This window comes from Cryptomeria japonica, chromosome 8 (genome assembly GCF_030272615.1).
Source record: "Cryptomeria japonica chromosome 8, Sugi_1.0, whole genome shotgun sequence".
NCBI lineage: Eukaryota > Viridiplantae > Streptophyta > Pinopsida > Cupressales > Cupressaceae > Cryptomeria > Cryptomeria japonica.
In genome coordinates this window covers 517,762,605-517,834,693 of record NC_081412.1, presented here as the reverse complement: position 1 = coordinate 517,834,693, position 72,089 = coordinate 517,762,605, and the positions used below count along the sequence as shown (strand labels likewise).

Here is a 72,089-nt window from a genome sequence, read left to right as displayed (position 1 = left end):
AGGATTATCCTTTATGGTGAAATATTATTAGAATAAATGTATTGAGTCTTTAAGTACTAGAAAATAACATCAAATTTCACAAAAAATACTTTTAATCAACTTAAAGTAAAAGGATGAAGGGGCTAGGCAGCCAAATTTAAATTTTGAATATTAAATAAGAAAGGGACAAGTTTTTTACTCAGAGGTTTCCTTGTATCTATAGATCTATCTTTGTATGAAGTAATGGTTAGGTATAGGTTGTGTAGTCACATAAATCTGTCCACTTAATTAAATGAATACTTAGTATTTATTTAATTATTTAACCATCAATTAATGAATTAATTAAATTAATATTTAATTAATTCATCTTAACCCTCTTCTCCTATTAATTAAATAAATTATTCAATTTATTTGATTTAATTCACTTAACCAAATTCAGACCATTAATTAAATAAATAAATCATATTTATTTAATTAAATATTCTCTCACATTTAAATAAATTAATATTTATTTAAATCCCCCAAAATCCCACCTCTCACATTTAAATAAATTAACATTTATTTAAATCACCTTTATCCTCCACCCACTTGTATTTTCCTACAAATGCAAGTTGCACAATTATTTTAAATAAATAATTTATTTAAATCACCTTTATCCTCCACCCACTTGTATTTTCCTACAAAAGCAAGTTGCACAACTATTTTAAATAAATTATTTATTTAAAATCCTATTTATCCTCACCCACTTGAAACCTTTAATGGTTTCCCTTAAAGTATTCAAACTTGATGGCTTTAAAGTCTTCAAACTTGATGGCTTCCTTCTATAGTCTTCTTAAGACTTTAATGGTTTTCCTTAAAGTCTTCAAGCCTTTAATGGTTTCCCTCAAAGTCTTCAAGCATTTTAATGCTTTATCTTCATTTTTCTCATTTAAATAAATTAATATTTATTTGAATATTTATCCAAATGCAAATTACACCATTTAATTGAAATAAATGATTTTATTTTAATTGAAAATACCAAAATTTCTCCCACTTGCATTTTCCTACAAAATCCACTTGCATGCCTAAACCCCTTCTAGAATTTTCTAATCACTTCTAAATAACCTAACCCCTTCTCTAAACTTTGTCACATTCCTAAGCAAAAGGGAAGTCACTTCTCAAACCCTCAAAGTCTTTGATAACCATTAAAGGCTTTCAACCTTCAACCACTAAATGGCTCAAAGTCTTTGATAACCATTGAAGGCTTTCAACCTTCAACCACTTAATCCCCAAAGTCTCCAATAACCATTAATGGTTACCTCAAACCCTCCCACATGGTTAAAACATTTGTTTTGACTCAACCTCTACCCAACCCAAAGGTCTCATCAGGCCATTAATGCTTTGACCATGATTATCTCTTAAACATTTGCAAAAAGGTTTATCCTTGGATTAACTCTTAATCCAGTGGGTAATCTTAATTTGGACTTGACCCTTAGCCTCTAGATAACCATGAGGTCTTCTCAGGCCTTTAATGCCTCCAACCTCTCCTCTCAACCCAATCCTATGTTGACACTTGTCACCATTTTATTGGTGCCAATTGTGCACATGGATCCCCAACTTTCAAACTTGGCCCTTGATTAAACCATTCAATCTTAACCCTTCATTTCCCCATTTTTTCTATAAATAGAACCCTTCTCCTCAAGCAAAAGAGAGAAGCATTAGAGTATTGTTGTTATACTGGCATTAGCATAGAGCTTTCTCATAGCATCACTATCTACACTTGCATACCATTTGCTTATCATATTCAACTATCTTGAATCTCCATATGGCATCCATGGCTAGTGCTAAAAGCTGAGAGCTACACTCATTTGGGGACTTGGAGAGGAGAGGAACAAGGGAGGAGCAACTATGAGCATCTTGATTAGCTATTTTATTCTATGTTTATAAGCTTTCTATTTCATGCTTAATATCTCTCTTGATATGCCTGTTTAGGATAATCTTTTGTTGCTAACACTAATGTTTGTTTCTTGTGCTCTTGTGTGTGTTGCCATCAAACAGATTTTCTAATCCTTTTTGCAGAGCATCATTTGGTGTCCAGCCTCTCTTGCCAGTTCGAACACCACTATACCAAAGCAAGAAAAGCTTAAGATGAAAATAGCAGAGGAAGGTCCCAGGGAATACAACTTGAGTCAACTCTTTTGTGTGGGACAGATGCCCACTTCTCCTAGAACACATGGTAAACCACAGCAGTTACTCTAGCAACCACTAATCATGCCTGCATGTGCTTTGACGCCTTTCATCCTTGGAAAGAGTCAAGAAGAAGAAACCCAAGATGAGGACTTAGCGGACTGGATCTATAAAGATCCCATCACCACTAATATATCGCAAGTTAGACTTCTTACAGATCAGTATGGCAAAGGTCTCCTCATTATGCAAAGAATGGGATATGATGGTTAGAGTGCTTTAGGATATCGCAAACAAGGACGACATGAACCTCTGCTCCCGGAATTAAAGCCCAAAGGTAATACAGGCCTAGGCTTTGAAAAGGAGATCTTTCCTAAGCTCAAGTTCAAAGGAAAACCCAGCAAACCATTTTGTCCACCTACTGCAAAGCGGGCACCTTTCATAATCAAAGCACCCTCAAGCACCATCCCAACAGCCCCACTGAGGCTCAAAACCCCAACACAACTATCACCAATGCCACTTATCCCATCAAACGAACTCGTCATCTCATCAGTCGCACCATTAGCAGGAGTAACTGTATCAGCACCCGCAGCAGCATCTATAACACCAACAGTCCCAGCAGAAGCCACTGAGTCAACATTACCAATACTCCCCGTACCAGATCCTTTAATCCCCATCGACCTTCCTACAGCAACGATCATTACAAAGGTACATCAACCAATCACACCTGCAGTATTTAACTGAAAGGACATCCCAGTATGGTATAGTAATCGGATGCTAGAAAGTGATTCAGAGACCGACTCACATGAATGGGAATTTGATTCGGTACAGCTTAACACTTCAGATGAGGAAGACACATCACCACCTCCACCACGCAAAGACATCCCTGTTTACGGAGAAGCACAGATAAAGACCACTTGGGTTCCTGAACTGGAAACATCTTCCACAGACCCTACGTCTCATCCTACGCCTGATTCTGACAGGGAGAGTACCATTAACGACCTTGACCATAACGTCTTAACCCTCACTGATACATCTAACGCACTTAACCTAATCGATGAAGTAATGCCCATTATCCACCCTGAACTCATCGAATGGAACCAACCAAATCCCCCATGTCTTGACTTCTTCCAAAACGATGAGGCCATCATTGACTTTTTGGAATTAAGGGATAACCTACCAAGCGGGGATCACAAAGTTGGATTCGCCATTGAACTTAATAGCGCAGCATACTTCGGGGCGGATGCCAAACCTTTTAGTTGCAAAAATATAACAATAAAACATGGATCTTCTAGTGAAAACCACATTGTGGCACTATTTGATCCGACAAAAGTAAAAAGAAAGAGCGTATCCAATGGTGAAAACCTCTCTAAGGTGCCTGAGGATGAAGGGTTTGACATTCTCCCTAATAGTACACAACAGGAACGATCAACGATTCTCATCGAGGAAACCAAAGAATACAATGTGGGGACTCCTGAAAATCCTCATCTCATACATCTGGCATCTCTTCTCACTCCAGAGGAACAGCCTAAATTTATAGAGTTCTTCCAGAAGCGTTAGATCAACTTTGCATGGTCATATGCAGACATGCCTGGGCTTGATCCTGATTTAGTCATGCATCACCTCACCGTAGCAGAAGGAGCCAAACCTGTCAAGCAGAAGCTTCGTAAGATGCATCCCCAGATTGCAATGCTAGTCAAAACAGAACTCAAGAAACTCCTAGATGTTGGTTTCATTAGACCAATTGATTATGCAGAATGGATCTCCAATATTGTGCCAGTTGGCAAACCAAAAGGGGGCATCCGCATTTGTACTGACTTCAGAGATCTAAATAAGGCATGTCCTAAGGATGACTTCCCCCTACCAAATATCGACATCATAGTGGATCTAACAGCGGGACATGCCATGCTTTCACTCATGGATGGCTTTTCAGGATACAATCAAATAAAGATCGCACCAGAGGACCAACATAAGACAGCCTTTACATGGCCATGGGGCACATATTGCTGGAATGTAATGCCTTTCGGTCTAAAGAATGCAGGAGCGACCTATCAAAGAGCAATTACCACCATCTTCCATGACATGATGCATACTATGATGGAAGATTATGTGGATGACTTACTAGCAAAATCACTCACCAGAGAAGGGCATCTCCACATCTTAGATAAAATCTTTGATAGACTGGAACAATACCATGTTCGACTCAACCCAAAGAAATGTGTCTTTGGAGTGACCTCCGGGAAGCTTCCAGGATACATTGTCTCAAGCAAAGGTATTGAGGTCGACCCAGCAAAGGTAAAAGCAATCATGGACATGCCACCTCCAAAGAATATCAATCAGCTAAGGACATTACAAGGGTGACTTCAATCCATCCGAAGATTCATTGCACAATTGGCCGATAAGTGTCACCCATTTACACATCTGCTACACAAGAACATCCGCTTTCAGTGGGATGCCCGATGCCAGCAAGCATTTCAGACGCTTAAAAACTATCTCATGAATCCACCATTGTTGATGCCACCAGATCCAAGTAGACCATTGTTACTCTATATCTCGGCAACAAGTACAGCATTAGGTGTATTACTGGCACAACATAATGCAGAAGGAAAAGAGTGTGATGTTTACTACATCTCTCGCACACTAGTAGGCTATGAACTCAATTACACCCCTATTGAGCGAGCTTGCCTAGCAGTAATCTTAGCAGCCATTAAACTGAGGCACTATCTGTTAACACACAAAGTACAACTCATTGCAAAGATTGATCCACTCAAGTATTTACTCAGCAAAGAAGCATTGACAGGTCGCTTAGCCAAATGGGTGATGATTCTAAGTGAATTTGACATCGAGTATGTGGACCGTAAAGCTATCAAAGGGCAGGTCATTGCAGATCAGTTGGCCGATGCACCACTCATAGGCGATCATCCTCTCATTTCCAATTTTCCAGATGAAGAGATATTCATGATCACAACAACACAACCATGGAAACTATATTTTGATGGTTCATACACTAGGCACGGCTCGGGGGCAGGCATTATGTTTATCACACCTCAGGGTGATAGCATCCCGAAGTCTTACAGGCTCACATTTCCATGCACAAACAATATAGCCGAGTATGAGGCCTTGATCACAGGACTCAGGTTAGCCATCCAATGGAAATTACAAGAACTGCAAGTATATGGCGATTCCCAACTAGTCATTCGATAAGCAACTGATGAATATCAGACCAAAGATGATAAACTCATGCCATATAAGCAAATGGTAGACAGTCTAAAGACATCATTTACTACTATCACTTTTGAGCAGATACTAAGAGATCAGAATCGAGCTGTTGACGCTATGGCTACCATCGCATCTCTCCTAGATCTTCCACAGAATTCAACACGTTATGAGTTCTTGGTCGAACAGCTTTGGATCCCCGCTTATGATATCCCTGAATCCGAGATGATATGTCGCCTTGTCAGTCCTAAATCCCCATGGTACGGTGAGTTCTACACCTATCTTCGCGATCATACCCTTCCTCCCAACCAATCGAATAACCAACGAAAAACCTTCATTTGCCAAACTACTCGATATACCATTATTGTCGAAACCCTATACCGACTCGGTCTTGATGGTACTCTCCTTCGATGTCTGGAACAAGGTGAGATAACAAAGGCTTTGGAAGAGGTACATGAAGGAATTTGCGGGACTCATTCAAGTGGTCCATCACTCGCCAAGAAACTCCTACGCAATGGATACTATTGGCCATCTATGGAAAAGGATTCCTACTACTTTGTCAAAAAATGCAAGAAATGTCAAGTTCATGGTGACCTGATACATGCACCAGCCCAGGAACTGCAACCAATCACAACACCATGGCCTTTCTGTCAATGGGGCCTTGACCTTGTGGGTAAGATTCATCCATCTTCATCTAATGGCCATAAATTCATTATTACCGCCACCGAATATTTCACAAAGTGGATCGAAGCTGTTCCACTTACCCAAGTCACCGGCAAGCAGATCGCCTCATTCATCCTCAATTACATCATCTGCCGGTATGGTGTACCCATGTCCATCATCACAGATAACGGTCTTCCTTTCAAAAATTAGGATGTCCGCGAACTTTGTGAGAAATTTCATATCCAACACCGCTTTTCCACTCCCTATTACCCACAAGGCAATGGTCAGGCCGAAGCATCCAATAAAAACATATTGAGGATCCTAAAGAAGACAGTCAATGATGCCGGTCGTGACTGGCATGTTCAACTAAATCTGGCACTATGGGCATATCGAACTAGCATTCGAACCCCTACAGGTGCAACTCCTTATTCATTGGTCTATGGCGCGGAAGCTATCTTGCCTATTGAGGTCGAGATACCGTCACTACGGGTTTCCTTGCACAATCTCATTGATGATGAAGCTTACAGAGTCTCACGTCTTCAGGACTTAGAGTTACTTGATGAGAAGCGACAAGCTGCATACAACCATCTCAAAGCCTATCAGCAGCGCATGAGCAGAAGCTACAATCACCGAGTTAGACCTCGTACATTTGAGGTAGGTGATCTTGTTCTACGAGAGAATCCTCGCAACCAACCAAACCGAGAACATCAGGGCAAGTTTGAATCAAACTGGCTGGGCCCATATGTTGTCACTGTTGTGTTCGGGTCCGGGGCATATCAGTTGGCTACATCAGAAGGAGAACCGCTTGCAGATCCAATCAACAGCATGCACCTCAAACGGTTTTATACCTAAGCTGAACAAAGCATCAGGCTCCCCTGAATACCAGAAAATACCAAAAACATTCAGAAAAATGTCCTGAAGAAAATACAAAAACATTCAAAAAAGTAAAGAAAAATCATGCATCCAAATGGTGAACAACCACTCCGGTGGCACCTTGGGTAAGTACGATGGTGAAAACCTGGAAAACAGGTGCCACTCGTAAAGGCTATGGCTCCATTGTCTTTCAGACTTGTTGCGATCACATCTACTTCATACATACATCCATCCATCCATCAACCATGGCTTGTTATTCCTCTGCAATTATGATAGTACTCCATACATCTTGCATCCCGCTTTTTCATAGTCATGTCTAAAACTGGGGGCAATGCCTTTAACCTATTGATGGAAGTGGATTCTACATTGTCTTATGATTCATTAAGTTCTTCATTCAAACAATCATCAAAAATCCAAAAACATTCAAAAATATCTCGCAAAAATACCAAAAACATTCAAAACAATTCAAAATCCAAAAACATTGACAAAACCATTGAAAAATCACACAAAAACATGGCAACACCTTGTACATACTCATCCATGCAGATACCAAAACAAACATTGACAAAATACTCACACAATGACCACTTATCAATCAACCACACAATCCACATCAACAATCAAACTGTCTTCAACAAGGATGCATCCTTCCTTACCAAAAACAAAGACACAAATGACGTTTTCTTTGACAAGAAAATTATGTTAAGCTATCAAAAAATTGGTTGATTTGTGAGTACAATCATTTGTTTATCTGTATCGGGATCTTGCAGCATTGTTTTGTATCGTTTGCGCATTATTTCCGATGAAGTACTGGGGCATGTACTAATGGTGTCTATGTGGGAAGTTCACCAAGCTACGTGATCTTATGCAAAAATACAGTCATAGATCACTACGACTTACTGACTACAGCGTATACCTCGACCATATGGGCATGAACCATTACCAAGGATCCTTATTCTTTATTCTTTATGTATATACTGTTTGTTTGTAGGTACAATGCTTTTTCTTTGGTTCCTCCTACCTCATCCAAACTGGATAAAGGTTTTATCTCTTATTACGGTATGCACTTGTCTCAGGATATGATCAGCCTAAGATCAAGGAGGACGATCCAAGTCATGCATGAACAAAGATAATCCTTGTCTGTTCCGCAAGCAATACTCTGGTCAACTTGATCCATTATATCAAGTTGCTTGTATTAACTTGCTATATCAAAATCCTTGTAAGAAATACTCTGGTCATCTTGAATCTTTATGTCAAGTTGCTTGTATTTTCTTACAACATTTTAAAACTCAATGATGAAAAATAAAGCACCATGGATCATCATTCCATCTCATTTGTATATATTGCATTCCATCCATCCATACATTCATAAATAGCTGCATATCATTCATACATAGTAATGACAATGGACACTCTATTTTCCTCTTCTTCCATAGGAATGTAATAGGTCCTCCATTTCTTCTATCTAACATTGAACCCCTCCCCACCCTCCCCATCTCGATAATCACCATCACATACCCTACATCGTGTCCCAATCAACCTAATCAAGCCACGTTCATCACCATCCATCTCTAAATAGGAGGGATTGTGTTTCCTATCCTAAGTCATCCACTAAGTCAAGAAAGTTACTCTATCTGCACAGATACATCGACTCCCACACACCTAGACTATCAACAGATACTCTGATCAAGTATCTTCAGGTCTCAACAGGTAATCGATCATGGTAATCCTAGACTACATCAGGCATTTATCATAATGACCTAGTCTCAACGGGGCTGCCATGATTCCCCACAACCATCCATCACACGCACACACTATCAATTGATCAACCAATCAAACACAATCCAATGGACAATTACATCAATTGTCTACGTCTTAACGAGTGTTTTGCTTCATATACCTTGACTTCATCGGGCAATTACATCAATTGTCTAAGTCACATCAGGTCACTTTGATTCACTTACTCAGACTTTATCATGTCCAAACGACCAACTGACATCAACTGTCACGCTTTGACTTGACCGGGGCAATTAAACCGATTGCACCAGATTGTCTAACCAATTTTGATCAATTGTATAGCATCAATCTAAACCCCACACTACATCTGCTATGTATCTCTTGCATGACCTCAGGGTACCCACTGGCTTGTTGTTTCTTCATATTCACTCCATTTTCTCCCATTCTTTCATCATTAGTTCTAATTTCTTCTATTCTACCTCCCCTCCACTTTTCATTCTTTTTCGAGAGATCGCCCGATTTTTCAAAAAAAAATCGGCCCATCTCTCGAGGGGGCATACCACCCATTAAATTTACATTTTATGGGGCATTTCTTCACACCTATTTTTCTTTCTTTGAAACGACGCGATAAACCGCACCGTCTCAAAGAGGGGCAAATGTAGTCACATAAATCTATCCACTTAATTAAATGAATACTTAGTATTTATTTAATTATTTAACCATCAATTAATGAATTAATTAAATTAATATTTAATTAATTCATCTTAACCCTCTTCTCCTATTAATTAAATAAATTATTTGATTTATTTGATTTAATTCACTTAACCAAATTCAGACCATTAATTAAATAAATAAATCATATTTATTTAATTAAATATTCTCTCACATTTAAATAAATTAATATTTATTTAAATCCCCCAAAATCCCACCTCTCACATTTAAATAAATTAACATTTATTTAAATCACCTTTATCCTCCACCCACTTGTATTTTCCTACAAATGCAAGTTGCACAATTATTTTAAATAAATAATTTATTTAAATCACCTTTATCCTCCACCCACTTGTATTTTCCTACAAAAGCAAGTTGCACAACTATTTTAAATAAATTATTTATTTAAAATCCTATTTATCCTCACCCACTTGAAACCTTTAATGGTTTCCCTTAAAGTATTCAAACTTGATGGCTTTAAAGTCTTCAAACTTGATGGCTTCCTTCTATAGTCTTCTTAAGACTTTAATGGTTTTCCTTAAAGTCTTCAAGCCTTTAATGGTTTCCCTCAAAGTCTTCAAGCATTTTAATGCTTTATCTTCATTTTTCTCATTTAAATAAATTAATATTTATTTGAATATTTATCCAAATGCAAATTACACCATTTAATTGAAATAAATGATTTTATTTTAATTGAAAATACCAAAATTTCTCCCACTTGCATTTTCCTACAAAATCCACTTGCATGCCTAAACCCCTTCTAGAATTTTCTAATCACTTCTAAATAACCTAACCCCTTCTCTAAACTTTGTCACATTCCTAAGCAAAAGGGAAGTCACTTCTCAAACCCTCAAAGTCTTTGATAACCATTAAAGGCTTTCAACCTTCAACCACTAAATGGCTCAAAGTCTTTGATAACCATTGAAGGCTTTCAACCTTCAACCACTTAATCCCCAAAGTCTCCAATAACCATTAATGGTTACCTCAAACCCTCCCACATGGTTAAAACATTTGTTTTGACTCAACCTCTACCCAACCCAAAGGTCTCATCAGGCCATTAATGCTTTGACCATGATTATCTCTTAAACATTTGCAAAAAGGTTTATCCTTGGATTAACTCTTAATCCAGTGGGTAATCTTAATTTGGACTTGACCCTTAGCCTCTAGATAACCATGAGGTCTTCTCAGGCCTTTAATGCCTCCAACCTCTCCTCTCAACCCAATCCTATGTTGACACTTGTCACCATTTTATTGGTGCCAATTGTGCACATGGATCCCCAACTTTCAAACTTGGCCCTTGATTAAACCATTCAATCTTAACCCTTCATTTCCCCATTTTTTCTATAAATAGAACCCTTCTCCTCAAGCAAAAGAGAGAAGCATTAGAGTATTGTTGTTATACTGGCATTAGCATAGAGCTTTCTCATAGCATCACTATCTACACTTGCATACCATTTGCTTATCATATTCAACTATCTTGAATCTCCATATGGCATCCATGGCTAGTGCTAAAAGCTGAGAGCTACACTCATTTGGGGACTTGGAGAGGAGAGGAACAAGGGAGGAGCAACTATGAGCATCTTGATTAGCTATTTTATTCTATGTTTATAAGCTTTCTATTTCATGCTTAATATCTCTCTTGATATGCCTGTTTAGGATAATCTTTTGTTGCTAACACTAATGTTTGTTTCTTGTGCTCTTGTGTGTGTTGCCATCAAACAGATTTTCTAATCCTTTTTGCAGAGCATCATTTGGTGTCCAGCCTCTCTTGCCAGTTCGAACACCACTATACCAAAGCAAGAAAAGCTTAAGATGAAAATAGCAGAGGAAGGTCCCAGGGAATACAACTTGAGTCAACTCTTTTGTGTGGGACAGATGCCCACTTCTCCTAGAACACATGGTAAACCACAGCAGTTACTCTAGCAACCACTAATCATGCCTGCATGTGCTTTGACGCCTTTCATCCTTGGAAAGAGTCAAGAAGAAGAAACCCAAGATGAGGACTTAGCGGACTGGATCTATAAAGATCCCATCACCACTAATATATCGCAAGTTAGACTTCTTACAGATCAGTATGGCAAAGGTCTCCTCATTATGCAAAGAATGGGATATGATGGTTAGAGTGCTTTAGGATATCGCAAACAAGGACGACATGAACCTCTGCTCCCGGAATTAAAGCCCAAAGGTAATACAGGCCTAGGCTTTGAAAAGGAGATCTTTCCTAAGCTCAAGTTCAAAGGAAAACCCAGCAAACCATTTTGTCCACCTACTGCAAAGCGGGCACCTTTCATAATCAAAGCACCCTCAAGCACCATCCCAACAGCCCCACTGAGGCTCAAAACCCCAACACAACTATCACCAATGCCACTTATCCCATCAAACGAACTCGTCATCTCATCAGTCGCACCATTAGCAGGAGTAACTGTATCAGCACCCGCAGCAGCATCTATAACACCAACAGTCCCAGCAGAAGCCACTGAGTCAACATTACCAATACTCCCCGTACCAGATCCTTTAATCCCCATCGACCTTCCTACAGCAACGATCATTACAAAGGTACATCAACCAATCACACCTGCAGTATTTAACTGAAAGGACATCCCAGTATGGTATAGTAATCGGATGCTAGAAAGTGATTCAGAGACCGACTCACATGAATGGGAATTTGATTCGGTACAGCTTAACACTTCAGATGAGGAAGACACATCACCACCTCCACCACGCAAAGACATCCCTGTTTACGGAGAAGCACAGATAAAGACCACTTGGGTTCCTGAACTGGAAACATCTTCCACAGACCCTACGTCTCATCCTACGCCTGATTCTGACAGGGAGAGTACCATTAACGACCTTGACCATAACGTCTTAACCCTCACTGATACATCTAACGCACTTAACCTAATCGATGAAGTAATGCCCATTATCCACCCTGAACTCATCGAATGGAACCAACCAAATCCCCCATGTCTTGACTTCTTCCAAAACGATGAGGCCATCATTGACTTTTTGGAATTAAGGGATAACCTACCAAGCGGGGATCACAAAGTTGGATTCGCCATTGAACTTAATAGCGCAGCATACTTCGGGGCGGATGCCAAACCTTTTAGTTGCAAAAATATAACAATAAAACATGGATCTTCTAGTGAAAACCACATTGTGGCACTATTTGATCCGACAAAAGTAAAAAGAAAGAGCGTATCCAATGGTGAAAACCTCTCTAAGGTGCCTGAGGATGAAGGGTTTGACATTCTCCCTAATAGTACACAACAGGAACGATCAACGATTCTCATCGAGGAAACCAAAGAATACAATGTGGGGACTCCTGAAAATCCTCATCTCATACATCTGGCATCTCTTCTCACTCCAGAGGAACAGCCTAAATTTATAGAGTTCTTCCAGAAGCGTTAGATCAACTTTGCATGGTCATATGCAGACATGCCTGGGCTTGATCCTGATTTAGTCATGCATCACCTCACCGTAGCAGAAGGAGCCAAACCTGTCAAGCAGAAGCTTCGTAAGATGCATCCCCAGATTGCAATGCTAGTCAAAACAGAACTCAAGAAACTCCTAGATGTTGGTTTCATTAGACCAATTGATTATGCAGAATGGATCTCCAATATTGTGCCAGTTGGCAAACCAAAAGGGGGCATCCGCATTTGTACTGACTTCAGAGATCTAAATAAGGCATGTCCTAAGGATGACTTCCCCCTACCAAATATCGACATCATAGTGGATCTAACAGCGGGACATGCCATGCTTTCACTCATGGATGGCTTTTCAGGATACAATCAAATAAAGATCGCACCAGAGGACCAACATAAGACAGCCTTTACATGGCCATGGGGCACATATTGCTGGAATGTAATGCCTTTCGGTCTAAAGAATGCAGGAGCGACCTATCAAAGAGCAATTACCACCATCTTCCATGACATGATGCATACTATGATGGAAGATTATGTGGATGACTTACTAGCAAAATCACTCACCAGAGAAGGGCATCTCCACATCTTAGATAAAATCTTTGATAGACTGGAACAATACCATGTTCGACTCAACCCAAAGAAATGTGTCTTTGGAGTGACCTCCGGGAAGCTTCCAGGATACATTGTCTCAAGCAAAGGTATTGAGGTCGACCCAGCAAAGGTAAAAGCAATCATGGACATGCCACCTCCAAAGAATATCAATCAGCTAAGGACATTACAAGGGTGACTTCAATCCATCCGAAGATTCATTGCACAATTGGCCGATAAGTGTCACCCATTTACACATCTGCTACACAAGAACATCCGCTTTCAGTGGGATGCCCGATGCCAGCAAGCATTTCAGACGCTTAAAAACTATCTCATGAATCCACCATTGTTGATGCCACCAGATCCAAGTAGACCATTGTTACTCTATATCTCGGCAACAAGTACAGCATTAGGTGTATTACTGGCACAACATAATGCAGAAGGAAAAGAGTGTGATGTTTACTACATCTCTCGCACACTAGTAGGCTATGAACTCAATTACACCCCTATTGAGCGAGCTTGCCTAGCAGTAATCTTAGCAGCCATTAAACTGAGGCACTATCTGTTAACACACAAAGTACAACTCATTGCAAAGATTGATCCACTCAAGTATTTACTCAGCAAAGAAGCATTGACAGGTCGCTTAGCCAAATGGGTGATGATTCTAAGTGAATTTGACATCGAGTATGTGGACCGTAAAGCTATCAAAGGGCAGGTCATTGCAGATCAGTTGGCCGATGCACCACTCATAGGCGATCATCCTCTCATTTCCAATTTTCCAGATGAAGAGATATTCATGATCACAACAACACAACCATGGAAACTATATTTTGATGGTTCATACACTAGGCACGGCTCGGGGGCAGGCATTATGTTTATCACACCTCAGGGTGATAGCATCCCGAAGTCTTACAGGCTCACATTTCCATGCACAAACAATATAGCCGAGTATGAGGCCTTGATCACAGGACTCAGGTTAGCCATCCAATGGAAATTACAAGAACTGCAAGTATATGGCGATTCCCAACTAGTCATTCGATAAGCAACTGATGAATATCAGACCAAAGATGATAAACTCATGCCATATAAGCAAATGGTAGACAGTCTAAAGACATCATTTACTACTATCACTTTTGAGCAGATACTAAGAGATCAGAATCGAGCTGTTGACGCTATGGCTACCATCGCATCTCTCCTAGATCTTCCACAGAATTCAACACGTTATGAGTTCTTGGTCGAACAGCTTTGGATCCCCGCTTATGATATCCCTGAATCCGAGATGATATGTCGCCTTGTCAGTCCTAAATCCCCATGGTACGGTGAGTTCTACACCTATCTTCGCGATCATACCCTTCCTCCCAACCAATCGAATAACCAACGAAAAACCTTCATTCGCCAAACTACTCGATATACCATTATTGTCGAAACCCTATACCGACTCGGTCTTGATGGTACTCTCCTTCGATGTCTGGAACAAGGTGAGATAACAAAGGCTTTGGAAGAGGTACATGAAGGAATTTGCGGGACTCATTCAAGTGGTCCATCACTCGCCAAGAAACTCCTACGCAATGGATACTATTGGCCATCTATGGAAAAGGATTCCTACTACTTTGTCAAAAAATGCAAGAAATGTCAAGTTCATGGTGACCTGATACATGCACCAGCCCAGGAACTGCAACCAATCACAACACCATGGCCTTTCTGTCAATGGGGCCTTGACCTTGTGGGTAAGATTCATCCATCTTCATCCAATGGCCATAAATTCATTATTACCGCCACCGAATATTTCACAAAGTGGATCGAAGCTGTTCCACTTACCCAAGTCACCGGCAAGCAGATCGCCTCATTCATCCTCAATTACATCATCTGCCGGTATGGTGTACCCATGTCCATCATCACAGATAACGGTCTTCCTTTCAAAAATCAGGATGTCCGCGAACTTTGTGAGAAATTTCATATCCAACACCGCTTTTCCACTCCCTATTACCCACAAGGCAATGGTCAGGCCGAAGCATCCAATAAAAACATATTGAGGATCCTAAAGAAGACAGTCAATGATGCCGGTCGTGACTGGCATGTTCAACTAAATCTGGCACTATGGGCATATCGAACTAGCATTCGAACCCCTACAGGTGCAACTCCTTATTCATTGGTCTATGGCGCGGAAGCTATCTTGCCTATTGAGGTCGAGATACCGTCACTACGGGTTTCCTTGCACAATCTCATTGATGATGAAGCTTACAGAGTCTCACGTCTTCAGGACTTAGAGTTACTTGATGAGAAGCGACAAGCTGCATACAACCATCTCAAAGCCTATCAGCAGCGCATGAGCAGAAGCTACAATCACCGAGTTAGACCTCGTACATTTGAGGTAGGTGATCTTGTTCTACGAGAGAATCCTCGCAACCAACCAAACCGAGAACATCAGGGCAAGTTTGAATCAAACTGGCTGGGCCCATATGTTGTCACTGTTGTGTTCGGGTCCGGGGCATATCAGTTGGCTACATCAGAAGGAGAACCGCTTGCAGATCCAATCAACAGCATGCACCTCAAACGGTTTTATACCTAAGCTGAACAAAGCATCAGGCTCCCCTGAATACCAGAAAATACCAAAAACATTCAGAAAAATGTCCTGAAGAAAATACAAAAACATTCAAAAAAGTAAAGAAAAATCATGCATCCAAATGGTGAACAACCACTCCGGTGGCACCTTGGGTAAGTACGATGGTGAAAACCTGGAAAACAGGTGCCACTCGTAAAGGCTATGGCTCCATTGTCTTTCAGACTTGTTGCGATCACATCTACTTCATACATACATCCATCCATCCATCAACCATGGCTTGTTATTCCTCTGCAATTATGATAGTACTCCATACATCTTGCATCCCGCTTTTTCATAGTCATGTCTAAAACTGGGGGCAATGCCTTTAACCTATTGATGGAAGTGGATTCTACATTGTCTTATGATTCATTAAGTTCTTCATTCAAACAATCATCAAAAATCCAAAAACATTCAAAAATATCTCGCAAAAATACCAAAAACATTCAAAACAATTCAAAATCCAAAAACATTGACAAAACCATTGAAAAATCACACAAAAACATGGCAACACCTTGTACATACTCATCCATGCAGATACCAAAACAAACATTGACAAAATACTCACACAATGACCACTTATCAATCAACCACACAATCCACATCAACAATCAAACTGTCTTCAACAAGGATGCATCCTTCCTTACCAAAAACAAAGACACAAATGACGTTTTCTTTGACAAGAAAATTATGTTAAGCTATCAAAAAATTGGTTGATTTGTGAGTACAATCATTTGTTTATCTGTATCGGGATCTTGCAGCATTGTTTTGTATCGTTTGCGCATTATTTCCGATGAAGTACTGGGGCATGTACTAATGGTGTCTATGTGGGAAGTTCACCAAGCTACGTGATCTTATGCAAAAATACAGTCATAGATCACTACGACTTACTGACTACAGCGTATACCTCGACCATATGGGCATGAACCATTACCAAGGATCCTTATTCTTTATTCTTTATGTATATACTGTTTGTTTGTAGGTACAATGCTTTTTCTTTGGTTCCTCCTACCTCATCCAAACTGGATAAAGGTTTTATCTCTTATTACGGTATGCACTTGTCTCAGGATATGATCAGCCTAAGATCAAGGAGGACGATCCAAGTCATGCATGAACAAAGATAATCCTTGTCTGTTCCGCAAGCAATACTCTGGTCAACTTGATCCATTATATCAAGTTGCTTGTATTAACTTGCTATATCAAAATCCTTGTAAGAAATACTCTGGTCATCTTGAATCTTTATGTCAAGTTGCTTGTATTTTCTTACAACATTTTAAAACTCAATGATGAAAAATAAAGCACCATGGATCATCATTCCATCTCATTTGTATATATTGCATTCCATCCATCCATACATTCATAAATAGCTGCATATCATTCATACATAGTAATGACAATGGACACTCTATTTTCCTCTTCTTCCATAGGAATGTAATAGGTCCTCCATTTCTTCTATCTAACATTGAACCCCTCCCCACCCTCCCCATCTCGATAATCACCATCACATACCCTACATCGTGTCCCAATCAACCTAATCAAGCCACGTTCATCACCATCCATCTCTAAATAGGAGGGATTGTGTTTCCTATCCTAAGTCATCCACTAAGTCAAGAAAGTTACTCTATCTGCACAGATACATCGACTCCCACACACCTAGACTATCAACAGATACTCTGATCAAGTATCTTCAGGTCTCAACAGGTAATCGATCATGGTAATCCTAGACTACATCAGGCATTTATCATAATGACCTAGTCTCAACGGGGCTGCCATGATTCCCCACAACCATCCATCACACGCACACACTATCAATTGATCAACCAATCAAACACAATCCAATGGACAATTACATCAATTGTCTACGTCTTAACGAGTGTTTTGCTTCATATACCTTGACTTCATCGGGCAATTACATCAATTGTCTAAGTCACATCAGGTCACTTTGATTCACTTACTCAGACTTTATCATGTCCAAACGACCAACTGACATCAACTGTCACGCTTTGACTTGACCGGGGCAATTAAACCGATTGCACCAGATTGTCTAACCAATTTTGATCAATTGTATAGCATCAATCTAAACCCCACACTACATCTGCTATGTATCTCTTGCATGACCTCAGGGTACCCACTGGCTTGTTGTTTCTTCATATTCACTCCATTTTCTCCCATTCTTTCATCATTAGTTCTAATTTCTTCTATTCTACCTCCCCTCCACTTTTCATTCTTTTTCGAGAGATCGCCCGATTTTTCAAAAAAAAATCGGCCCATCTCTCGAGGGGGCATACCACCCATTAAATTTACATTTTATGGGGCATTTCTTCACACCTATTTTTCTTTCTTTGAAACGACGCGATAAACCGCACCGTCTCAAAGAGGGGCAAATGTAGTCACATAAATCTATCCACTTAATTAAATGAATACTTAGTATTTATTTAATTATTTAACCATCAATTAATGAATTAATTAAATTAATATTTAATTAATTCATCTTAACCCTCTTCTCCTATTAATTAAATAAATTATTTGATTTATTTGATTTAATTCACTTAACCAAATTCAGACCATTAATTAAATAAATAAATCATATTTATTTAATTAAATATTCTCTCACATTTAAATAAATTAATATTTATTTAAATCCCCCAAAATCCCACCTCTCACATTTAAATAAATTAACATTTATTTAAATCACCTTTATCCTCCACCCACTTGTATTTTCCTACAAATGCAAGTTGCACAATTATTTTAAATAAATAATTTATTTAAATCACCTTTATCCTCCACCCACTTGTATTTTCCTACAAAAGCAAGTTGCACAACTATTTTAAATAAATTATTTATTTAAAATCCTATTTATCCTCACCCACTTGAAACCTTTAATGGTTTCCCTTAAAGTCTTCAAACTTGATGGCTTTAAAGTCTTCAAACTTGATGGCTTCCTTCTATAGTCTTCTTAAGACTTTAATGGTTTTCCTTAAAGTCTTCAAGCCTTTAATGGTTTCCCTCAAAGTCTTCAAGCATTTTAATGCTTTATCTTCATTTTTTTCATTTAAATAAATTAATATTTATTTGAATATTTATCCAAATGCAAATTACACCATTTAATTGAAATAAATGATTTTATTTTAATTGAAAATACCAAAATTTCTCCCACTTGCATTTTCCTACAAAATCCACTTGCATGCCTAAACCCCTTCTAGAATTTTCTAATCACTTCTAAATAACCTAACCCCTTCTCTAAACTTTGTCACATTCCTAAGCAAAAGGGAAGTCACTTCTCAAACCCTCAAAGTCTTTGATAACCATTAAAGGCTTTCAACCTTCAACCACTAAATGGCTCAAAGTCTTTGATAACCATTGAAGGCTTTCAACCTTCAACCACTTAATCCCCAAAGTCTCCAATAACCATTAATGGTTACCTCAAACCCTCCCACATGGTTAAAACATTTGTTTTGACTCAACCTCTACCCAACCCAAAGGTCTCATCAGGCCATTAATGTTTTGACCATGATTATCTCTTAAACATTTGCACAAAGGTTTATCCTTAGATTAACTCTTAATCCAGTGGGTAATCTTAATTTGGACTTGACCCTTAGCCTCTAGATAACCATGAGGTCTTCTCAGGCCTTTAATGCCTCCAACCTCTCCTCTCAACCCAATCCTATGTTGACACTTGTCACCATTTTATTGGTGCCAATTGTGCACATGGATCCCCAACTTTCAAACTTGGCCCTTGATTAAACCATTCAATCTTAACCCTTCATTTCCCCATTTCTTCTATAAATAGAACCCTTCTCCTCAAGCAAAAGAGAGAACCATTAGAGTATTGTTGTTATACTAGCATTAGCATAGAGCTTTCTCATAGCATCACTATCTACACTTGCATACCATTTGCTTATCATATTCAACTATCTTGAATCTCCATATGGCATCCATGGCTAGTGCTAAAAGCTGAGAGCTACACTCATTTGGGACTTGGAGAGGAGAGGAACAAGGGAGGAGCAACTATGAGCATCTTGATTAGCTATTTTATTCTATGTTTATATGCTTTCTATTTCATGCTTAATATCTCTCTTGATATGCCTGTTTAAGATAATCTTTTGTTGCTAACACTAATGTTTGTTTCTTGTGCTCTTGTGTGTGTTGCCATCAAACAGATTTTCTAATCCTTTTTGCAGAGCATCAGGTTGCAAACAAATAAATAGATGTCAGTGCATAGATAAGTGTGACTAAAAGGTGGATAAGATGAATATATGAGAGAGAGAGAGTGTGTGTGGGTCTATAAATGGATATGGTAGAGTTAAATGTCTATGGATGTCTTACATGTAAATAGATAAAGAGGCTAGGGAAATAAGCCCACAGTATATAATATTGTGTTATTTATTGTTTTGTGGATGTAGTAAGACATTGTCTCAAAATAGGTACAAATTGAAATGGAAAATGACATTTGTATTCAAAATTTACCATTATCGAGATATACAAAAGACGACAATAATCCATAAACAATGGTTCTCTCATTAAATAATGGTGTTGTAATTACATAAGTATCCTTGGAGATTTACAATCATGTTGTAGGCTCTAAACAAACTCACATACACAAACTACAACTAATATAAACCCTATAGCTCTTTGTCAAGCAATAGCAAGGAGAAAATACCTACTAATCCCTTTAAATGAGGTTGATACATATATTTATTGGTTAAATGACATGGCTCATCACTTTTTTTTTGCATAATGGCAAGTCTCATATGCAATTAGTAGGTATCATCTCTTTTCATCAACCTAACTACTTTATTTGAGGAGGTGAGTCTAGATATAATAGAAGATCTATAGTAGAAAATTTGATATTGCAAAAGATTTAAAAATTTAATTGTGCTTTAGCAATAATCCCTATCTTATGATTGTTTTGGCTTGGCGTTCTTATACAAGACTCTTAGTTTCATAAACTACTTGGTCTTATGAATATTAGAGATATCTTTTATTTTATTTCATTTCTTTCAACACTATTCTTACTTCTATTCTCAATGTTACCCTTCTATACAAAAAGATTTAAGGAACAAATAACTATTTAGAGCAACACCTCAACTCCCTGATATCATATACAAGTTCATAGACTACAAGGGTAGTTAGTTGCAATCCACAATGAAATAATCTGAGTATATGGGGACAATAATTTTAGATGCTAGATAATGTTTTTCATGTGATTGCATATCAACCAAAATTATATTTATATTGCTTTATTCTATCAACCATTTTTTTTTGTCAATAATTTTATAACTCATATTAATATTTAAAGTAAAGAGCATACATAATTACCATGTCCAAAGTAAATAGGGATGAACCCCAAAGTCTAAAACAAAGAAATTTAACAAATTAAAACTAAACCAATAGGGATAGTACACAAATAGCCATTACCACATTAAGTATTTGATCCGGCCTAGAACTACCAAAAAAGAAGAAAAAACCAAAACAAACAGCCCTACTTGTTTTTCATTTTTTTACCAAGTTCATTCACCCATTGATCTTCATCTACAAAACTAGGTTTCTTGTCCTGGTCTTGTTTCATCTTCGCCTCACGAGCTCTACACCTTTCAACCTCTGAAGAGCTTATGAAAACCAACATGTCACCCCAAGCCTCTCGAGCCTCTTCGCTCCTTCACACTCTGTCAGCACCATCTCTCCAAAGTATAAACAACTGATACTTCACATTCACATGATCAGGTATTACACCTTCCCCAAAGGGACACCTAAAGCCTTACCCTGGAACGAATCTCCCCAACAAAGAGACCAAGCTGCACAAAGAGTGAGCAAGGACAGACACCTTGATCACCCATTCAACTTCCAATTTTGTTCCAAAGGAGAGACCCCAGTCCACCAGCATTTAAACAATGTCCATATTTGTTTTGCAATGGAACTTAGACACCAAGAATTCATGCCCCAACAATTGCCTGATAATATCCAGGAACTCGTCCTTGTTAAAGAGGAAGATTCCACCCAGATGCTTGTCAAAATTACATCCTAAAAAAGACAATTATTGTTTGGTGGAATGGAAAGTGAAATTGGCCTCCATCATAGACTTCAAACACCTGGAAACAAGTTCTTGCAAGCCCAAATTCAACACCACACCAGCACTCCAAAATGCCAAGTTTAGCTTCACTCATGAGGAAATAATACATATCAAAAAATCCAGAAATTTCAGTTTTGAAGTTCATGCCATCCCATCCGCACGACAAAAAGTGTGCCACCTCTCAACCATTCAATCAAAAATCACTTGCAATAATAATCCAGCAAGGTGGCGCCTCAAAATAAATGATGAGGAAATAAGCTTGGCTCGGAGAGGGAAAAAAGGGGGAATCGAATTTATTAAACTACGCTTTCCAAAGGACAAGGGACGTCATCTCCAAGTACTCGACTCAATTTGTCTAGGCCACATCGGTCCTTGAGCTATCCCACTAATGAACCTCCTGTCCAACTCACACTCCAAGTTGGATAGAGTGTCTGCTTGCCCATTGTCTTCCCTTCGAACGTGTTAAATTTTAAAATCTTCAAAGGAATTAAGTTTTGAACAAATAATATTAATAAATTTATTTATCCGCCAGCATTGAGAAGAGCCTCCAGAAATTGCATTTGTGACTAACTTGGAGTCCCCTTCTAAATGTAATTTTAGGATTTTGAGATTGCATGCCAGATCAATTGCCATCAATGCATCTCTCACTTCAACCTCATTATTCATTCCATTTGTTAACCTTTGAGCACCTTTTACAACTATCAATCTTACTTCATCCCAACCAATACATTCTGCTCCTAAAATACCAGGGTTACCACACGAAGCACCATCAATGTTGATCTTAATCCAACCTTGCTCCGGTTTTTCCCATACCGACACAAAATCCCCTGCAGAAGGATTAACCATAGGAAGCCCATTAATGGGCCTTCCGTCAACCATTTGTTAGTCCTATCAATAACGACCATTATCTATCCAGAAATTTAAAAAAATAGGGATTGAACTTAAATCCAATCTTAGTAGGAGAAAGAATTGTTTTGTACTACACAATTTGAGACACTCTAGGAAGCATAACAGAATCTTATCAAACGAAGGAAAGGAAGAGATGGTGAGTAGAATTTATGTTTTATGTATGTATATTCTTTGAAATATGATGTATTTTTACAATATATGATTTCTTCAAATTTCCTACCACTTACTGCAAAATATGCTTCCTATAATGATTTTTCTTCCTTTCTTGCCTTTGATTCAGCATTATTGTACTTTTAAAATGGTGTGAAATTCTAGAGGGTCTGGAATGCATGTGATAAACCCTAATTATTATGTATCATAAATTTGCACTTCTCTCATATAGAGACAAAAGTTAAAAGGGTCACATTAATATGCAAATCAGGGCACAAACCAGATGCATTAAGGGAGTCCTTTAGGCACCATACTTGATATTGATCTATAATTGTACTACTTTCTCTTTCGGACATGTTTCTCTTTATTATTTATTTGATGTATGTGAAGTTTGATCCTGGACTTGCATAATTACCATTCACTGAGAAGCCTACTTAATACACTGAGAAACTTATGTGCTCTTGTAAAACCCTAGATTCACTAGATTGTGGCCAGGTGGTGAAAGTATAAGGGTGGTCTTGCTTTCTTCCATGGCTGAGGGAATGTCTTACAAATTTATTTTTACTTTCATTCTGCAATTTTCATCAGCATGACATAATGGAAAACTCCTAAAGCTCTTATCACGTGTTTCTAATTTTGTATAGAGAAGCATGGTGCTTTTTTTAGCAAGCTTGTATGTTTCCACCTTTAGTCCAATAACCATTTATTTGTAGAGACAATTTAAAATGGTTTCTTGTATTAGGAAAGCATACATTTTTTGTAATACTCTATTTGAAAGGAGTGGTAAAATTCCCTGATTTTACAAATTAAGAAAGATGTTTTTTTTAAATTCAAATTATTTTCAATTTGTTGAGATTTTGAAGTTTTTTAAAAGTATTAACCAAATAAATACTTAATCAAATCATTTAGCTTTAAGAATTATGTTTCTTTCATAATTATTTAATAGAATAATAAGACTCTATCATAATATGTTACTCTTTTGTTCATATAAATGAATAATGGGGCTGATTATATTTTATACAAATTACACTTCAATCCTATTAATGGATGTGCAATAAAATATTTCCACAACACAAATTTGAATCCACAATTATATACAACCAATTACTCTAAAAAAAAAGCTCGCATTATTGTTTTATTAATTATCTATTCATTCAATATATCACATTTCTAGATCAATAAAAATATTATTTTAATTTCATAGTATCAGTATTTGTAAGTGTCAATTTTTAGATTGAAGTAGTTTTCACATTAATATTTATTTTGATAGTCGTTTTTGTAGTCAACAGATAATAAATAAGTTAAAATGTAATTAAGTTTTGTCTATGTTTGATGGTTATTTGACAGTGTAGAGATGTCTCTAGGATATTCAATCCATTGTCATCATGATGCGGGAGGTTCGGGATATGATGCAGTCAAGATTGGGGGGTCTTATCAAACTGCCCAATTTTGCAGCCTTAACATATTATCAAACCCATTATATGAGATTAAACTAAAACATATTTTGATTGAAACTTTCATTTGTACATTTATGCAACAAAATACCTCAAAAACAATTACATACATTGAAGATTTCAACAAGAAACTAAATTCATAAATTTTGCAATTTTTTTAGACACATCTTGTTTGCAAGTCTTCAAATCCTCATATATTCACACCTTTTTGGCTCCACTCATCTTTTAAATCTGAGTTTTCTCTTCATTATATAGCTCTCATGGATGCCTTCAACACCACAAACACACCTGCATATTCTTCTTTCTCTTCTTCTATCCTTCTCCTCTTGGCAAGCTAATTGTCGACACTCTTCCTTTTGCAATTATCTGGAGCAACCTACAAGTTCTTTCTCCAACCTAGTTGTTATTGATTGTTTCTTCTCAATACCATTAAAGGCTGCATTTTATAGAGGCTAAATACCTTTGTGAGGTACCAAAAAGAGGCACCCAAATTTGTTCTTTAATTTACCTCTATTTTCTTTTGAAATTCCTCTCTATATGCTTAAAATGCATCTTCAAATGCTTCCGAATAAGAGACTAAATCTTGTTGCACCATATCCAATGCCTTGCTATTGTATATGCCTTTGAAAAATAAATAAAACAAAGAACCAAGTCATTCTCTTTCGGGAAACTAAAGAGTCTTAATTATTTTCTTGAAAATGACTAGCTTTTCCTTCCATTTTAGGCACTTCATGTAATGCCCCGCCAGGAAACCCCGAAGGGATTAAGCCATAACACAAGAATAGAGTGCAATAATTTTTATTTTTTTTTAAAAGTTACACCACATTAAGATACAACAAGATATCAAAGATTCAGATTACATAGTGGAAGACATCAACTAACACCTAAAGAGTTTCCCAACGAGATTACTTAAATTTCACAATTCACTTAACTCACACAATTAATCCAATATCTTAATAACGAGATAATTCTTACACGAGGATAATCTCTTTCAAAAGATGGAAATATAAATCACAAGACAAGTTCATCCATTAAGATCTATTCATAATCTACATTCACGCTTTTCATTAAAATATAAGCCATGCATCTACTATTCTAACACACTAGAATTTTATCATAAACATATGAGATCTTTCCATGCATATTTAATTTCCTTAACAACAACTGAATAGATTCCATTACTCTAAGCTACATTCATTCATGATCCAATTTACTGCATTCAAGAAAGGACTGCATATAAGCATTTAAAGTTAATTCCATCTTATCCACTTATACATTCTAACATAAGCTATTCATACATGATAAAGTTGAATAAGGGAAACATAAGAGAATAACATCACATAACACCATAATGATCTCGGAGTTCACCCCTAAAGGGCTACATCTTCGGGTCTGCTCAACTGCAAGACCCCTTTGATAATTAATAAAGTTAAGAATACAAGAGGTTACACCATTTACAAACCGGCCATCAAGGCGAAACATAATCAATATACAAACGACCACATCGGTCAATTAATACATAAACGATCCTTGAAAAGGAAAGGATCCAGCTGAACAAAATCAAAGCTAATAAAAAGGTCCATTAGAGCACCCATAAACTAAGTCATCACCACCCAAGGTCTAACATGAAACCAGGTACTCACAAGGGCATAGACAATAGGACGACCCACAAACGTGCTCCCAACAGGACAATACGACAACACACTAGCGAATGTAGGGATAAGTGTCATCACACAACCTGGTATGGTTACCATGGCAGGTCTTCATAGGTCCCGGCCCCATACACTAGGTTGCCCTGGCAACCTAATCCAAACCTCCGGGCCATCCAAGCCTTATGTGGACCCACACATCCTCTCGTGAAGACAAGGATGATGGTTTGCCATTTCAGGCCTTCCCATAGCATGTCGAGTCTGTGTTAGCACTCGTCCCATGTGTGAGGCACAATTATCTTACTTAGAGATTAACATCCTAATCTACTATTAGGTTATCACTTATTAGACTCACTTTCGATGGGTTACCCAGCAGCCACTTTGGGCGCAGCCCCCAATCGAAAGCCACTTTCCCATACGACACTAGACTAAACTCGGATGAACTCAAAACCCAAGGAATACACATGGTCAGACGAACGGAGTTCAAGAAGGAGGGAACAACCATCTGGTCAAACACGACTCAAAAGTGGTACACTTACTGACAGTACTCTAACCAGAGACCTGACCAACTATGGTCAACCATGAATCATCATTCGACACCCACACAAAGGATATGACCAACTACGACACCACCACAATACAACAGTCAACTCAGGACAGAGGACTGAAACAAGTACCCCAAATCAATCCATACGACAGGGTCCTATCAAACAAAGCACGACTTGCCATTACATAAGCAAAAGCGAATACAGAAATTAAACTCGCATAGGTAATATTCAGCAGATACAATCTTTTACCAAATTGATATAAACATTAAATGTTGATCAACTTTTCTAAATGATCTAGGTCAGATTGCAGCTATCTACCTCATCTAGGTATAGGTTGTTCTTGGTTTTCTAACTCTCTAAGGTTCATAGCATCGAACACACATAATAAGCCATAATGAGTTCTTAAACCAATTTCACATTAATAAAATCAGACAACCATAAACCAATTAAATAAGATATTTAATCTCCAATTAAAACATCATTGACATACTGGTTCAAAACCAATCTCTACAGTTTCATATTTTCCAAGCCCAGTTACACTATATGGATCAAGGAAACATAAATATTTAGGGAAGCCAAATATAGAAAATTTCATCCTCAAATTAATAGATTATCTCCTTGAGCATATAGAAAAATACCAAATTAACTATTAATTAATATATGTATTTATTAATCCACGATTAATAAAACATATATACAATTTAATAACAACAAAATACAAACTAAGTATCTAATTAAAAAAAATATGCATCATTACTAAAATACAACTATGAAAATTAATTAATGTATATTACCTTTTATACAATTAATTAATTGCAAATAATCATAGTTCATTAATTAAATGCCATATTTAAATTTAATTTTAAAAAAAAACTTAATTAAAAATTACCATTAAATAATATTAAAATATTATATATATTTTTTTTTTGAATTAAAAAAAAAATACATTAAAAAAAAACATTTTTTAAAAACTAAAAAAAAAAAACATTTAAATGGGGGAGGGTACCCACGTGGACCCCCACATGGGCCCCCCCCTTGGGAGCTCACGCTGCCTCCCAAAGGGAGCACGCAGCCCCCATGGGAGTGTTGTTGTTCCCAAAGGGAGCACGCAACCCCCATGGGAAGCGCTGCTACCCATTGGACACGCAGCACCCCTCCACGTGGTGGGGAACTCTCCCACGTGGTTGGGGTTTCCACATTTTTTTTTTAGTTTCATTTTTTTTTTTTTTAAATTGATTACTGTGCAAAACACAATCTAAAAAAAAACAATCTCCCAGAGACTAAAGAATTATATTTTTTTTTTGAAATTTATTTACTGTGAATAAAAAAAACACAGTCAATCTCTCAGAGACTTAAAACAAATAAATTTTTTTTTAATTTTTAAAACAACACAGAAATTAGAAAGCTCATTTTCCATGCAAGGATGCAAACAATAAACCAATACCCACTAATTCCACAATGATTCATAACCTTGACGCAATCAATGGAGAAATTAAAACCAAATAGCATGAAGAACATCCAATGCCCATTTTTTTTTTAAATTTAAACAATAACTAACTGATAACCAGAATTCCTACCTCAGTAAGCATTCCTGGAAAGGATCTGATGAAGAGCCCCAACCTGCAGCTCAAGAAATTCTTCTCCTTCCAAAATCCCCAAATCTTTCCTCCAAAATGTTTTCCAAAAAAAATTTTTTTTCTCCAAAAAAATTCCATCCCCAATATTTTCCAAAAGTCTAGGTTAAATGGGAGAAGTTTGACCAAAAATCTCATTTTTTGGATTTAAAATTTTTATTTAAAATAAATCACAAAAATACTTATTTCCCAACTATATCAATATATTTACTTGCTTTTCAATTTAAAATTGATTTTCTCAATTAATTCAATTTAACCTTTCTATTTTAAAAAGCCAACAGAATACAATCAATTCTATTGCAATTAAATTCAAAACTTTCTTTTTCAACAGCATATACAAAATGCATTTAATATTTAAAATCAACCATGTAATTTAACTTGCTCCTAAACTGACTCGAGCAATTCAATATTAATGATAATCACATAACGAAACCCTGTTTAAACTAGTCCATAATCTTTAATGCGCAAACACATATTTAATCAAATTAAATACTAAGGACTAATTAATCAATTTAACCATACACAACAAACACGCAAACCAAGAAGGTCAACCAGACAGATGACTCGCAAACCCAAAACAAAAAGGGAATACCGACGACGACTGGCGATGCTTACTTGAGCACGACTATGGTCAACTAGGGTCTTACGACCACCTAATCCAACTCTAAGGATTAAAGAGGTACACTCAAACCTACAAATCCAGGTGAAGACGAACCTCGCACTCATGCGACGTTGTACCTGAAATCTCCTGCAACCAAGAGTCATACATGCATACATATATAAACTTAATGAAAGCATTAGCCCGATTTTAATACCATGAAATAGGAACACTAAGCAACTTGCATACAACTAGTGTGAAAACCACATTAACAGATATGCACAAAATCATTACGTCTGACTATAATCATTATATTATGATAAACTAACTAAGATAAAACTGAGATTAAAAATTGATTAGGGCAGGGGTACTACACTTCAAATGAAAGAATAAAACAAGAATGGAAATTCAATGGCCAATTTCCTTATGAACACTTCCCTAGTCATCCAAATTGAGTAAATTAATTCATTTTCAATTTTTATATGCCACTCAATTCCTTCAACCTTTGAAACCTTGAAATTATGCAATATAATACTTTTAAAAATCACATTAAACACCCTCTTTGCCTCTAATTGTTGAAATGAAAGCCAAAGCTTGGTAAAACTAGTATTTTATCCTTCAACATTCCACAAATGATCTTAAAGCTCAAACCTACACGAAAAAATGAAATATTTGAACATGAAAAGAAAAAAGAAAAAAATTGGTGATTAAAGATTGCTTGTGAGCCCAGATGGTCCTACATCATGATATCTCCATGAAACTAGACAATGGACACTCTCCATTGGTAGAAAATGAAGCACATCACTTCCTAGCATTTATGCAAATGGAGCATGAAGGTGAATTTGCGAGATGTTTCAGTACTCAGGGATGGCCAGGAGTTGGGACCCCAAAGATGATGGTAGTTTGGTACCCTATTAGGCCAATGATCGAAGGAAGACATGGTCGACTAATTTCAACCCTTTTTGATATGGAGACTTGTTTCAAAAATCTATTCCTTCGGCTAAAGCACCATATTGTTTCTATTGGTGAGACTGCACAGCATAGGGATGAGGCCCTTCAAATAGTACAAGTTGTCCTACCAAGATGGCTAATAGGATTCACAAGTTCCAAGAATAGTTGGCACAACAGGCATAGCTTAGTGAGACAAAATGGGTTAAGGCAACGATAGTAGAGGCAAAATTAGCCAAGAAGGAGACACAATTCGCTACAAAAGAGAAGGAGATAGAGTAGACCAAGTGTCAATTGTTGAAGGCTACCCACATGGTGAAGATAACACAAAAATGCGAGTGGGCAACAACTTAGCATTTGAAGTTACATACTGAGAAGGTTCATCAACTGTGATAGCTCTACCTTCTCAACTGCAATAGTTCTAATCACCTACGTCCACCCCTACCTCATGTATTCATCCAAGGATGTCCTCTCATTCCCCTTCTTCTCAATAGTCTTATTTTTATGTTGATTCAATCCTCGATTTTGTCGTTGTCATTTGGAAGATGACTTTCTTTTTAAGGGGGCTAAAGTTGTCGGCAAATAAATAAGTCAAAATGTAATTAAGTTTTGTCCCCAACAGTTGATGGTTGTTTGGTAGGTACTAGCGATTGGATTTTCTCAACCAATGTTGGTCTGCCAATATATATCTTCTTGTACATGTAGTCATGGGTTGCACCTGAGTTCCTAAATACATTGCATATTTGATAAATGAGAATAAAGCCATATCTTTCTGGAATATATTTGCACTTGATATTTTTCTATTCCGCATTCTATTATTGAATTTAGAATTTCAACAACTATATACTTAGTCACCACTTCCTAATGAAATATAATTGTTCTCGAGGGATGTTTGGTTTGACTTTTAAATGTTTCAAGCTATGATAAGTGTTTTTCTTTGTTACCCCGAAATTCCGGGATGGGGACGGCAGGGGACAGCGGGACGCGTTTCCATGACGGCGGAGGACGGCAAAGGGGATGGCTATATAAAATACATGGAAAATTTAAAATATATAGGAAAATTCTAAATGTTCATATGAAAACATGTGTAAAGCATGCATATATACATTATATTCATATGAAAACATGGATATAGCATGTGCATGATACTATGAAAACATTTTAGAATGTAAATTCTGAACATACAACATTGTCAACACTCGATATGCAATTATGCATTCATAACTCATAATTTCAATTCATTCACATTGTCAATATGCATATCATAATAGATATTAAAGAAATAACATACAAAATGTCAAAATGCCCAAAGGCTACACTGCTGCCATATAGTTTCATTGTCAATAACGATATGAAAATCAAAATAGTACTAATGAATTAATATTTTATTATTTTGATTTCTTATTAATAATTTAATATTTATTAATTTTAAATTTTTAAATGTTTACCAATTAATTTAACAATTTAATATTTTCTATTTATAATATGAATTAATTTTAAAAGTTTGATATGAATTAAATTTTAATAAATTTAGAATTTAATTAATGTTGCCTTTTAATTTTTTTAATAACAATTTGAATTAATAGGGGCCCATATCAGAAAATTTTAAAAAAAATTGAAAATACAACATTTTTTTTTTTTTAAATATTTGTAATAGTCTTAGATGTGGGGGATGTCTCGCCGTCCCCGAGACGGATTGGGGATGTCCCTGGAATGTATAGATGTCCCCCCAGCTAGGGCAGACGTCCCCCATCTCTAAATTCTTGGAAATTTGGGGGTGGGGGAAACATCCCCAGGATTGGGACGGGGTTTTTCAAGCGGGTACACATCCCCGAGTTACATAGGTGTTTTTTGGTTTTATTGAGGATATCTTGAACAAGCTTCATAGAAAATAAACATTTTTTCCAAAATCAATATAACTGATTATTAAATAGAATCTGAAAAGTAGAGCTATGAAAACTATTTCGTGTAGTTGACATTACCAAACTTTTCCACATCATCTATTCAGATGTATACTTACTAGCGATCGCACCTTGGGGTGCAATGGGTACACCGAAGAGGTTTGGAAGGTCAATTAAGGAAATTTTGGTCTATTTATTTGCATACAAGTGTTATAATGTGGTCGATTGGTAGGGAGATATATATGGGTAAAAAGAGATGGATAAACAATGAGGTAGAGATAGAGGGAGATATGGACAAACAAATATGGAGAGGCGAAGAGATAGATATAAATGTGAGAGGGGAAGAGGGAGATGAATATATAAAGAGATAGAGAGACACAGAGGGAGAGATAAAGATAGAGACAAATAGGAAGTTTGAGAGAGAGACAAAGAGAGATATAGAGGAAGAGGGGGAGATATAAAGAATATAGTTGGTGAGATACTCGTGATAGAGATAGATGGAGACATAGAGAGGAGGAAGAGGGAGAGGGGGATAAATGGATAAATAGAGAGAGAAATAGAGAGTAGACATAGAAACATGAAGGGGGTGATAGAGAGGGAGATAAAAAGATATATGAATAGAGAAAGGGAGATATTGGTAGCGATAGAGAGATAAGGGGAGAAGAGGGATTGAGGTAACCTACATCATATGAGACTACTTCAAAACTCTTATTTATAAGCGATAAAAAAATGTGTTATATGTACCCTACCCCTACAAAATTCAAACCTATAACCTTTCTTTAGAAAATGAAATTTTGGCAAATGGCAAGTGAATATTTGTTTAAAATGCCCTTAAAAAGCATAGAGTAGAGACATGGGTCCTTATCAAGATAGTGGCAAAATTACCATTATTTGTAGTAGTCAAAGCATTGAGGGACGTAATTTTTTGGGTTGATAAGTACATTCTATAATTAATTGATATTAGCTTTGATTTTCTTAAGTTCTTCTATTATATCTATGCATTATTCATAAATTTAATGATTATTTCATAGTAAATGGGCATTTAATATATCATTTATCATTTTGTGAAAGTGTTAATATTAAATAATGATTTAAAAAATAAATAATTTTAAATTAAAATGATTATATTAATTTTAATTATTATTTGTAATTACATTAAAAGACAAATAATTAAAAAAAATAAACTTAAAATCTATATAAAAAATGAATATAAAATAAATTAAATACAAAATCCAAATATTAATAAAATTTAAAACTTATAATGAATAATACATTTATTAAATGAATAAATAATTAAATTTTAAACTGTTTTTTTATTTTTTATTTTTAAATTTGAAATATTATATAAATTAAGAAAAATCAACATATAATTATTCTACAATAATTTCAACTTAAAAAAAAAAAAAAATTGAAAAACCTATTGAAAAATAAAATCAACAATAAAACATACATAATAATAATTTGTTCAAAATAAAAATAAAAAATAATATTTTCTCAAATGTTTTTGAAGTTTAAATAAATAAGAAACAAAAGTGAAAATATTAATTTTGCTATGGTAAAGCCCACCTTTTTTTAAGACCATCTCAATGATTTTTAACCCTTGCTTTTTACGAACGAGTTATGTAGGGACGCGTCTATTCTAGCTCCAGAATGGCAATACGGATTGACTAACATGTCGTTATCATGTTGTACAAAAGGTTTGTTTTGGAGCCAGAATAGCTTCGATCGTTAAGTAGCAGCATAAAAATCTTTCACCTACACAATTGTCGATGAGAAGAAAATGAGGAGAGTTTTGCGTGGACTGTGCAAAAAGAAGATTTCTACATGTGGCCGTGCAAAATGATTTTATTTTGGTTTCTATTAATTAGCAAATGATGTTTTTTTGTGCAACGTAGGATTGAATTGAGAAGTGATAGTTTCAAATCAATTATGCATCCACTTACAAGGATCTAAACACAATTGAAACAAAATCTTTGAATCAAGAAAAAACACACAAAATGAAATGGTATCATATCAAACAAATCGTGTTCTATCCAAAATCAATACAAAACAATAAATGTCCTAACATCTCCTAGATAGTCAACACATAATAATGTAGCAAAAATCTCAAGTAAAATAGTGGAGTTGGGCCATTTCAACACCTCTAGTCCTAAGTCCTTGTTGGTGGGTAACTATGCTACTAGAAACAAACACCACAATGGCAATGACAACGCAACAAAAAATATAATATTTAGAGATTCCATGTAAAAAACTGTTTTATATACATTTTTTCAAAAATAAATTTATTATTAAATTTCATCCTCTATTAATAAAGATATATGTTCAAATTGAAATTTTACTTAACTATATCTTACAAAAAAATATAGATCTAATTTTTTTTAGTGTATTTTAAAAATAATTCAAAATAATAATTATATGTTTTAACTTTGATTATAATAATTTACAATAGAAAAAATTTAAAAATTATTAAAAAAAATATCATTAAAAAACAAATATAAATAAATACTACATGGTAAAAGATTTCTTTTAAGGCAAACTAAATTGATACCTTTCTATAAATTAGAAGAGAACGTTTTTAAAGATGTTTAAAAAGAATACCTATACACATAGGGGAAAGGATCCACTAGTTGAGCATGTACCAATTGTTGTGAGGGTTGTTGATGCCTTTTGTTCCAAAAATTGAACAAATAAAATCTATTGTTTGAAACAAAAAATATCAATTTTTGTTAGGAAATGTACCAAAAGTTGTTAGGAAATGTATCAATAGTTGTTAAGAAATGTATTAATATTGTAAAAAGTAACCAATCAGGGGATGCCATGTCAGCTGCACAACTATTGGGGTCTCTTTTGCACGCCTATTGGTCTCACTTTTTGGGGGGGCTGTTTTGGACACCTTGGCAAAAAGCATGCTGATGTGGCATCATATTTGATGATGTGGCCCTGAAACCTTAGTTATAAGCAGGGGACTTGCCAAGTAAGCTGCTGTAAAAAAAAATCGGAGTGATTTGAAATTTCCAAGTAAAATTTTGAGAAGAGCGAAGTTAGGGTGCAGAACAACTGAATCCTTTTCCCTAGTTTGAAGAAGTTATTAAGTTTTTAAAAATAAAATAACTAATTCTCATTTATGAAAGATAGATCATATCGTCTCTAATTCTCATTTATGGAGGACAGATCCAAGTCGTGGCACTACGTACCCAAGCCGCTTGAACAATCGTAAAAACCAATAATATTGTAAAAAAAATTGTTCATTCCGGAGGGAAAAAGGCCATTGTACATGTTTTATTCAAAATGGAAAAACCCCTTGGCAATTTACCCGTGGTTAATTTAATTCGAAAGACATGTACAGACGAATTTAGACGAAACCGTACTGAAAAATAATTTTGGGCGAGCATAAGGAACAGACGTGATAGTACACATCGCAGGGAATAGAGAGGCAGATATATACGGCTAGAAAATCGTATCCTGTTCTCAAAGATGTGGAGGACAAAAAGGTAATGACTAAAAAAGGTGAGGAGAAATAGTTCGGACATCGTTAAAGTCAAATCAAAATACGGCACCTCATTTAAAATTTAATGTAAATTTTCGGTGGACCGTCCAAGCATCCATGTGGTAAAAATTGGATGGAGGAGATATATTCAATGGTCTTGCATTTCATGTAAAGCATTTTGCATCGTTGATATTTGAAGTGAGCTGCTCAACTTCATATAGGATACACCTTCGGTGTAAATTAAACTGATGTTCAACTGCACTGCAAATTTCAGAAATCACAGAAACAATATATCGGATATCAGTAACTAAGTTAGAGCTCAGTTTGTAAGAAAACTGTGCTCACAAAGAGCCCGCCACTGTCCAATCCCTACTAGGTCTGGTTAGGGTTGGATTCAATCTCAAATGACAAAATGGATCCCCCAATGAAGCCTTGAAGCCAAACAGGTAGAGAATTGTTTCGTAAAAACATATCGGATATCACTCCATGCTCTAATCACACTGCTTATAATTCCCTACGAAGGCCGGGCAAACTGTTTCTTACAATCCTTGCCACTTACTAAAGAACCTAAAAGGCACAAATCACTCAAAGACCGTAACAACGTATAACTTTTCCAACATGACTCCGTTTACAATCCTATAACATATCAAAATTCACATCACTACGTTGGTACAAAACCTTAACTGCAAAGGGACTCATATAAAATAAACAATTTTATGAAATGCAAAAAATCAATAGTACTTTTTTAGGTAACCACAAAACAAAACACTGGTTTCTTGTATGTGATCTTCCTAATGCAAGAACATCTCAGAGATTATCTTTCCATTTACATTTATTCTTTTGAGGTACAGGATCCTACCCCACTCTGAATTCAGATATGTGATATCCATTGTGAAGTACAAATGCTTCCATCATAAAAGCCTTGCAAATACCTAAACCAGGTTGAGAAAAGAAAAAGACCATCATCCTGGTGAACATTGTATAGAATGTCAATCAAAAGCACCTGACAGAAGTTAATACAAATGAAAAAAAAACACCCAAGTTTTGATATGTATGTTGTATAGTGGCTATTATTATTCATACAAAAAGAAATTTGATATAATGCAACACAACAAACACATATAGCTTAGTTTGTATGAGGAAGAATGATGGCTCCTAAAGCATTAGGGAATTCCCAAAAACTGCTTACGAACTAAGTCAATGTAGCAGATTGATTCAGGTTGTGCTCAAGACTATGAGTATGAGTCAATGCAAATGTGGAAGCCCTGTGGTTCAATTGTAATTACATGTAAACTAGAACATCTCTTTTTCTATTCAAGTAAATTATACTGCTAACTTGTTTAGACAGTGAACAACTGTACAAAGAGAACCACATTTCAGACTTTTTCTTTCCTTGCCTTAATTCTATCTTTGTGAGTTAGATTTAGAAGAGCTGTTGTTTCTTGGTTACCTTTAATTAGAATTTCTTTGGTCGTAAACATTGTATTGATGAGAAACACTCACACAAAGACCACGTGCTTATCAAGATGCTCTATGTTGTAAATCAGCACTAACAAATTATGGCACACCTGAATGAAAAAAGAATCCTCTCCATTTTTACCAACTTCTTGTACATATGAAGTGCAGATTCTTCCCTTGTTTTGGAAAGCAACTTAACAAATTTGGAAAGCAAATAGAGCCAGCACTGCATAATGCATTTCATCAGTCAAGAACACAATTATTACTATATAAGCTTTGCACCACATATACTAAATTCACCAATCTTTCGATTTCTCACTCCAGTAGATTGAACTGAATGGTCCCAGAAAATATTGACAAAAAAAAAAAAAAAAAAATTAACTTAATAAAAAATGAAATGGTACGACAAATGTTACTCAATTCAGCATACTAGGACAACATAAATCTCTTAGAAATCCAAGGCATATGCACCAGTCAATTATTACAACAATGCCAAGAACAGAATGAGAAAAAAGAAAACAACAGATTTAATGCCGAAAATAAACTGATTCCTAATATCATTCTGTCAGAAGAAAGAAAGTTGTATGCTCAGGCACTAACAGAAGCGGGGCGCTACTATTCCATTTAAGAAGAGGTTAGCTTGGTGATGCTAGAATGTTTCTTCTACATGAGTGTTTTACCGACAGGATCAATTAAAACATAAACCATCAAAGTCTTTCCTGAGATAGGAAAAATTTTCTGTTTCCATACCTGCAGTCAACAATTCCACTATTAGGACAGCAACTAATAGGAACTGATGAATTCAAATAGAAACTTAAAAAGCATGGATTCCTAGAATATCTAATGATTTCCGTAACTCATGTGAAGTGAAAATGCAACACATGATTTACTGTATATGACATCATGTTTACTAAATTGCAAAAATCTTACATCAGCATACAATGAGCTGCTGGTAAAAATGTTTAAAGCCTCTTCTGCAAGAGAAATTTTTCATGCATGTTAGTTAAGCTTTACAAAGAGGCTAGTCCTCTAGTACATTCAGATATAATAATATTGAAATGAAAATCATTTAACTTATGCAGTATGAATTGCAATTCCACCGACCTGATGGAAATCGTATGACAATTCCATGTGTGTAGTCCTTGTTATTGTTGCTTAAATTGCTTCCTAGAAAAAAAATAGCGATCTTGTTGGCATGGGAATTAACAAGAAAAGGAACAATAGAGAGTAGCAGAGAATGAAGAAATACAAAACTTTGACTTAATAGCAAACCATACAGGCTGGATTCAATCCATGTCGAAAGCTATAAACAGTTTATAATCAATGGGCATACTGTGGGAAACAAGCTACCCTTTTAGTGTGAAATCACATTTTTGTTGAAACAGACTTAACAAAAATGAAAAGACTGGAAGACGCTGTATTGGCTTTTGAATTGTTTGTACCTTGAGTGTGCTGTATGATTGTTGATCCAAAGTCCTGTATCAGATTTTTAAATGCATCTAATGCTTCTCTAATAGAATACACTGAAACATGTTCTTTGACTGAAATCAAAAGGAAAAATTCCACACCATATTCAAAATCCTGCATCGTAACATCTTAAGTATCATAAACAAACATGTAAGACTACAACCATAACATCGTAATATAAACTTGCAATATTGTTATCAACAAGATGAAAGCAAAAATTGTATTGTTAATTTAATTACAATTCAAATAAAATATATGAGAATGCTTTCTAACAAACCTCTCCCCTGCGAAATAAAGGTATGATATCATCCTGTACTTCCGCTTCAAAATCTAAAGAAATTGACCCCTGTTTTAGCACATTGACAAAAATGTACACATGCAGATGAAACAATATCCCAATAAATTGATTCCAACCTTGAAACTATTAAACTTATCTAGCGTATCCCTTTAGGTGCTACTGAAATTCTTCCAGGTTCTTAATGTTTCTGTATGTAAATTAAACTCGCAAGCAAAAAGACTGAACTCAAGCCCCTGAATTCTTTTTGAGTGTATGTTTTTGTGTTGAAGCTACTAGTAATCAACCAGAATCCCAAAATTATTTCGCAAAAACATAAGTAAAACAAAAGATAAACTAGAAAATGAGATGGATAAGTGTTTACATGTCAGATCATACATGGCAATATGGAATGATATACTCATTGAGAACTCTTGATTGAAATGGATTTCTATAGTACTGAGCCAGAACCTCTTTTGAAGGAAAACGCATATAAAGAGCATGAGTACATCCTTCAACATTCTCATTGAGAATACGACCTACAAGAAGAAGGATCTGTTAGCATGAGAAACAAACACTAAACAACAGATGACCACTTAAATTGTTTATCATTAATCAAGTATTTGCAAGAAGATGGTGCGGTGTATTTAAAATTCATCACTTGCCTCCCATCACAATGGACAAACTATAAACAGAAAATATAGTAGATTAATTAATAGATGGAACCTCACGGAAGTTTCAAGATCTAGCAACTTTTCACCATATGCATACAAAGAAAGAGACTATATCGTATAAACAATAACTAAAAGTCTAAAAGCATGAAGCATGAATGCGTGCTGACTTCAAAACTGATGGGTGGACTATTTTTACCTATATATGTTTATGCATATGGATCATTTAGAGCAGCAGAATAATTCTCCTTGGCCTTGGTGACCAGCTTCCTTCTATGAACAGTGCGTGAAACTAAAAGACAATCTATGCCTAGCAGACCAATGAAATACTCATAGAATACAAGGATGGACGAATGCTCATATCATAAGGCTAATAGATTTGATTAACAATCTGTATGTAGAATTCACGTAATTGAAACTGAAGCCAATGGAGATTGTAATTTGTGGTTCGTGAAAAGTACAGCACTGGAAACCCCACGCTGTGAATGTCCATGCAAGCTTTTGAAGTTCAAATTTATTAATAATCTAAAATCAAAAGGGCTTTCCACATGAAAAAATTGGAATGTAAAGCACTAATTATGGTGGTATGTCTTTTTTACTTTTCACCATTAAAGTTGTGTAATAAATGGAGTTTCTAGCACTATAGCAGCTGGAAACAACCTGAGTTGGAAAGAAACTACTTTAAAGCAAGCTAATCCTTAACCAAGTTATAAAATACTAAAGGCCTAAAATGGTCTCTCTTCCATTGTTCGAAAATAGAATGCCCAGAATAGCCACTGTCGGATGTGATTACTACTAAAGATAGAAGTTGCACAAAGTCACCATCTGAGACTTTGAAGCGATCTTTCCTGCTGAAACTAGTGAGTTTTCTGAAGAAGACAAAAACATGATGACTCTTTGACCACCATGCACAATGATATGACAATCCTCTGAATTTGAAACCCTCAACTTTGAAAACACTTCGATACCTTGAATCTGAAAGGTTTTTGTTCTGCATTGCAAGATGGGTCCTCAAAACACTTTGATTGAATCTTCTGAGATGACAACTCGAAGTCTGAAAGATACTTTCTCTTCACAGCTTGTCCCAAGGATTTGGCATGCAGATTTTGATAAACCAACATGTTGGAAATGAAAGACAATTGCTGGGAAGAGAGGAAACATGGTGTAAACTCATAAAGTACCATGCAATAGCAAGCCCATTGAAGGAAGAAGAATTTAAGTTAAACCTGCCAATATCTCTTGCAAAACTATAGCTACTCCAAAAAAAATTCACAAATGGTGCTGAAAACCACCTTCAAACCCGCAAAAACATAAATAGACAGCTTCATTTTTCTGTGAAGAGCAGAGAAGAATTTCTTGTTGAATTCGAATGAATAGTTGCCTTCAAATATAGGAATTAAGCCTCTCTCTTGCAGGCTGTTATTCTTAGTTTTTTTTTTCCTTCAGCCAACTGAATCTAGAGAGGCACCTCCTTTTTTATGATTTTCTCATACAAAACCATCCTTAAGTGATTTTCCTTAATGCTGGCTGACTGAAAACAAGTTGGAAAAAATGAGTGGCAGAACCAATGTAAAAGTATGCCAAACTTAGTTGCTGACTTCATTTTAAAAATGCATGCACTTTCATCACAGTTTAGCCACTGATTTCTTGTGCTTGAAGGAACATTTTGATGGTTGCACCATCATAAAAACATGCCTCATTAACTTGAAATGTTTATTGAAAGCCGGGTGCAGATGTGTGGTATGGTTGTTACTCTTTCTTGCTGGGCAAAGTTAACTCGAGTCTCTACCATATTTAACTGCCTTTGGTGGAACCTTGGAGTGATTAGACCTGCACCCTTATCTCAGCTTTAGTTTATCCTTCAATTAAGGCACATTTTACTTAAACCCTTGCCACTTTACCTTCAATTTGGCTGAAAAAGCATGTGGCATTGCCACTTGAAAGGTGTGTTGTTGTCCAATTTAACGGTGCCCAAATTTGCTTGGTGCATGCCCCCTTTGTGCATTTAACTTCATATGCCCATTATATTTATTTAGCTTCATTATGCCCATTATATTTAATTGATCTGAGAAATCTTTGAATGGGTCTCCCTTGGTCAATTCATATATACATGATTCTGCATCATTCTCCATGTCCCTATTAGTTGCTAGAAGTTGCCAAAAATCCCAAAGGGTATTTAAATCTGGGAATGTTCTAGTCATTTTCTGGTTTTTTGCAGAGTTGCAAACTTTCTATGGACTACTGGACATTTCCTACTTGTCCAATATCCTATTCTAACCTCCATTCCTGCCTAGAATCCCTATGAGATTCCTTGCACCCTTCATTCCTCCCCTTTTTCTTTATTTCCTCCCTTTTATGGAATCCTGATGGTGGTCCATAGTACATATATACCTTCCTATCTTGCAATCTCCCATTAAACTCTGTACAAAACTAGAAAAGATATTTGAATTTACTTAGTACTGGAACTTTTAAAAGGTTTAATGCAATCTGCAACTTTGAGCCTCATTTCTTGTGAAATCTTAAGGTGGCTGAGTACATGGTCAAAAACTTGATTGGAATGTTTGAAACAAAGGCATTTGTCACCTCCAGACCCTGAAATGATGTACCAGATTTAAGAAGAGTAACTGCAAAAATAACTAGAAGAAAGTATATAGTAACCCAAGGAGGATCTCCACTACAATGATAAGTAAATAGCACCCAATGCTTATGTTTATACAGTAACCTAAGGAGGATCTCTGCTACAAAAGAAAGCAAATAGAACCGAATGCTTACGTTTTCAGCTTCTTCACATGATGTTATAAACCCAACACACTACTGTCCATCTTTTATGCTATAACGTTCCTATCATTAATTTTGCCACTCCACAAAAAAGGAAATACTTCCTGAGTAGATTAAAATTTGGGAGTTCATTGTATATAAAATAATCAATTAAAATTTTACCAAATTCTACAAACCAATATGGCAATAAACTAAGCAGATAACATAAAAATAAAAACAAGAAAACTTAATTGTGAACAAATTACCCAATGAAATGGCAATGATTCCTTTCATGTAATACTGGGAAGTATATAGAAAATCTAGCATATCCTTCTCTTTCTCATCTGAGAATCCTTCCTTTGTTCGGAAAAGGACAACATGTTCCACAACTTTTCTGTCAAGAAATGAAAACACACTTCAATCGATCAGATTCTAAAAAGCCAAACTTTCAAACAAATAAGAAAACATATGGCATCAGTCCTCTTTTACAATAATTAGTACATATCGTGTCAATTGGACTACTATCTCAGGTGAAATGATAAGCTCTGTATACACATCTAGTAAGTGACATTGTCACCAGGACCTTAATTACAAGCAATATATTTTCTTTTCCAACATAAAAGCATTGAGTTGAACAGCCACCATCAAGAAGCAGTACACCATTATAATAGTGTAAAGAAGAGTTTGCAATTTGACATAAAGGTAAATTCTCTATTCAATGAAAAACATGATACAGATTGTATACACATGTTAATGAAATCCAAGTTGAAACTGGAAAACCATTCCAAGCATAATGGTTTTCATGTAAATCATCTAGTCAGCACTCAAAACAACCCCTATGTGTGCATTTAATTTTTTAAACTTTAGTACTTGACTAGCTCCTGATCCAAACATTAGTAATCCTACAATTCTACTAACAATAGCTTTGTGTAATATGCTGATTCTTGATGTAGGAGCATCCAAGGTGTAGGAGCAATCTCGCATCCCCAAAAGAATTGTTTTGTTTCTCCTTTTGTTTTGTAGGAAAAAGTTATGACTCCCAGAAGTTGTGCTACAAAAAGTTAAATTTCAAATGAAATATCTTCTTGGACAGAAAAAATAACGATTGGACCATTGGGCACCAAAAAGGGAGTTACACTTTCCAAAACATTCTAAGGCATTTATTGATGCTAAATAAAGAGGTGAATAGAGGTTACAACTCCATTAGTGCAGATTGTGATTTTGAATAGTAGAGTTTTCTTAGAGAGTTGATTTTCTTTGTAATAAGTTAAACCCATATGGTTGTAGCATTGTATAAATGAATCTATTCTTCCAATATCTATTGGTGTACTATGTGCAAATGTTGGGTGGAGAAGCCCTTCATCAAGTAGTATTAGAGTGGGAGTCCCTAAGAGTGTAAACAGATCACTGAAAGTCGAGTAGTTTGCACCAAGACTTGTGGTTGTGGGTTTGTGAGAAAAGTAATCAAAATGCCACCACAAAGAAACCATGGTGGTGGAAGAAATGTTGTGACAAAAGAGGGTTTTAGAGTCCTATAGAGACAAGTTCAAGCACTGCAAGAGAAGCTGCATAGAGGATTTGAGTTGAGAAAAGGAAACAAAAGTAAAGATGAAGTTGAAGAAAAAGCACAATTCGAAGATCAGGATGCAATACATCTCGAAGATTACAATAAGGCCAAAGATTGACGTTTCTAATTTTTTTGGAAAATTTAACCCAAAATAGTTGATTGATTGGATCAATGATATGGAGGAATACTTTGAGTATGAGGAGGTGGACAATCCTAAGAGGGTCAAATTTGCAAAGCCCAGACTAAAAGGTCCTACCAATATTTGGTAGAGGGAAGTACAATTAGAAAGAAATAGACGATGTAGATGTAATGTCCCCTTATCAGTTCTAGACTGATGGATGGAGTCTTAGCCTATTTTGGAAACCTGTAGGCTAACTAGAGACTAAATTAGGGTTTCTATCTTCAGGAAGGTTTTCGAAGGGGTGTTTGCATGAGTTTTACAGTTTGCTCTCTGGATTCTTTCTGGGTTTTTCATGAGCTTCAGGATGGTATAACATGCATTCCAATCAGAGAAGATTTTTGAATTTACTATTTTTAGTAAATTGCGACAGGCTGACGACTGTTTGCTTTATAGGGTTTTTCTGGGTTTTTTGAGAGCTCCAGCATGGTTTGACATTCAAATTCTTCGGAGATGATTTTCAAACACTATTTTTAGTAAGTCACAACAGCTGCTCAGAATATGCTCAAATGGAGATTGGAGTTACTATTTTTAGCAGAGCTATTTGTAGTAAGTGTTATTTTTAGCAGTACAGTTGTGCAGCAGAGTAACACTTGGGTTTTATTCTCAACAATTATGTTCAACAATGATCTCTCCAAGATTCTTGGAATCTATTTTTAGTAAATAAATAACTTTGATTATTTATTTAATATTATTTTCATATGACTTTACTTGGGGGATATTTAATATATTTTTTGTAAAGTAAAAAAAAAGGTATTTTTGGGCATCCAAGCTAGACTTAGAGAATAAGGAAATATTTTATTGAATGGAAATTCATATTTGGTGTCCAACTTTGAGAAAAAATAAAAAGAAGCAAAAGATATAAGTTATATTTTATTTCCCTAATGAGGCGTCCACTTTGGAGGGAAAAGTGAATTCAAATTTTTGGGGCTCAAGTCTATAAATAAGACCCTTCTCTCCTTCATTTGGTTATGCTATTGTTTTGATAACGAAGTGCTGCTGAAATATTTTCAGAGACTTGGCTTCAGGGTTGCGTGCCCTCCTAACTTGACCACAGTTTCGAGTTTGAAAGATAAGTCCTAGCTGTTAGAGTAATTTCATTCAGAGATTACCAGTGGATTTCAGAGAAGATTGGTGTGTTCTTTTTGGCGAAAAAACCCTACAACTGATTTACGTTTCCACTCACCCTGGTTGGAGTTTTCAACGGATTTTTGTGGGTACAGGCTCAAAATTTTCGTAAGCTCTTGGTGCCTATTTGCTCAAATTTTGGTGAGTTTTGGTGGAGTGATAGATTTCTTATCTCAAATTAAACTTGTTGCTGGTTGCCCTAGTTTCAATTTCAATGTTGGAGTGTGTGCCCTTGCTGAGACCTTGTTTGGTGGTGGGTTTCCTGTTCTACCTTAGCCACCCAGCTCCTATGCTTCATTTGCATCTTACTTGAGCTCATTTGGAGGTGTCACGAAGAAGTTGTGAGCATTTTGGTGTTTCTGGAGTGGCTGGTTTTTCTGAAAATCAGAATTCATTCTACTTACTTCAGGGCTGGTAACATCGACTTTGAGTTTTTTGATTTCAGTTTTCCTTTCCTTGCAAAGTTAGCTTATGTAACAACTTGTTTAGTAGTACTAAACAACCTTTTGTTCTCATTTTTGGAAGCTAACTTCTCCCACTGAGCAAGTGGAAGTGGCTGGTTATACCACCAAGTTTTGTGGTTTTCAAGTTCTTCAATTTACTTGTATTCCCCGCTGAAAAGTGGAAGTGGCTGGTTATACCGCCAAGTTTGTTGTTAAGTTTTCAGTAATCTTGTAATCCCCACTGGACAAGTGGAACTGGCTGGTTATACTGCCAAGACTTTGTTGTTTAAGCTTTCAATAAATTTGTAATTCCCCACTAGACAAGTGGAAGTGGCTGGTCAAACCGCCATCATGTAATGCTTTCATTATTTATGCTTTCCTCCCACTGCATAAGTGGTCAAGATATTTATTTGCTAATGCTAACGGGTGCTGAATGTTGCACTCAAAAGTTGAAAAAAATTAAAGGGGATATTTCAGTAGAGAAAAAATAACAAGATGGGATCAAATGGTGGAAAAGCTAAAGAGGCAATTCATTCATATTGATTATGAGAAAAGTTGTTGAAAAGAATGCAAGGTTTGAAGCAAGCAAGTAGATCTATCAAAGAGTACACAGAAGAGTTCTACAGGGTCATGATCCAAGCATTCAAGAGAATCCAAGTTTGGTCGAGATGACTACCATTGAAGATACCAATCAGTTTTCCCTAAAGGTAGAAGAGAAGATAAATAGAAGATTTGAAAGCAAGCAAAGAAGAGGTCATGGTGGAAGGAATTGTGGAAGATCATGTGGACGACGAAATGAGAGAAAAAGAATGAGGAAGCCAACAACAGTTAGAACCATGAAGGAGATAATGCCTATCGCCCTCATGAGAAAAATAATGGTGACCAAAGAGGAAGAGGAAGGTCTGGATGAGGACCTAGAAGAAGAGGCTTTTGTGGAACTTGTTTCCAATGTGAAGGAGGACATTGAGCATATGAGTATCCACAACATCAAGGACAAGTAATAGACCTGAAGGCAATGCATGAGGTGCACATGTAGATGAAGATTTTGAATCTGAGCATTCTGAAGATGCAAAAAGAGAAGTTCTTGTCAAAAGGAGAGTCTTGCTAAATGAGGAGAAAGATCCAATTCAAAGAAATATTTTATTTCACACAAGGTCCAAATGTGAAGGCAGAGTTTGTTATGTTATCATTGATAGTGGTAGCATTGATAATCTTGTTTCAAAGGAGATGACTAACAAATTGGAGTTGGAGGGAAGGAGACATCTACATCCATATCAGATTGCATGGTTGCAAAAGGACCATAGAGATTTGGTCAATGAGTAATGTCTAATGAAGTTCAAGATTGGAAATTACCATGATGAGGTATTGTGTGGCATCATGCCTATGGATGTTTGTCATATGTTATTGGGGAGACATTGGCAATTTGATTGACGTGTGGTACATGATGGACATGCCAACACTTATTCCCTAGCAAAGAATGGAGTTTGCCACAAGTTGAAGCCCCTGAAGGAAGTGGGAGAAAAGGTATGTAGTAGTGCAGGAATTTGTTTAGTTGATGGTAGGAAATTTTTGGATGGTATGAAGCTCAAACATATGTGCTATGCATTAATTCCTAGAGTCAATAAAGAAGAAGATGAAGATGTACCAGTAGAAATCTTAGATATGTTAGAGGAGTTCCATGATATTGTGTCAAATAATGTACCTAAGGTTTTGCCATTGGTGAGAAAGATTAATCACCAAATTTATTTGATATTAGGAGCCAGTTTTCCAAATAAGGAATCCCACAGAATGCCTCATGCAAAGAATGAGGATTTGAACAGACGAGTTCAAGAGCTATTAAAGAAAGGATAGATTTGAAAGGGTTTTGAGTCCATATACGGTACCTATAGTACTAGCACCAAAGGAAGATGGAGAATGGAGAATGTTTACTGATTCTCGGGCCATTAACAGGATTACAATCAAATATAGATTTTTACTGGCCAATGATGGATGACCTTATGGATTGTTTGAGAGGAGCCAAGTACTTCACGAAAATTGACCTAAAGAGTAGGCATCATCAAATCAGTATTAGAAGAGATGAGTGGAAGACAGCCTTCAAGACTAAATAGGGCTTGCAAGAGAGGTTAATCATGCCATTTGGGTTAACCAATGCACCATGCACATTTATGCAGCTTATGAATTAAGTACTGAAATGAAATTTGGAAATTTGTTATTGTTTAGTTGGATGACATTTTGATTTTCAATAAGACATTGGAAGAGCACTTGATGCATGTTTGAAGAGTTTTTGAGAAGCTAAAAGAGTTGTTGATTAATCTAAAGAAATGCAATTTTGTAAAGCAAGAGTTGGTGTATCTGGGATTTGTTATCTCAACTGAGGGTCTTAAAATGGATCTAGAGAAAGTGAGGGCTATCATCAAATGGCCTACACCAAGGAGTGTTATAGAGGTAAGATCAGTTCATGATCTAGCAAGTTTTATAGAAAGTTTATTAAGAATTTCATAGCATTTGTGCACCCCTAATGGAGAAAAAGAGACAAGATAGGAAGGAGTATAAGTGGACTACAAGAGAAGCAAAGAATTTTGATCTATTGAAGAAGAAAGTCACAAAGCAACTTATTTTGGCACTTATCGATTTCAGTAAGGTATTTCAAGTAAATTGTTATGCTAGTGGTAGTGCCCATAGGAGTTGTTTTGAGTTGGGAAGGTAAGCTTGTTGCCTATTTTAGTAATAATCTTAATGATGCCAAGAAAAGTATTTTGTCCATGATCAAGAGTTCTATGCTATAGTTCAAGCTTTAAAGAAAAGGAGACATTCTTTGTTGCTAAGAGAAATTGTTTTATATATTGATCATCAAGTCTTGCAATATCTTAATAGTCAAGGGAAGTTAAAATAATAGGTACTTAAAATGGGTTGAGTTTTTGCAGAGTTATACTTTTGTTTTGAAGCACAAGAGTGGAAGGTCAAACAGAATTGTGGATGCCTTAAATAGAAGGCAAAATTTGTTGATGGAGATGAAGATAGAGGTTTTTGGGTTTGATGAACTCAAGAGCTTGTATCCTATGGATCCAAACTTTGCAGAGACTTGGAGAGCTTGCTTGGAACCTATTACTTTGGACAAAACAAAATGGTGGGATTTCTCAATCGAAGATGGGATGTTGTTTAGAGGAAGTCGATTGCAAAATCCAAGGAGTTCTATAAGAGAGAACCTAATCAAGGAGAAACATGGTGGAGGATTGGTTGGACACTTTATCGAGATAAGACCATTGCTCTTGTTAATGAGAATTATTACTAGTCGCAGTTACAACAAGTTGTGAAGAAGTTTGTGCAAAGTTCTAGAGTATGCTAGATGGCCAAAGTAGTAATTTAAAACACTAGGTTATATCAGCCATTACTTGTACCAAAGAGGCAATGGGAAGATATCAGTATGAATTTTGTTCTTGGTTTACCAAAACACAAAGGGTACATGACACAATATTTGTGGTGGTTGACAAATTTTCTACAATGGCACATTTCATTCCATGTCAAAAGACTAATGATGCAATTCACATTGCAAAGTTGTTTTTCAATGAAGTGGTAAGACTACATGGTCTACCTGGCTACCAAAGTATAGTTTCAAACAAATATACAAAAATTGTTGGTTATTTTTGGAGGACCTTATGGAATAAGTTGACAGATTTGAAGTTGAGTTTTGTACACCACCTGCAAACTAATGGACAAACAAAGGTGGTGAATAGGAATTTGGGCAATCTGCTAAGATGCTTAGAAGGAGATAAGCACAATGGACGGGATTTGATCTTACCATAGGCAAAATTTTCTTACAACAATTCTATCAATAGGAGTACAAGTAAATCCACAATCAAGATTCTATATGGGAGTAGTACAAGAAATGCTTCTAAGTTAAGGAAGATAGAGAAAGGAGAAAAGAGTAATGTCGATGCTAAGAACTATGCAAAACATAGGAAGAACTTGCACAAAGAAGTAAGAAAGAACATTAATAGGATGAACTTTCAATACAAAGCAAAGGCAGATCAAAACCAGTTTAGAGAATTCAATGTTGGTGATGAATTTATGATTCATCTGAGGAAAGAAAGGTTCCCTGTGGGGAGATATAATAAGTTAAAAATGAATAAGTTTGGACCATGAAGGATTGTAAAGAAACATGATTCAAGAAATGCATGAGGTGGAGTTACCAAGTGCAATAAACATATCACCAATGTTCAACATTACTAATTTTACAAAGTATCATGAAGGAGACATTGAAGAGGGACCAACAGAAGCACAGTGGAGTATTATGGCATCTACTCTTGAGAAGGAAGAGATAGAGGAGATCTTGGATAGTGTTGACGTGTTTTTTTGACAGCGTCGAACACAAAATAAAGTCACCAACAGTCAGCTTATCCTCTCTTGATCAAGATCAGTCTAATGCTAAGATTGTTTGAAGTTCAAAAGGCTAATTCCAAGGTTCCTTCAGTGCATGGATGTGACTTAGTTGTTTGATGGGTTTGTTGTTAACCCAAGGGGCCTTACGTGTGTTCAATTGAAGAAGATGATAAACTCATGCAAGCTCAAGGATTTCTATATGGATGATTTGCAATGAAAGCCTTAGTTTTAGATTTTTTGGATTTTCGAATTATGCAGAAAGTAAATGAGAGTAGGGTAGAGAGAACTATGCTAAAGCTAATCTAATCCTAAGAACAGGAGACGGGATCACTCATGCAAAATCAAACCACGCTTCGTTTCGCCAGCAGAGCACAACTACACAAAGGCGGTGCAATCTTCAAAGGGTGCGTGGAGGTTTTTCAAATCACCAATATGGACCATCGGATCGAACAATCTTTACTGATGATCAAAGTTAAGCGTACACACATAACAAAAGGCTCAAGCTAACTTTGCACGGTATACAACAATCAGCTGCACACCAAAAGTATGAGCTCGGATTCTACCACAAGTACTCCTATCAAATCCGGTTCTCCTAACAACATGTAAGCAAATCTAATCTAACTGAAGGGAGCAAGACCATGCAGATTGCTAAAATAGAACAAGAATACACCATCAAAATCGAACAATGTATTAAGTTGGCTACTTCAACAACCCTGATGCAACAATCTCAGATAATAATCTCTCCTCCCTTTACAAATGAGGGGGGTCACCCCTTTATATAGGCCTCAGGCCCTACAAACCCTAATTAGGGTTTCACCCAAAAGATTCTCCACTCAAGATGCAACAAGGCGGGAATCGGCAATAAATACCACATGAAGCCCATATAGAATTATTCCATGAGCCTAAAATAGCACCCACTAGTGCATTAAATGCACCCCACTATATCGATCACGCCTAGAATATAATAAACATCTCCATGCAAGGAATAAATGCCCATCATTCTTCATGCGACGGCGACATGCACAAAGAATTTGTCATAAAATCATAAATAAGGTGGCTGCATGCAAGAAGATTCCTCATGCGACGGCGACATGCATTGACCGGACCCACACTTAGTCAAAATACCCCTAGCAGTAAATACGCCACCACTATTCAACTAAAAGATTCTCGTCCAAGAATGGACGACCATTATCCCGCTCATTTATGGTGTATGAAATGAATTTGTTGACGACGACTTCCATCTCTCCGATGGAGACACTCGGCACATTTTCAATGTCGAATTCCATCAAGGCAATTTCTTCCTCACTCTTGGAAAAGAAGCTCTCCCACTCCATCATGATTTCCTGTGTCTTCTTCATTATACCAGAGAATAAAGAAACATTTGCAAAATGTTCCTTAGGGAATGAACCTACGAAGAACTCGTGCAACTGAGATTTCAGGGAGTTCACTGTTATTCCACCGTCATTGAATTTCCTTACAAAAAATGCCTCAATTGCACTGATGATTTCCTCTTGCACCCCTCTGATGGAATCTTTCAAAGTAAGGGAGTCTACGCTGAATTTATCGAAGGTGTTCTTTCCTGAGCAAACGGCGTAGAACCATTGGGGAAAGTCATAAGCTTCATTCTCCTGAATTACTTTCCCATCAATCAGAATTTGCCTTGGAACCGCCGTCAGAGCCCTGAGTCGCGGAATGGTTAAGTCTTGGTAAACGTGCACATCCTCCCACAATCCTTCTGCTATCTCTAATCTGCTCAAGAGGGTCATGAACTTTGAATGAAGCTGAGCCAGGTCAGTATAAACATCTTCTATCCATTCCCTGGAGTTTTGCGCCATCACTCTAATAACTTCCGCATCATTAACAACTTCCTTAGGAAGGGAGGAAGGAGGAGTGAATGAAGGACCTACCTCCCTGAGGGGTCTTTTGAAACTCCTGATGTACTCGCATAGGGCTCTATTTTCTTCCCTCAACCGTTTACATTTCGCCTTTGATTTCAGCATCCTTTCCCTCATGGCTAAGGAAGATTCTTCAAAGTCTCCCATTATTTGACCTATGGAAGCATGACCAAGATCAATTTGTCTGATAACATAATCCTCTTGCTTGATTTCGTTCCTGTCTTTATCTACTGCAAGCTCAGCAATGTGTAGGGTTCGGGATCCAGACTCTTCCCTGACAACTTTGGAAAATTTTTGGGGAGCCTTCCTTTCTGCTAACTGATCCATCTTTTTCAACAATTCTTCCAACTCCCGGGCTGGATCACTTTCCCTTTCTGGTTCCCTTCTCAGCCCTCCTACCAACCAATCTGGAGTGGGGATGGAGTGACTATGAACCTCTACGTGCTCCTGCTCCTGTGACTCTTCTTCCATTTCGTCAAGGATAGCTTCCACGAAGCTATCTTGACAAGCCTCTTTCTGGTGTGAGGGACTTTTTGGTCTTTGACTCCTTGGCTGATGGTGTCCTTGTGAAGCGTTAATGTTGAGTATGTCTGGTGCTGGAATGTTCTCTGGAGGTGGACCTGCTGGATGTGAAAACATTTCTACTTCCTGCACACTCGAGGAACTCGTCGATGAATGCTCCCTCTCTATCCTTGCTCTCTTTTGTGGAGGTTCTTCCTGTTGGACTTCTTGTTGAACCTCCTGTGGAACTTCCTGCTAGATATCCTTCTTCCTTGCTGTCCTTGGTCTCTTTGGGGCATTTTTCCCTTTATCAATCCGGACTTCCCCTCCTGCCTGGGCCTATGAAGAGCCTTCAGTTGCCTCACTATGGGAATCTAGACTTCCTATTAGCTGATATGTCAAATGAACATTTCCTTCTGCCAACTTTCTTATCTGCCGATCAATCCAGTGCTTGGTGAATTTCAGCACTGGTCTAGCCAAGACATTCAAATCATCCATTTCGGGCTCTAACCAATCTGGCAACTGAATGGGCTGATCTTTTACTTTCTCAAATTCAGGTTGCACCAAATCTGAATCCTCCTTCACCCGATCCGACACTTGATAAATTTCACTTAACCTGATGGTGTCGAGGGGCAATCTGGAATGCATTTTCTTCCGGACCTCAAGGTCATCCTCGGCACCTGCCCAATAATCTTCTAAGTGAAACTTGTGTATGAATTTGACACCAGCAACATTCCTGATTTGGCGGTAAGTATCATACTAGGCCCTGGATGTATAAAACGGCAGGCGATAGAATGCCAATTCCCCTGCTGCACTCTCAGCTGCCTCCAAGCCTTGGCATATTTCTGTGAAGTCACCCAAGACAACTGAGAATTCAATTGATTGCTTCTTCTTCTTCTGCAGTTGATCATAGGCAGTTAACTGTCTTATGAGCTCTAGCAATATGAGCTTGTCTGATGGATACTTTGGCAATTTGTATGACTGGAATGAGAATCCTTGCGTCCTGATGTAGGTGAATTTAGGAAATTGCAAGAATGTAGCTCCATACTTCTGGACCAAGGCACTTGCTTGCGGCGACACCCTTACATGCAACTTCTTCTGCATGAGCCATGTCAAGTACATAGTGAAGGTGTCATTCGCCAACATGTAAGAACTAACATTGTGAAGATGCAATTGGGGATAACACTCATGTACTTTCAGCTGTGCTGGTCCGCAACCCATGATTCCTCTTGCTAGCAGACCATCAAATCCTCCCCTTCGCACAAGCATATAGAACAGGTAGGAGCTCATGAAAAAGGACTGGAACCTTTTTTCTTTTCAACTTCTCATGCAAGTAATGACTAATCAATCTAGCCCAGTCAGCTAGCCCATTTGCATTCATGATCTCGCCTATGTAGAAGAACATCCAGGTTTCAAAGTTCACAGAATGTGAACACCCCATTACTCTACTCAGCATCTTTATCAGGTCCACATACTCCTGCTTGAATTCGAAAATAGTGAGTCTTTGGCATCTTGGAGGCATGCATTCTAGGCTTCAGCAACCACTGTTTGTTAATCAAATCAGCACACCTGGTAGGACATGCTTCATATACTGCCTTAGCTCCGATGCTGGTCCTGTATGTCATGAAATACTGCGAAGGGATTCCGAAAGCCTCACCAATTGACTCCGGAGTCAATGTTGCCAGCAACTTGCCATCTGATGTTGAGATTGTCTTCCGTTCCAAATTATAATGTTTTGCACACTCCAGGATCAAGTCTGGACACTGAATAGCAGGAGGAAACCAGCTGCCGCAACAATTCCGCTCTTGACAATTTTGACAGTTGTTGGTGATGGACTATACCCTGCTGTCCCGAACATTCTAATCTTGGATGTAGCTAGATTGAACGTGCCCAAATTAGTATCGCTGATTTCTTCCCATCTGGAATTCAACCGGGAATGAGGAAGGAAACCTTTCATTTCTGCTTTGATCAATGCCTGCCTGGAGAGGGTAGCGCCCTTGCTTGACTCCACCATCCTGAAAAGCACCTTGGAAATGATGAAAATAAAGACTAAGTATGACCACTCTTCACTTCTCCAATTCTTCTTTCCTGAATCCTGCACGTGAGAAATGAAATGCCTCTACATGCTTATATAGAATCCTTCAAAACGTCCTGCTAAGTTAGGAGGCATCAAATTAGCAATTGAATTTATGATGCGTCATACTTTCCCAATCACTGCGCCATGCAAAAGGAACTTCCCTTGTGAGTGAGTTTGAATTTAGAAGTTTCATTAAATGCACTAAGTCATGCGTCATACTTGGAAGATTCTCTTCGCCAACTCATTAACTTCCACTCTTTCAAATTTCGGAGGGATATTGAAGGATTTTTTCAAGATTTGCTTGATTTCATTCTAACTTGTTGCCTTCTGCTTCTAAAGAACTTTTCACGCCCTTTTCAACATCTCCTATTTTTTAGGGATCCCCCTAAAATTTAGGAGCCAGGTTCATTGGATAGAGAATTAGAGAATTTCACCACGATTCTGAATCTATAAAATTTCCCACATTCTGACAAGATTCGGTGTCTAAAAATAGAAATTTCAAAAATTTGCCCGAGGGGATTTTTACTTTCGATTCCTCCTTGACCTTTGACTTTCCATACCTTAGAAGATTTTCTGAATTTTCAATCCTAGGCGTGGATTTTCACTGGAGAGGGAATTTCATCAATTTTGTGAATTCTCCACGACTTCTTGATTTTGGCGCCCAGCTGGAGAGTAGGGCGGAATTTTGACTTGGTGGAGGATTCAATGAAATTTGTGAATCCTCCATGCCTCCTTGGTTTTGGCGCCTAGCCGGCATCTTGGGCGGAATTTTGACTTGGTGGAGGATTCAGTGAAATTTGTGAATCCTCCATGCCTCCTTGGTTTTGGCGACTGTAAGAATTTGGGATGATTTTTCCAGACAGAGAGAAATTTCTTGAGCTTTCCATTCCAGGAGTGGGCCTCTAGCACTCAACCATCTTCTGGCTTTCTTTGTCTTCTTTCAAACTTTCCGAAATTAGAAATAGCTGCAAATGCCCGATCTTTGTTACCTTGCCCGGATGGTCCTGTCAGAACAAACTTTCCAAAAATAGAAACCTTTAAAGTGTCAGCGTTAGACCCCTAGACAGGATATAGGAATGACTTACTATAAATAGAAACTTACTAAAAATAGAAATTACTACAAATTGTAAGTTTGATTTTTGGCAAAATGACAACATTCCTGGACTTAGTAAAATCCCTAAAAAATAGGAACTTTCTAAAAATAGAAAGTTGCTCTGTTTTGGCTCAAATTTTACTGGGAGGTTCCTTGAAGGGTCCCGATTCCAGTCCTATGTTTAGTTTTTCCAAAACCCTAACAGAAACCCCTAAAATCTAGGACAAAAGGCAGAAACCCTAAAAAAGGACAAAACGGGCCCTAGACTTCACCAAACTCGCTCAAATGAAAAGCAGACTAAATCCAAATGACCCTCGAACACCTGCAAAGTGGAGAAACTGACGAGATTGCCACCAAAACTCACAAAAAACCAAGACCAAACGACCAAAAGGGCCTAAAGTTAGGGGGTCCCCCTATCTGGGATGGGGTGATGTGTGATTAGGTCACAACAGGTAGGAGTATAAAAAACAAACTGTATAAATAATATTTGGTCAAATTGAAAGGAAGGCCTGTTGAGGATTCATCATGGTTATCTAAGACTAAGGTTGACCATCTTGGTTTTCCTCAAATGTTAGAGATGCGACAAGGACACTTCTCAAACTACCCTGGCTATTTGATGCAAGAGCATCTTGGGTGTAAGGGCAATCTTGCATCCCCAAAAAAAATAGCTTTTTCCTTTTTTTATAGGTTTCTTTAGTTGTGTTGGAGCCCGTGATGACACTTAAGAGGTGTAGAACAGTTAGAAGGTTTAAAAGGACAAAATTTGTCAACTATTGTTTTTAGTAAGTCGGCCTATATGGGCACATATTAGCCTAAAAACTTATCCCAAGGAGAAGAATTGAAAAATGAAACAAAGGGTAAAAGAATCGTCTCAATAGAATGTACCGCTTGGGATATATTAAAGTGTTTGTCCTAGAAAATTTCTTCTAAAAAGTTTCTAACTTAAATTTGAAGCCCTCATAATCCTCATAAAAGCTCAAAATGTGGATAAATTGATATTTGGATCATTCCCATGTAGATCTCTTCGCGAGTTTTCCAATGATATATTATAATAGTAAATCAGACATCTTGAGTCAAAAGATATGGCTCCCGAAAGTTGTGCTACCAAAATAAAAATTTCAAATGAAATATCTTCTTGGGTGAGAAAACGAACAACTAGACAGCTAGCGCCAAAAAGGGGACTTACACTTTCCAAAAATCCTAAGGTAATTATAGGTTCCAAACTATGTTACCTTGAGTTTCCGGGACAGGGACGGCAAGGAACAAGGGTATGCATTTCCGGGATGGTGATTTTTTTTGCCAGTTTTGGGGACAACTAAGGGACGGCAAAGGGGGCGGTTATATAAAAATAGGGAAATTTGAAATATTCATATGAAAACATGGATAAGGCATGCACATATACATCATAGAACCTTAACATGTAAGAACTACCCGAGTTCTTATGCCAAATTTGTGTTAAATTGAGAGTCAAAGTCAAATTGCTTATAGAATTCATTGTCAAAATTCACTATCAATATGCTGAATTTATGGGGATGTCCCCTAGGACTCTCATGTATCCAAGATGTCCCCAAGATGGGGACGCCTGAAAAAAAAAAACAGGGACGCGTCCCCAGGTAAAGTAGGTTCCAAATAAAGAGGTGAACAACAGTTATAGAAGACAACTCCATTAGTGCAGATTGTGGTTTCAAATTGTAGAGCTTTTTAGAGAGTTGATTTTCTTTGTAATGAATTAAGCCCATGTGGTTGTAGCATTGTAGTTTATGAATTTTTAATTCCAATTTATTGAAGAGATCGAAAGTGGGTTACTTTACTTCCTACATTTTTTGTGTTATTGTTTGTTCTTGTGCTATTTGTGAGTATTGGGTGAAGTAGCCCTTCATCAATTCTCTTGATTAGAAAGAATTTAACATCATTGTGAAGATCAAATCAAATTACTTTAAGGGCTTTGTTGGCACCAAATTATGCATTGGTATAGTCATGCATTTATTATGTGTTATTTATTATGCATTTATGACACCTTGGGTTAAACTCACTTAGGTTGAGATACTAATCCTTTTGGAGTGCATGTTGACACCCTCTTCCATTGGAGTTACACTTCCCTTTCTTGGCAAGTGAAGTGTCGCTCGTTCCTTGGGAGTTACACTTCCTGGAGGATCAGTTGTCATCCCCTTTTTGCCTAATATTTTCTACAAATTCGATTTCATGGCATTTATTGTTTACACTTTTATGAATTTAATAGCTGAATTTTTTTTATTAGATATAGTCATTTTTTTTTAATGTTGAATCTTTCATTTCTATGATAAATAGGTTGTAGTAAATAACTTTAAGACAATTGTTCTTGGGTAGAGATTTCATGCTATAATCTAAAACTTTAGATGGTATCTGTTGATGCTTGTTACTTGAACACAACAATGGAAAGTTTCATTGCATGGGACATGCCAACTAAACAACCTTTGGGATTAAAAGGTCAGTTTCTCCTACTATATCACTAATCTAAATGCTGGTTGGGGATGAAAGGGTGGAAAATAAATAAAAACAACAAATGAAATAGAAGGCAATACAACAGAGTAGATTGGTCTAATAACCAGTCAAAGGAATAAAAGCACAAAGCAATATACTGCAACTATTCTAATATCAATTCATCAAAGCTACATGTAGCCAGTAATTTCATTTCTCACCATTTGAGGAGACAGAGAACCAATTGAGGAAATGGCAAGGGAACACCCCCAAGTTTAGAACATAAAGAAATACAATGGTTATAATTGGGCTTGATTGTCAACAAGTAAGCAACTAGATGGATAGGTAGAAAAAGCAAATACTAATTGCAGATCCATGGAACATTAACATGGTCAAGGAGCAAATTTCAACAATGCATAATCAATAGGTGGTGTCAACTAGCACATTTGTGGCAAATAGTTGACCAAGGAATAAAATTAGGTAGGCCCAAACGTGATGTTGAAATCCCTGTATTATAGAAATGGCTATTCGAAGCACTACATAATTAGTTAGGAGACTATTGCAGTACAAGCATGTGAAGACCTTGGATCAGGAAGTCCTAAAGTTACAAGATTTATAGTTGAAACACAACCAATTAGCAATTAGTGTTTGCTCTTCTACCTATCCATTTAGTTGCTTGTTTGTTGACAACAAGCCCAATTATAGCCACAAAAGGTTGAATTTGAGATGATAGCTAAATTGGCAATGGTTGAAGAGAAGCAACCAAAAGTAGCTAGAATGGTGGCATCAACAAAAGTAGAGTTGGAGGTCCTTTTGAAAGAATATGTCAAAATATTGGTTGCCAAGAAACAAAGATCCCAAAGTGAACAGCCAAGATGAATGGGAATAAGACTCTTGAAGCATATTGGCAACCCATTTGATTGTGTCCATTTTTGCTTGAAGTCACAGCCCTCTTATTCATTTTGGCCTTGTTTAGCCCATCAATTATAACCAATGTAAGAAAACTCTAAATGGGTCTCCCTTGGTCAAGGTTGCTTAAGTGTTATTCTCCATCCTTTCCCATGTGTCTATCATATGTTGGAAGTTGCAAAAATCCAAAAAAAAAAAAAGCATGGAGGTTTTATATTCAAGTTTTAAATGCCTATGCTTATGTCAAAGTTTCAAAGTTTCCCTTCCTAGAATATTCCTCCCAACTCTGATCTTTCCTTGTCTTTGTTAATATTTCACTTTTTCCATACCAGCGAGCTTTCCCTCTGAACCCCAACTCCCAAATTCTTATACTAAATTACCTTTCAAAGCTAGAGTTTTGGCCATCCCTTACTCGAGGTACCTTTTCCTCAGTATCTCCAATCTTTGATCCCTGACACTGTTCACCATGTATCTCATAAGGATTGCTAGTTTAAACTTATCACTATTTGCATGCCTCAAGGGATGAATTCCTGGTTCCCCTCAATTCCCGACTCCTTGACACACCCAAAATAATTGAATCTAAGCATCCTTCACAGTTTGTGTTGTAATAAGTTTTACTCACTGCCATGTATAGATGTGCATAAAAGCATTAGGGGTTATGAAGAAACACATCCTTAGACACTGCATGTGGTAGATCATCAACTTTATACAGGTGCAGAATCTTGCATATTGCAAACCAAAATACAGATACAAAGTGACAACCTGAATAGGTGTATACTATGTGTTAGGTTTGATCTATGGCAAGGTACATGTTCATCATTTGCAATTGTATCTAGAAGCAGCACTTAGGAAGCCCCCCATAGTCTACCAAAGCCAAAAGTTAATGGTCTTGCCTACCTTAGTAAATTGATTGATTGTTGTCTAGCCTGATCATAAGTCAATGGTCTTGCCTACCTTAGTAAATTGGTCGATTGTTGCCTAACATGATCATAAGTTTGAGGTCTTTGTCCTATGCATTAGATCTAGCTTTAGGGATTTCAGACTTACAACACTGCACCAACAAAGCCTATGAAAAATTCATGAGAAATTGCAATGAAGCATTGGAAATGGAAGCAAAGTTGGAGTGTCCAACCAGGGTTATCAATGCTAAATTCAATAAGGAAAGAGCCAAAATATAAAAAGAATGTATTGAGGCAGCAAGTGCAATAAACAAGCAAGTCATTATATCCAGACAAGTAAGGAAAAAAGAGAGCAAATCAGCAAAAGATCACTACATTAGAGGAGGAAGCAAAAAAATCCAGTGAGAAGCTAAAAGTAATCGAAGGCCAAATGAAGATCACAAATGAGCATGAGTTCATCAAGAAGATACAAGAGAAAGGAGCAACAATTAGGGGCAACCTAAATGCTATCAATAGCATTAATAGAGAGCTATTGGGAGCACAAGCGCAATACAAAGCTAGAGGAAGACATAGTTGGACTTCAAGATGCAAGTATTGAAGCAAAGCACAAGTGAAATCCAAAGCCAAATCCAAGAAATAGTTGGACTTCAGGGTAAAAGTGAGTGAGGCAAAGTTTTCAGGTTTACTCACCTAGCAAGATAGTTTGTCCAAGAATGAACAAAATCAGTGATCTAAGAGAAATGTTGGCACCAAAGTAGGCCAAGGCATAGCCAATCACAAACATCCATGCCAAATAAAATATGAAAAAAAACAAGGGACAAAGATCACCTATCAATGATCAACATTAAGAGAGGAACAACAAGAAGAGGGTCAAGGGGTCAACAAGGGTCAAGAAAGGCAAGAAGAGAGAAAAGAGTCAAATCACCTTTAAGCGGAGTTCTATGGCTTCTGAACATTTTGTAATATTTTCAAAGGACAACACTGAAAATTAATGATGTTTGTTGTAACCTAGTAGATTTTGTTTTTTTGGCTTTGACATCATGTTTCTTATAAGTTGTAACTTCAGAAACCAAAAATTAGAATATTTTTCAGTCAGACCATTGCAGTATTTGCAAATCAGCTTTTTCTTTGAAGTAAATTTGTAATTGTTGTATTTCACCCGCAATTCAAGAACCTTATGGCTGTGGATAATCTTCCTCATAAACCCCAATTTAGCCCTATAATTGAAGTCATCCACTAAGATGTTCTACTGTAATTTGAGTACAATAGGCATGACCTTCAAATATATTTGACTGTACATTTATTTATGCCCCAAAGCCATCATGTGTGCACAAATCTTTCTAGAACAGATTACTTGTAAATATTGACTCTGTTTTTAGTTGGAGCTTCTAAATTTCTAATCCTCTAAATTCTGTCAAAAACTTACTGTGCCTTGCTACCCATAATTCTACACCTGATTCTTAGTAATTGAGTTCAGTTCTGCCAATCTGGACTCTTTTCTCTTCCTTAATCTCTTTTATCCTTAACCAGCATTTCCTAAACTTTTTTAATTGACCTAGCATATAGTCCATAACTGGCTTGATGTTATTTTTGGTGTTGAACAGCTAAAAGAAACCTGGGGGATCAGGTTCATAACAGACCCAAAGAAATTCAGATCTGTAACTTCCCTTAGAAATAGAGATCACAAACTAACCATATACTAAGGGTGCGAGAATGCTTCAGGGTGTACAAGACTCAAAGGTGCTTTTCACATTAAATAATCAAGAAAAGCTTTCTAATCTATGTTTACAATGAATTATAACTCAAATGAATACTGAGCTTCTTCTTCTAGATGTCCATTTGTGTTAAACAGAAATCTAAATACAGAGGCAGATACTCTAGCATGTGAAGGAATGAATCAAATTAAAGAGTAATCAATTCACATCCTTTTATGTTGGTTGACTGGATATTGTCATAGGAAGACTCCTTATCACTCATGTAACTTGATGGTGTTCTTGGTTAGAACCTAATTGAAACTTTATTATAAGGTTATCATTACTTTATAAAGAAGAAATGTGGCAAGGCCTGCCATATTTTAGACTCGTCTCCAAGGCTTCCCATCATCTTAAAAGCATGCAACCAAAAAAAAATGAATCTAGAAGAAAAGGGGATCTTAAAGACGGAGATGATAATTGTGAGAGGTATTTGGATTACACAGACCTGTCTGAAGTGGGAGCCAGAGGAAGAGGATAAGTATTAGAAATCAACTTTGTTATCAATGTTTTTCCTTCATTTTTCTTGCCAACTAAGTTACCGGATTCGCCTGTCTGAAGGCCCTAACCCAGACCGGATCTGCATGGATTCTGGTTCGTGTTGGGTTCGTGACGGGTCCAAACAGGGTTCATTCCAGGGGCCCTGGGTTCCCTGTGGGTTCGTGGACCCAGGGCCCTTGGGATGAACCCTGTCCAGACCCGGGTGAACCCAGGCACGAACCTAGGTGAACCTGGACATATAACTTGAAAAAATTCGTTAACCTGGACATATATGAATCCATGATACATTCATATATATTATATGGCATATGAGTATATGACATAATATGATATTATTGAAATTTTGAACTATCAATTGGCATTTGGCATTGATCAATGATGAAGTAGCATACTATTAAATGTATTTAGATTTGTGATTACTAATTTTGTGTGTCTGTGTATATATATACACAAAATTAGTAATTACATATCTAAATACATTTAATAGTGTATATATATATATAACCCAACCCACAAACTCAAAAGACAAAACAAAATTTGCCCAAACCCACCAACCGGGTTCACGATCCCGAACCCGAACCGGTAACTTAGGTAACCAGGCTTAAGTTCAGGATTGAACATTGTATTAGAATTTTTTTTAAATTGTTTTAAGTTTTAACTGGCAAATTATAAACCTATATTAATTATCTATGATCACTTTAAGTTTCATTAGGCCAAATGTATCAGTAAAACTATTTTCGTTGCTATACTAACTGCTGTTTGCACTCGGTTTTCAATACTGTGCTTCAGTGAGTCTCTTTTCAAGTTCACATGCCACTAACCTACTACATAATATAGGTATTTTTATTGATTAAAATTTTTAAAATATTTTAACATAAGATTAAAAAACATATAAAAAAAAATTTAAGAACAATTGATTACATATGGAATCTGTCAGTCTTAAAAAGACTCTTAGCACAAAAGTTCCAAAGTATCCTGAAAATCAAAATTGACAAAGGACAGAACATCAGAACAAGAGGAGAAACCCTCCAACCTCATAGACAGGGCATAAACCTTTGTAATCATGTAGAATTTACATGCTGTGAGTATCAGAAGTAATTCTTGTCTTTATGTTAAAAAAGGTGAAACAAAAGGAAAACCAATTAACAAGAGGAATAACAAAGTTGGCCAGGAAAGGCATCCCAGAAATCAGAATACCAACAAGGAGAACCCCATTAGGGATCAAAAAATCCAGAGAAGCATTGTAGTCAACGGTCACAAAATCACTAAGGCATTGTCCAAATTCCATATAGGACAATCTTGATCATTTCCCGTATCGAAATGGATATTGTGCCATTTAGAAACAGATTTGGCCAAAAATAAAAAATAAAAAAATCAGCAACTTGATTTCCTGCCCTTTTAGTATGGTTTTACTAGACAACATTGAGACCATGAAGAGGGTAGTTAATGTGTTTTTTCCATTCATTCAATTGAGACGATGAAGAAGGATATGTTAATGTCTTTTTTCCATTCATTCAATTGCCAATGCTGGAAGTAAAATTAAGGCTGATTCATGAAATGACCAAACAAAATTTTAATGTTAGATTCTGAAATAATATGAGAGAAATGCTTCGTCTTAACTAAAAAGCCTGGCGAATGGCCATAACCTCAGCAAAGTTATTGGAAGCAACACCAAGACTACCAGCAAACCAAAACTTAACCTTATCATTACGGTCAAAATTTCGTTTAAACACTTACTATTGTTACATTGTAGACTGTCTATAGTTGTACTGTGATCGTAGTTACCAAATATGTGGATATCCATATTTTGCTTTTCTCCATTCCGCTGTGTTAAAAGGTGTTTCACAGTTAGACAATTAAAAAATATAGGAATTTTTAAAAAATATAAGATGTAGTTTCATAAATCACGTTAATTTTATCATATAAATAATTATGTATATTTTTATGTTTCCATTATTATAAATTATTATTTTCAAAAGATACAATTTACCCCTATATTCTCTATACTTCACAGTGTTTTTTCAGTGGATCAGTTTTCTTTATTTTTCTGTATTAAAGGCCCGCTATGTAAAATGCTTAAAAGTTGCTACCTTGTATGGGCTCATTCGAAACTAATAAATGGAATCATACCATTTCCAAGCTACTAAGAAGATATATTATTGCCCATGGCCTGTAACATTGAGTGGGCATAAAAACCAATAAAAGGAATCGTCATATAATCCAATTCACTATATTATAGTTTGTAACATTCGTTAGCATTTATGATAATTCTTTTCTTCTAAAAACTGTAATGGAGGCTCTCTAAAGGAACACTGTGACATTGTATAGCTTTTGGAAAAGCAATTCATGGGTATTTAATACGGTATGACTAAAAACTAGGATAGAAAGATTAGACATTCTTTCTTTTACTCTTGATCACAATCAAAAGTTGGTTAATCCAACAAAGAGAATGCGAACATTATTGAGGATTTTAAAACAAATTAATTGACAACAGTTGCAAACATGCTGAATCCACAGATTCCCATGTGAGTAACAAATTTTGCAGTAAGAATATTATTTCGTGAACAGACCTCCATCTACTATTACAGACTAAAAGGGGCACTGAAACAAGAATTCAAGAACTTCCAAACTTCAACTTGACTCTTCATGCATTGCTACTGGCCAAGACGAATATATATACCTTTTACCCAAAGGTTTGGGAATATTTTCAGCAATCTCTGGTCCTTGTCCATTTGCAGCCCACGTAATCGTTCCTGGCATTTTCCTTGGAAGGAAACTTTGATGGTGATAATAGTTGTTGTAAGGCTTAGCCCAACAACCTATAAATCAAGAGAAAGAAGGCTAGTTGGTAAGTGACATAAAGAAAATGCTTAGGAAACATTTATCTGTCTTCGAGCTCACCCGAATGAGAAATTGAGCATCTGGGTGCAGAGCCCCTATTCATCCAACTGAAAATAATTCCAGAAAAACCAAGAGCAGTTTGCATGTTGGGAGATGCCAACATTGGCATTATTGCAACATGAGAAACTGTGGAAGTTAAGAATGAAAGACATAGTAAATTGTAAGCAGGCAGGCAGCAGGGAATAAAAACATTCGATCGAGCCAAAGCAAAGGCTAAACACCCCAAAATGGGTGGGGCCTAAGCTTTGGTGTGGATATTGTGGAGTGCGATGTGGATGGCCCTGCATCAAATAGTCCATAAATTATTGACTGTGTTACATTCCCTACCTAATCCAATCAATCTACGATTTGGGTGGCTAGGACAAGCCTGTTTGCTTGGATACGAAGATTGGAGCTTCTGGATTTATTTTTTATGTTTTTAAATTATTAGAATAGGCACGGGACTCGACCGCGGGACTTCGTTGGAAATATATTCCGTCTTAAATCATTATTTTCTTTCCTTGGATGTTAAGGATAAAAGTGTTTATTTTGTTTGTTTATATATTTTTAATCTTAAAAGTTAATTGATTTTTGGTTTTTTTTTCTTTCTAATTTAATTATTTTTTTTATTGAATAAATGTAAAACTAATTATACAAAGAAGGGCCAGCAACAGGCTGTTAAGGATAGAAAGATATAGGGTATTGAAATAGCAAATTACAAGGTTGCACAATCAATAGAAGGCATACCAGCTAGAAGACAAATATAAGGTTGAACATTCAACATAGATAGTTTATAATTTAGTATTATCAATCTAATTTTCATTTGTTTCAATTTTTTTTTAAGAATGTGATTGTTATTTATTGACTTCAACTTTAAAATACTTGAAATTGAGTCCTTAAATTCTTTTATTTAAAGACAATCTTAGGTCTTTAGCTATCATGTTGGATTGTTGAGAAGACTTGATTCACAACATTATAAAAGCATTATAAAACTTGTATTTTACATTGCATCATCACATATTACAAATCAATTCATCATCTAGGCTCCTTGCATGTTTGTTTGGCATATTTTTCAATGTTGTACATTAGCAAAAAGGGTTGACAAGCTATCAAGGAAATAATCACACTTCTCTCTATACGTAGTAGTCTCCCCAATATATTACACAACACCACCCATCTTCAAATGCAATCAAATAGGTTCTATAAATTTACAAGAGTAGAGGACAAATCATGCCACCAAGACTATACCACATCAAGAGGACCAAACCACATCCCTAGATCTATATAGGATATCCAAAACCTCATCATTAATTTGTATCTTCTTTCTTATCACCATTCCATTAAACAATTCAATGTTTACTATATCAACTATTGCATATGAACCAATAAAGACCAAAAATGATGATTTTAATTGAAATAGTTGAGTCACTCTTAACCCTTTTGTTTTCAGTTATTGATTCTAACTCTATGTTTAGGTATAATTTATATTTATGTTTTGTGTGCTTATATCCCTAGATAAGAATCAAAGATGGGTTATCATCCAAACCAACCAAGATGTAATGTTACCTCATTGTAATCCAAGGGATGTAAACAGTGCCACAAAATTGCTTGAGGGACAAAATATTTGTACCTTCCATTACTCTCGTGATCAAAACATGGGATAATCTAATTATAGGTAGAGATATATCTTATGCATGTGGGTGTAAATGCAACCTATATATGTGGTATATTGTGTAGGTCAAGTATATTTTTCTCTTACATCAAATTTGGTAAAAGATATATAAATGAGTAAAGTGATGGTGGTTTAACTTGTGAGATGTTTGGCTAGTTTTTGGAATTTTATAAATGAATGCTTAAATATCCTAGGTTGAGATTGGCATAGTTGATACCATTAAACATCAACTCTAAAATTAAAAAAAGATAGTAGATTTTTTAGTATAAACCATTGATGATTTTGGCGAAACCTTGGCTCTAAGTTGAAGGAATTCCAAAATGATTTCAAGATTAAACCCTTGTTGAATTTTTAAAAATGAGTACCCAAGCTCCAAGGCTAGTTTTAAGGTAGACTAGAACAAAAATAGTTTGTATGAGTCAACCATATCAAACTTCCTTACAAAAATTCCAACAAAAATGAATTCCATATAAGAACATTAAAAACTATACATGAAATATAATAATGTAAAAGAGAGTATAAATGTAAAATGTTCTTCCAATAGAAATAAGTTAGCATAAAGATACACCATTATATTCAATTTCTTACAAATTGAATGGCATAGCATATATTACAACTATGAGATAGGAGCTAGACTTGATATTTTTTTTAAAAATTAAAGATTATTCTACTTAAATTCCCTTTTGGTACATATTACTCGAAGAAATTAAAAGATGTTGCAAATACTATGCAATCTTGTGGCACAAGTAGTTTTTGTTATGATTTGAAAATATTTGGTCGATAAAGCATGTATGACGATTGTAATATTGTCATTACCAAATACTAGGGTTCCATGTCCATGGTGATGATATGTTTTACAACTAGAATTTTGAAGTATCAATTATATATACTACATAGTTGTTAAAATAATAAGAAAATTTAAAGGAGGTCAAAATTTTAAATACCCTTTGAAAGCCTCACCCAATTGATGAAAGGAAATAATATTTTTGTACAAAAAAGAACTTTTTTTTATTGGCTTAAGAAATTATAATACGAGTAACAATAGTTACTAATTTATGACCATATAAAAGCTAATCAAATTGCCTGCCCCCAACTTTCTATCTCTGATTCTGAGGAGGATGGGTCGGACTCTGATTTTTCTATGGGTGATGATTCTGAAAGTGATTCGAAAAGTGAGACTGAGGAGAGTCTGGAGGACTCTGAAGCTGATCTTGGTAAGAAAAGAAAACAGGTGAGAATTAAGTCGTCCTCTTCTAAGAGTAAGAAAAAAAGTAAAGAGAAGGTCTTCCAGATTCACTCCTCGGAGGAGGAGGAGGTCTCTGAGGACTCTGAAAAGGATGACTCTCCATCCCCTCGGAAGAAATCTAAGAAAAAGCAGAAAAGACAGGGCAAGTTTGAGTTGGAGTCTGAGGACAAAGTGCAGTGTAAGGACCCTGATGTGGACCAAAAAGTTGAGGAGGATATTACGGGGGATGGTTTCAACCAGAGTGTTGGTGGAAATGTCAAACAGACTACTGGTGGAGATGTTCCCAATATTGAACAGGCCAAAGCTAGTGAAAAAAGCCCCCCTTCAAACCCTCCTATTGAGGGCTTGAAGGGGTTTGTGGACACCCTGGAACTGGCTCATAAATAGTCACAAGAAAGTTGTGGAGGAAAACAAGAAGCTAAGCCACATGGTTCAAATTCTGGAGACAATCAGCATTGGTGAAGGTAAATCCATGGTTGAGTACGTTGATGATCGGGGAAAAACTGTTGCCAAAGCTGAAGAGATTAGGGACGCCTTCAACCCTAGGTTTGAGCAAGTGGAGAAGGCCCTGGAAGAGATAAAAACCAATGACAATGCTACGGACCAGAGAATGGTGGACACTCATAACAAACTCAACAAAATTGAAACCTGTCTCAAAAGCATTGTTGAACAAAGCCATAACATTCTGAAGGCCTCGACTGAAAACACCAAAGTCCTTATCAGTAAGCTGGAAAATGAGAAGGAATCCCTAGAGAAGGAACCTGACATGGAAGGCATGGGAGATGTGCAAGGACCAAGAACGAGGACCAGAGGCAAGAAGAAGGAGAAAAGGCCAAACAAGGAAATTGAAGAGCTCAAAGTTGCTTCGGCAAATTATGACTTGTTGGTCATCAAGGCGGTTGATCTTCTCAAGTCTCTGTAGTTGATGTTAGTTGTCTTGGCCTTTTATCTGGTTTTATTCGCTTTGTTGTTCCTTTCTTTTGTTGTCTGTTCGGTTTATTGGCCTTCTTGCCACTCTTTTGTATGTTGTTTCGTTGTTGGTCTTGTTGTTCTTTGTTGAACCATCTTTTGCTCTTATGTTAAAGGTTTCAAGTCCTTAAAACTTGTTTTTCATATTAATCAGAAAATAACCGTTGTAACATCAACAATAAAACATCAAAAATTTCACACAATAGCTAAAAATTGAGCAGCTATAAAAAAAAATCTTCACACTTTCAATAGGTGTTATAGTGTGTTGACATTGTTTAGTGTAAACACTAGTTCTTTATACTACACTAATATTCTTTCCCACAAAAGGCATTATCTTTCTTACACTTACGCTACTCAATGGAATTATGATTATTCACCTAACATGAGATCATTTCATATTACTCTAACCTAGACTAAGAGTAATAATGAAGCCTTTAACTCTAGCAAAGGGAACACAATATGAGAAAGGTGTAGCACACATTGTGAGTATGATATATTAGAATATTGTATCTATATTTATATTAATGTCTACTCAACTAGAGATAGATATATCATGTTCATTCTAGTATTTGTATAATCGTAATAATGACTAATTAAAAGAGTATTGCATTGCATATCACAATCACTTATAGACCAATAATGCTAACTTCAAATACTTTGTCATAATTTCCCAAAAATTAGCCCAATGTCCTTTTCAAAAATTTCAATGTGTGGCTTCCTCAATCAACCAAATTTAATCTCTCATGGGGGATAGATAATTGAAGTTAGTCTTCCAAAAAAATACAAGAAAACTCATGTTATCTATACAGTAGGAGCATGAATAATCAACTTAGAATTATCATACATCTCAATATCAAAAAATTGTAGGGAGAATTTTGGCCCTAATGAAGTTAATGGAATTAAAACAAATGACTTAGCCACTATGATGGGTGCCTTCAAAACCTTCTATCAGAGTCTATTTTCATCATAAGAGAATGAGAAAGGTGTTGAAGTTAGGGATTTCTATACAAGGTAATCCAAATAAAATACTCAAGAGGAGGTAGAGAAATTATGTTGTGCCATCGCAAAGGATGAAACAAGGAAAATGTTATCTCCTTTATTGATTGTAAATGAATCCGGGATGTAACAAACTACCAAATGAATTTTACAAAATAAACAAGGATTGGGTTGTGGATGGATTGATACTTTTGAGAGAGGTTCCCTGGGAAAATATATTAATAGGGGAATCATTTAATGAATTCCTAAAGAAGGTGACAAGTCACTAGTCAAAAATTGAAGGTGAATAACTTTACTAAATGCACCCTATAAAATCATAGAGAAGACCTTGGCACTAAGATTTACAAAAAAGATTAAGAAAAATTATTTTAGCCACTCAAACAAGATTCATCAAAGGATGATTCATCTTAGAAAGCCTAATAACTACTTGGGAAAGCATGCATTGGGTCAAATCTTCTATTTAGAATGTGAGGATGATTTTTTGAATTTTGAGAAGCCATGTGATATGATAGAATGGTCTTTCTATTCTATATTTTATAGGCTTTTGGATTCCCCTAAGTGGATTAATTTTTTATATAAGGATGCATACTCCCAAATTGAATTAAATGTGGACCTTACAAACTCATTTCCATTGGGGAGATCTCTCAAGAAAGGTTGTTCTATTGCCCCTAAACTATTTGTTATTGATGAATATGCTCTTCATTATATTTTGAGAATGAAATTCATCAATTCATCAATTAGAGGTATATCTCTCTCCAATAAGGAAAAAATATTAAATATCCAATTTGTGAATCACACAATTCTATTTTTTGAGATGGAAAAAGAAAATTTATCTAATTTGGTTGAAATATTGAAATTGTTTCATATCACTTCAAGGGAAAAGATCTCATATTACAAGTCCACTATTTTTTGTTGGCTTCAACTTCCTGTAGATTGGTTGGAAGGTGAAAAATGGCAATGGGGAGTCCAAGAAAAGTTGTTAAATGCTTGGGCATCATATTTTATGTTGAACCCTCCTTAAAAGATACATAGAAATGGTTGTTGACAAAATATTTTTTTTTTAAGAATTTGAAATGGAAATCTTAATTATTGTCTCTTGCAAGGAGAATCCAAGCCACACAAGAAAATATAGCTTCTTATACAATTTGTAGTTCCTAGACTTGGTTATTCAGAAACTTTTAGTTTGAAAAAATTCAAAAAATTCTTAGGAATTTCATCTAGTTAGACAACAAAGGTAATAAAAAAAGGCATGTGATCTCTTAGGTCAAGTGTTGTCTTCAAAGAACAGGAGTGGTTTAGGTCTAAAGAACTTAAAAATTCAAGGCATTGCCTTGGCAACGAATGGATATGAAGGCTATGGCCTTAAATCCTAGAAAGTTCTAATTAAAATTAATGTTTCACTTTTTAGACCTAAAAGTATCATGACTAGGCTTCCCTCCATATGCATGATCTAATATTTGGTAATTTTTATATTAAAGCTTTTAGGTTCAGTGCATTTAGCAGCATTCGGAGAGCATGGGAGAGTGTTAAGTATCTAATTGAATTTTTTTATGCTTTATCAAGAAATTGTAATTTTTAGATTTTAGGTCAATTTGGTTGAACTTGGATTGTAGAAACAAATCATTTGATCTTGCCCAAGGTTACTTGGCTAAATCTTGGGATTCTAAATGAATCTCCTCCTTTATGGACATCCTTGAAAATAGTAGTTTTAAGGATTGGAATAATATAAAAAACTAATTTTCAAATCCCTTCTAGTAAAAAAAGAACATATGTAGTGTTGAAGAAAGCATGTATAGCTTTAAATTCTTTATTGCATTCAATAAAAATATTTTGATGAAATCTAGATAGATTGATCGAACTACATTTTATCAAGTGATGGCAAAGAGGTTTTATAATTTGATATTGACTCAAAGGAAATAATTGATTGTCATAATAATAACTAGAACCTTAATTGGATTGTTGTCAAATTGGCCCATCTTAATTGGGTTTGGTCGAATAAAGTTGAACTAAAAAATTCTTGCTTTAGACGGTTGCTTATGTTAAAAAAATATTTTTTTTTAATATTGATTTTTTATAATAGGGATTCCTCCTAGGATTTTTCTATTATGTAAATAGATTGAATCAATTGATCATCCATATTTTTCTTTTCATTATCTTCTTAATATGTGGTTTTTGTTTCTTGGTTACAAACTAAGTTGGAACAAGAAAGATTACTTTTCTTGGTTTTAAAATTTTATGGATGTCAAGTTTTTCTATGTTGAATTAAATGGATTTTATCTTGCTTTTACAAATAATGTTTTATGGCATATCTAGAAAAGGACTCAATGTGAGCTCACCTATTCTTCTATTATATTGTAGGAATTCATGATCTTAGAGATTCCAAAAAATATTTTTTTATTTTATTGTAGGAAAGCTTGACTGTTGTATATAAAGAGGAGATAAAAAATTCCTAGTTTTGGCCTAACAACTTGAATCAAGATAAGCTAAAATATTTAAAAGAGTATATGTAGTCGCAAAATATTTTGATGTATATCAAGTAAAGGAAAATGGAAGCAACAATTAAAACCATATTTGAGCCTATTGTGAAGAACCTTACATTGAAGGATTAAATTGAACCTCTC

General features: G+C 36.2%; 1 protein-coding gene across 1 annotated transcript; it reads right to left on the bottom strand.

Annotated features, from left to right (window-relative positions):
* Positions 1-37,124: 37,124 nt before the first annotated feature.
* LOC131056035 (uncharacterized) lies at positions 37,125-64,981 on the bottom strand. Its single transcript, XM_057990346.2, has 9 exons — positions 64,607-64,981; positions 64,386-64,524; positions 42,193-42,320; positions 38,898-39,037; positions 38,502-38,570; positions 38,200-38,338; positions 37,862-37,924; positions 37,688-37,731; positions 37,125-37,507 (listed from the first exon to the last, which is right to left on the bottom strand). The coding sequence occupies exons 1-9, from the start codon at positions 64,713-64,715 to the stop codon at positions 37,421-37,423; spliced, it is 918 nt and encodes a 305-aa protein (XP_057846329.1). The 5' UTR covers positions 64,716-64,981; the 3' UTR covers positions 37,125-37,420.
* Positions 64,982-72,089: the final 7,108 nt, after the last annotated feature.

Bases quoted from the DNA above. Each gene is read 5' to 3' on its own strand.
- LOC131056035 (XM_057990346.2), bottom strand. From the start codon at position 64,715: ATGCCAATGTTGGCATCTCCCAACATGCAAACTGCTCTTGGTTTTTCT. The intron at 38,339-38,501 runs GTTTGTTAGAAA...GTTACGATGCAG, and splicing joins CTTTATTTCGCAGGGGAGAG to GATTTTGAATATGGTGTGGA. The intron at 37,732-37,861 runs GTCGGTGGAATT...TTTCTCTTGCAG, and splicing joins TGTCATACGATTTCCATCAG to AAGAGGCTTTAAACATTTTT.